Genomic DNA, 52,827 nt, shown 5'->3' on the forward strand with positions numbered 1-52,827 from the left:
CCGCAGCCTCTTGCCGTTGAACCTCCGACGTCATCCAACCGTCATCCTTGGGTTCTGGACCTGCAGCCGCCGTCGTTAAGGAGTTTCACACTGCACAAACCACTGCTCTTTGCATCACCGCTGCGAATATTGCTCCGATTTCATTTTTGAAGGTACCACTGAGATCGTCCAGCGCCGATCTACACATTCGTGAAATCCTCGCCGCCATCGGAGACCGCACGCACCCCCACGCGCCGCTCAAAGATTCTGCGACGCTGATCACACGCCACTCGCGCCTCCACGCGCTGCCACGCCTTCTCACGCGCCAGGGCCTGGTCTACTGACGTCATCATCTCTACCACGTTAGCCCTAGCTGCGTCAGCATCCACTGATCTGCTGACGTCATCTCCACGTCATCCTATGGCTTCATCCGTTGACCGTTGACCGATCGTTGACCGTTGACTTTCCAGGGTTGACTTTTTCTGTCCAGGTTCTCCTTACCCAGTTTTTCGTGTAGATTTCATTTTTGCAGTTTGTTTTTGCATATTGTGTCTCTAAATGGATAAAAAATGATGTTTTTCTTCCTCGCCCCATCAATACTGTATTGGAGGGGAATAAAAATTACTTATCCTAGTCTCAAGCTATGCGTAGTTTTCTTAAGAGTCGCATGCTCTGGCATTATTGTACTGGTGCAATGACTATTCCTGTCAAGGGAGCAAGTGAAGAAGATGCTGTCTTTCTTAGTCGCATGATTGAATGGGATAGTCATAACCACATGATCCTCACATGGATTCTGAACACTTCCATTCCCTCTATTTCCAATCTATTGGGCAGCTTCGACGATGCAAAATCTGCATGGGATATGTTGACCAAAAGGTACTCCACTACTCATGGATCCATGAAATATCAGTTAGTGGTTGAATTGCATCAACTCAGGCAAAAACCAGGGCAATCCATCAATGACTATTATGATCAGCTTCGCTTCATTTGGGACCAAATTGACTTTTCTGATCCAACTTGGGCATGCTCTAAAGATGCTCAGCAATATGCTTCCATCAGAGATGAATTTCGCCTCTATGAATTCTTGATGTCACTTCATAAGGACTTTGAGCCCATTCGTGGTTGACCGATATTTCTCTATTGTACCAAAATACTTAGCCTTTTTACGTAGTAACTCTGGTCAAGAAAAACTAGAGAAAGAATCACTACGGCTTTTGTAGTATTCCGGGTATCGTTCTCAAGGACTGGCTTATGAAAATTGTCAATACTAGAATAAATGAATTGTTTTTGTTTAAATCCTTAAGTGAAAAACAATATGTGAATAATGTGAAACTAAGTAAAAGAAATTAAATTAATAAGAGAAAATGAATATTGATTTTAAATTCAATTGATTCAAGTTTGGGGTTTTCCACAATCCAACCTAGGGTATAGAAATTATAGAAAACAAGGGTATTTTAAGTAATATGATCTTAGGGTTTTGGAATCCTTGGCCACTCGCGATCAAGTTGAGTTCTATAACTCAAAATTGCATCCGAAACCTAATTTTTCCTTTTTAAAACAGATTCCTAAAACCATCAAATGAATGAGATTGATTATCAATTTAAGATTTGGCTTTTTAACTATTCCTACTCCTTATAGCTTTGTTTAGGGGCAAATAACGGTAGATAAGATGAGGATAACTAATGATCAAGAATTACCAAGAATCACTAGTATCAAGTAATAACCTACCGTATCATTCCCTAAATGAACTCACAAGGATAGGATAAAAAAAATTGATAAATTGTCACTCAACCAATAATTAATTTCATTGTTATAATAATTCACCCATTGTCCCTATAGGTTTCCTAGCCCTTAGGTTTTCATGCTTCAAGCCCCAAGTTGGATCTTAGCCTTTCATGGGGGTGATGTCACATTCACAATCCATAGTAGGGTAAAAATACATAATTTGAATCAAAAGAAACTAAAAACAATGTATTCAATAAAGAAGAAAAAGAAAACAAACCAAAGTTCTCGTCTTCTTCCTCCTTCAATGTCAAAAACTCCAGAAAAAAAATCCAAGATCCCTAAAACCTAGAATTGAGAGAGTTTATATAATATCCTCAATTACCTAACATGTGGCACACTATCATTGGCCACTTATTACAAAATAATTTCCTAAAAATGATTAAAAAATAATAAAATGGTGATTTCTAGTCGTGTGGGGTCCACCTAGGGCGGATGGAGTGCTTTAGATGCAATTCTCGAGGTAGAGGAGGCGGAACATCAAAGTGGCAGTGGGTGAATTCGAAATTGGTGTCATTTCGAAGTGGATTTCGAATTCATAAGTTGAATTTCGAAATCATAAGTTGAATTTCGAAATCATTTCGAAATGACCCTCCAGCTTGGTGCAGTTGTCTTCAAATGGCCATAACTTCTTCATTTCAGCTCCGATTTGTAAACCATTTAAAGCGTTGGACTCCTGACTTCCCGAGCTTCGAAACGATATATAGTATGTATATAATGGACTCCAGAAAGTTCTCCAAATTTGTCTTCAAAGTCAGAGTATATAATACCATCAGATTTTTGAGTTCTAAATTTCCATGCAGCTAATCTTGCTTCATGCCTCATTTCCCATGCTTCTTTGCCTTCTTTCTTACTCCATAATGGTCATTTATCATCCTCCAACCTCATGATATCCTTGTTTTGCCTTTCCTTACGTTCAATGAGTCTTGATTCACTTATTTCTTCATTTAGCCCTTTCTTGATCTTTCAAAATCTAAAGTCATTCAATTTGCACAATTTTCTTCCCTTGAACCTGAGATAAATATCCAAAGTATAGATTAAACTCATGGCTAGGGCCTTAGCATTGATTTAGGTCAAGTTGGGTGATTTGAATGTCCTTTGGTGCACAAATCATATCGAATATGTGCCATTAGAGCACATATTTTGGCTCCAATCAGTGGTCAGCTGCTAAATCGCAGTCCTGCTCCCTCTCTTGATATTGCTGTGAATGAGTTGGTTAGAGAATAAGCTCGTCTTGCAACCCTCCAAGCCCAGAATAAGCTCAATGTTTTGGCTATTACTCCATCTACTCCACTCATAGAGCAACCTCAGCAATCAGGTGATTTTTCTGGCTCTAGCAATCGTCGCAAGCAGACCAACAAAAAGTTCTACAACTATTGCAAGCGTCCTGGCCACACCATTGAGACTTGTTACCGTCGTAACAAATCTACTGCTGTTGTTGCTAATACTAAGCCTACTCTGCCAACGGCTTCCACTTCAACTGAGTCCTAGTCTTCTGGATCTACTATCAACCTCTCCTCCACTGAACTACAAGAGATCATAACTCAGGCTGTTCGTATGGCTGGTAATGCATCTCTTTCCACTGCCTTATCTGTTCTACCTGGTAAGTCTCAAACTTGGCTTTTTGATTCTGCCTGTTGCAATCACATGACACCTCACTCATCCCTGTTCTCCAACCTTGACCCTGCACCACATCCTCTAAATATTCATATAGCTGATGGTTCTACCATGCATGGGAATAGTCTAGGTTTTGTTTCAACCTCTAATCTTTCTGTTCCTGGAGTCTTCCATGTCCCTGACCTATCCTATAATTTGTGTTCTATGGGACAATTAGCTGAACTAGGTTATCGCCTTATTTTTTACTATTCTGGGTGTATTGTGCAGGATCCGAGGACGGGGCAGGAGCTTGGGACCGGTCCTAGAGTTGGGCGTATGTTTCCCGTGAACAATCTTCATCTTCCACCTATTGCTCCTGTTTTTGTTGCTGCTGCAGCTGCTATAGTTTCTTCCTTACCTTCTCTTGCACTTTGGCATTCTCGTCTTGGTCATGCACCATCTTCTCAGGTACAATGGTTAGTGTATAGGGGTCTGTTGGGTTCTGTGTCTAAAGACAATTTTGATTACACTTCATGTCAGTTAGGAAAACAGCCAGCTTTGCCTTTTAATAACGGTGAATCCATTTCTAATAGTATTTTTGAGTTAATTCATTTTGATGTTTGGGGACTTTCTCTTGTTTCTAGTATTGGTGGATCTCGATATTTTGTTGTTTTTATTGATGATTATTCTCGTTATAGTTGGATTTTTCCTATGAAATCTCGTTCCAAAATTTTACCAATACATAGCAATTTTGCAAAAATGGTTGAAACTCAATTCTCCAAACGTATCAAAACCTTTCGATCTGATAATGCTCTTGAATATACTCAATATGCGTTTCAAGCTCTGTTACATTCCTATGGCACTGTACATCATCAAACTTGTCCAGGTACCTTTCAGCAAAATGGTCGAGCCGAAATAAAACTTCGTCATATTCTTGACACTGTTCGTGCTCTACTTCTTTCTGCCAAAGTTCCTGTCCCATTTTGGGGTGAAGATGGTCTTCATGTTGTTCATGCAATTAACCGCATTCCAAGTGCTGTCATCCATAATCAGACTCCGTATGAGCGTCTCTTTGGGTCACCCCCTGACTATCATCACCTTCGCTCATTTGGATCTGCTTGTTTCGTTCTTCTTCAACCTCATGAGCACAACAAACTTGAGCCTCGATCTAGACTCTGTTGTTTCCTTGGTTATGGCGAAACTTAAAAGGGGTATAGGTGTTATGATCCTGTCTCTCATCGTCTTCGTGTTTCTCGTAATGTTGTCTTTTGGGAACACCGATTGTTTGTTGAACTCTCTCACTTTCGTTCTTCCTTGACTAACTCATCTGTTTTAGAAATCTTTCCAGATGAGTCTCTTGTTCCTTCTACAAATACTTTTGATCCTCCTTTGGACTTCTCTCCAGATATTTTTTATGCTTCTTCTAGACAAGTTGCAGATGAACAAATTGATGACAAGCTACCCCACTTTGAGCCTGGGTCCCCTGCTCCTGCTATGCCTGAAGATCCTCCACAAGACATTCCACTTCGCCACTCAACCCGGGTAAGATCCATTCCTCCACACCTACTTGACTATTATTGTTACACTGCCCTTGCTACACTTCACGAGCCTCGAACCTATTGTGAGGCCTCTATTGACCCTTTATGGCAGATTGCAATGAAAGAGGAACTTGATGCATTAACCAAAAACCATACTTGGGACTTGGTTACTCTCCCTCCTGGACAGTCTGTGGTTGGTTGTAAGTGGATCTATAAGATCAAGACTCGATCTAATGGATCCGTTGAGCGCTACAAGGCTCATCTTGTTGCCAAAGGTTTTACACAGGAGTATGGGATTGATTATGAAGAGACTTTTGCTCCAATTGCTCGTATCTCATCTGTTCGTGCTCTCTTAGCTATTGATGTTGCTCGTAAATGGGATTTTTTTCAGATGGATGTTAAAAATGCCTTCCTTAATGGGGATCTGAGTGAAGAAGTCTATATGCAACCTCCTCCTGGTCTCTCTGTTGAATCAAACAAGGTTTGTCATCTTCAAGGTGCACTTTATGGTCTTAAACAAGCCCCACGAGCTTGGTTTGCCAAGTTCAACTCCACTATTTTTTGCTTGGGTTACACTGCCAGTCTGTATGATTATGCCTTATTTCTTCGTCATACTAATAAAGACACTATTTTGCTTCTTCTATATGTGGATGATATGATCATAACTGGTGATGACCTTAGTGGCATTCAAGAACTCAAGGATTTTCTCAGTCAGCAGTTTGAGATGAAAGATCTTGGACATCTCAACTATTTCTTGGGTCTTGAAATTACTCATTCCACAGATGGTCTTTATATTACTCAAGCCAAGTATGCTTCTGACCTGTTGTCTCAAGCTGGACTCACTGACAGCAAGACTGTTGACACTCCAGTTGAACTTAATGTGCATCTGACACCCTCGGGGGGGAAACCATTGTCTAATCCTTCTCTTTACAGACGATTGGTTGGCAGCTTAGTTTATCTCACAGTTACTCGTCCAGACATCTCCTATGTTGTTCATCAAGTGAGCCAGTATTTGTCTGCTCCACGATCAACTCACTATGCTGCTGTTCTGCGCATTCTTTGATACCTGAAGGGTACCCTTTTTCATGGCCTTTTCTACTCAGCTCAATCTCCTCTTGTACTCCGTGCATTCTCTGATGCTGATTGGGCAGGAGATCCTACTGATCGTAGGTCCACTACAGGTTATTGCTTTCTCCTTGGTTCTTCTTTGATTTCTTGGAGAAGTAAGAAACAAACTTTTGTGGCCCGCTCCAGTACTGAAGCAGAATATCGTGCCCTTGCTGATACCACATCTGAGCTCCTTTGGCTAAAATGGCTTCTTAAGGATTTGGGTGTGTCCACCTCCTCTGCTACTCCTCTTTATTGTGACAACCAGAGTGCCATTCATATTGCTCACAATGATGTCTTTCATGAACGAACTAAACACATCGAGATTGATTATCATTTTATCCGTTATCATCTTGTCCATGGTGCTCTTAAGTTTTTCTCCGTCTCCTCCAAAGATCAACTTGCAGATATCTTCACCAAGTCACTTCCTAAGAGACGCACTCGTGATTTAGTTGACAACCTCAAGTTGGTCTCACATCCACCTTGAATTTGGGGGGGGCTGTTAATGTATATTATGTTATGGGCTCTAGGCCCAATTAGGTTACTTGTACAGTACACTTTACTTGTACCGCACACATATGCCTCCTATATAAAGGCATTGATATATATTCTTTGATTGAGAGAATATAATTCAATTATTCTGTATTTCTAACAATTACAATATGATTAATAAAATGAAAAACAATACCAAATTTTATAAGAAGTTTAGCACCAAAGCTCATCTAATAGTCACAATTTTTAGAGAAAGAAATAATAAAAAGTATCAAAAAATGGCATAATGACTTTTTAATTCACACATAAAGCAAACCAACATCTCTTTCCTCCCCTCAACCTAACAACTAAACAATATTAGGTAACAAAAATATGTTTCCATATAAGAACAAGAAACAACTCCAACCCTCAAACATATTTATGTTTAAGTCATGCAATCTGATCAATTGGGTCTTCTAATGCAACAAACATCTCTCTATTTTTCTTGACAACCATGATATCTGTGGCTTTCGTATATAACTCAAAGTCATTCTTCGTTTTAGGCATGCCACATATGATTTTCATCACTTCAACAATGCTACAACCTGGCTTATCTCCTCTAAATGAGATAGAAGACCTATTCTCCACACACAACAAATGCGCTCTAACTGGATAGCCACAAGCTCAAATTTGGTTTCATCTTTTTTTCTCTTTCTTCTTCCTTCATTCTTTTTTTCCATAGAAGGTTGAGAAGTAGCTTCAAAACTATGGGAGATGGTATTAAGTGAAGGATTGCAACTATAGTCATCTTGGCTTTCTATTATATTATCTTCATGTTCCCCCACCTTAGATGAATCATCAACATCTTGTCCTACAAAGCCTTGTGATGGTGCCCAAGTTCCTTCACTAGTAGCAACAATATCTTTGAAAAGTAGGTCTAATTGCCCAACATTTTTCAAGCCTTTTGTTTTAAACTTTATTGCTTCAGGATTCTCCTACAAGAGTATTTAATTTATCATATTTCATAACCAATATATAAATTAATCAAATAAATAAACAAAACATACCTTCAATTTTTTATCCCACTATTCATTGCTTACATTGATGGTTTGTCTCATAGGATCTCACCCAAGGCCAATCTCTTTCCCAATCAAGGTATTCCAAAGTTGTCAATCCTTTTTAAGAGAACTCCATTTATTCTTAAGTTGCCTATATTGATAGTTTCTTCCAGTCAAATTGTTGAAGGCTTTTATCACATTTTTCCATTCCAACTTGCTAAAGTGACTATTTGGTCTATTTCCAGCCAGAGTCTCAATCACACAAACTTTGATAAAAGCATCCATTGTAATATCATCCCATTAAGCCTTGCTTTGTTTTTCACTTTCTTCACCACTTGGTTATTGTAATGGTTGAACTATATTGCTAGACATCCTCTATTTAAAATATATATATATATATATATTAGAGAAATAATAATTTATATATTAGAGAAATTATATATTAGAGAAATAATAATTTTCAAACAAAGAATCACACAATTAAAACGACGAATAAAGAAAGAATTAAGGAACAAAACATCAAGAATATATGGTTATCTAGTGTAAACAATGTTTGGTATGATTAAATATTTTAAGCGTAAACTCGGTATTGACCATCATATAGGCAGATTTTGTAAAGCTTAATAAACAAATAAGAAAAAAAAAATCCTCAAGTGCAATATTCTTGGTTGAAAAGAAATCCTCATTGGTAGTTGAAAAGAAATCATCATGCTTTTAAAGCCATTCACTTCCACACTAATGTTTATTTCATTTCTTTGAGTGAGGATTTTGGAATAGTTATAAAAAATTCTGTCATCCAATCCCAATGGTGCTCATGTATTTTTGAGTGTATGGTTTTCTTGGCAAACATTAGGAGCTTCTCTTTTGGGCTGTCACCATAAAATTCCAACTTACTGACTTCCTTTTGGAGAGGCACCTTCTTGAGAAGATGCACAAGCTAAGATGGTCAACTATTTGTTCAAAGGAAAGGAAGAGTAGTTTGGGTGGTCTGAGTGATATGTCGATTTTAAGACTTTCCTTGATAAATGGTTGAGGAGATTTGCAGTGGCACAAAACATTTGTTGAGAGTTAATTTGGATAAAGTTTGTAGTTGGGACATTAGGTAGAGAAGGGATATGCTTGGAGGGATAAAAGTTTTCGCTCTAACGTTAGTTTGGTTATGGGTGATGACCTTAGGATAAATTTTGGTAGGATATTTGGTATGGGGATTCGACACTACTATTTATTTTGTACTTTTGTTCATATTTCCTTGAACAAGAACATTTGGGTGACTGTTTTGGAATGTGTAGGGTATAAGTGGTCATTGAAGTCCTTGTCTCATGAGGAGCTTTTATGATTGGTGTCAGAGATTGTGGTTCTTTTCATGCAGAGAATTCAGCTGATGGAGGTCTGTAGAGGCCATCAGGATTGTTTGGAATGGGAGTGCAATAATGACAATATTTTTTCGGTTGAATCCTTTTACAGGTCTTAGACTCATCATCTAGTGGCTCTTCTAATGGAAATGAGGTGTGGGCCTTGAATGCATCCTGCCAATTATGGGTTGATCGCTGTCGGACTACCATAGCTGAGGTGTCAAGGTTGTCAGATTCTGCTTTCATACTAGCATGACGCACTACCTCTCGTTGAATCAGTGCATAGCATTCTTCCAAATCGGGAAGAGGATCTTTGCGTAAAATCTCTCCTCGAACTTGCTCAAAGTCACCATCCAATCCAGCAAGAAAGATGTGCACTCGTTGTTGTTCAATGGATTTTCGGTATGCTGCAATGTCTTTAGGGTATTTTATGACTACCATATCCCAATGATCCAATTCGCAAAAAATTTCAGGTAACTCTCCATAATATTCATAAAGAGACCTGCCACTTTGTTTAGCAATGAAGGTTTTTTGATTCAAAGTGAAAACTTGTAATTCATCACTTCCATCATAGAAGGCCTTTGATAATACACTTCAAATTTCTTGAACAGTGGGTAAGCGTGACATTAACAACCATCTCTTCACCTTTTGATTCTCAGCATACCATTTTTCATATCCATCTTTTGACTTTTTTGGTGGATTGTCTTACCTCGAATGTAGAAAAGTTTTTCCCGTTCGGCAATATGCATCTCCACGAGTTGTGACCAAACGTCATAATTTGATTCAGTCAAAATAATTTATGGATTAAAAGTACCTTCAGATTGAAAAACAATAGTATTTTTTTCACTCATTTTTTTTTATCGCAAAGGAGGGGCGATGGTTGGCCTTACCGACAAAATATCCAGGATTTTAGTTCCATGGCTCTAATACCATCTTCAAATTGATGAATGGTAGTTTTTCATTAATTATTTCATTCGTTCATGTATAGAGTATATATAGAGGGTAATCACTATTCTAAGAATAGGAAAGAATGATACAAGGAAAGAACAACTAATATCCTAATATCTCAACATTCCTAATATCTAAACATTCCTAATATCTCAACACTTTTAGCAAATTTCTTTTGCCTATAAGACAATAAAAGAGAGAGAGATGTGTGAACATTATGATTTCATATCCTTAATATGCATGTATAATCATAAGGTGCAGCTGCTAATTTAAACCCAAGCAACAGAAGAGATAATACCCATAGAGGTTTGCTATAGGGTTAAATTGGAGGCTCCAACTGCTTGAATGAAAGCAAAATCAAACGAAAAAACTTATGTGGTATTTGTTTTTCCCTGTTTCTTACAGCTTTAGAATGATCTAATTTCTCTTCATGTTTCATTCTCTTTGGGAACCCAAAAGCAGGTATGAAACAATGCATGAGTTACACTAAAAGAAAGCGATGCGTGAGGACAAAGGTAGAGAGGAATATTTTAAGTGACAATCTCCCTATTCTCCAAGAAATCGACAAAACTGCAATTAAATTTTATAGAAGATAATAAACATTATGAGTCAATTAGAAGTTCATGGGTAGGACTTTGATTACATAGAAATGGACAACGTAACCTCCTAATACAATTATTGGTTGTTTAAACAACAAATCATAATCAAGTTGATCCATTATGTTTGATAGGATTCAGAATGAGCTGAATGCATTTTCTTTTTACAAAAGTTAAAAGAGTTTCTTTATTTCTAACAACATTTGTTCAAAAAAAAAATCACAAGATTTCAATCAATGATCTTATTTCTATTTTATCTTGATCAATATGTAATGCCTCAATATTATGTTACCATTGATATGTGGGAACAACTAATTACAAGGATCGCATATGCACTATGTCCACTTGGGAACAAGATTGACTTGGCTAATTTCATGAATCGTCATCTTTGAATTGAAAATTGACCAAGAAATTATTTCAAACCTTATTTTAGCCCAGTGAACTAGTGGCGCTAGTTTAAGCAAGGTGATGGCAACAAAGACATGTGGCTTACAGATATGTGAACCAAAAACCCTAAATAGAGCAATTGCATATGTGAACCAGAATAGAGAATGAGAGTTTTAGAGAGAGAAATACCGGGAAATGAAACTCGACTACTCTATTGATTTACCATTTCATTTTATTATACTTTCCTCCTAACCAAACAATCCTAAAACCCAAACCCTAACTAACAATTCAAGACAATCAAACATTAAAAACAAAGAAAAGAAAAACAAGAAAAAAACAAAGGGTTACCTTTGATCAGATCAATGACATCGAACGAAAGTGTAGCGCCTTTCCTATTGTGTAGTCTCAGGTGTAGAGCAATGGAGGAGAATGAAGGAGAGAGGTATGAGTGAAAGGGAAAGGGAGGTATCGAGAATCACTTGGGCATTTTTGGAATATTTCAAAAATTTTGAAGTGTTTTTTAAAAAAAAATTACCTGTCAAGTGATTCTCTAAAAATCACTTTAAGTGTTTTTTCAGATTTTCAGAAGTGTTTTTTAAAATTTGCCAAACACCTTATTTTCATCCCAAAAACACTTAAAAGTGTTTTTAAGGGTAGAAACACTTTTGAAAATCACTGCCAAACAGGTTCTTATTGTCCTCATTGTGCCCAATGTGATTGTGGAGCTGAACAACCGGAGTCTCACACTAGAGTCGGAATCAGATTTGATATTTGATATCATTTGAAACAACTCACTCTCTCCTAAGTAGATATTGTCCACATGTTTAACAAACTCTCACAACTTTAAAACATGTCTGAATAATTAAGAACAACCTTAGATATAGTATCAAGAACATATTCCTTATTAGATCCCACATGGGATATCACACCTAGTCGACTCATAATGAAAAGGGTAAGGAAAGAAAATGGTAAATCCGCATATCTATTGCTACAAAGTCAGTGGCATGCTGTCATTCGGACAAAAAGACAAACATCTTAAAAGGGTACTTGTAGTGAGAGGATGATGATAGAAGGGAACTACACAATTTTCTTAGTAGGCAAACATATATGCTAATCTCAACTCAGGCATCGGATATTTGTTACAGTAGAAAGTCACAAGCAACTAATAATTAAAGTAATAAACTAGGCAAACTTCACTCATTTTCTACAATCACTTATTCAAGCTAACAATTAACATCCATAGATCATACATTATATAGTTTAGCTAAAGTAGCATAATTGGGAAATCCAGATCTCAGCCTGCAAATCTGCCTGCACTTTCATCAACCTCCATTCCTTACTAACTCCAGGCGCTGCACAGACTCGATGAATGTTCTGCAAATTCCACACTTCTTATTTAGTACATTGGATTACACAGACAAAATCAGAAGCAAAGGGTTGAATTTTAGAATAGAAAGTAAAGGAGGAAAAATAATTTAAATTCTAAAATTATTTGACAAGAAAATTGAGAAGAAGATGAATACAATTGAGTGTGGAAGGATTGACAAGAAAACCTACTTATCCCTTTCTTTTAACCCTCTAATTTTGCTGAGTTCATCATAATTTTTCAAAGATATTTAATTATTTTTATTTTTCTTAATAACCTCATTTCTAAGTATTTTCAATGTAATTTAAGGTTAAGTTTGACCCGGGAAATTATTTTTAAAAAAAAGAAAAAAAAAACTATTAAGAAAAAATAGTTTTTTCATATTTGATTTCAGTATAAAATGTATAAAATAAATAAATAAAATTAAAATTAGTTAAAAATTTACATATTTTTTAATTTTAATATAATTAAAATAAATAAATAAAATGAATTTAAAGAAACATATAAAAATAATTTATTGAATTTTCACTTTTTATTTTCTCTTTTTTTTTTTTCTCAAATTTTTCAACAACCAAACGTATCCTAAATATTCCAAACTAAACATTTATTACCATTTTTCTTTTAGTTTCTAAAATTCACACTTGTTTCAATATTTCTTCAATTTTTTAAAAATATTTATTTTATTTATGTAATCCATTTTTTTAATGATTTAAGAAATATTGTGAAAATTAAAGGAAAACAATGTTTTTTTAAAACATATAATTTTAACAACCAAACTAATATGAATTTAAGCCACCTAGAATTAAATTTAGGTGTTATAAATTTTTTATTAAAAATTTCATTTTTAATTAAATAATTAAATAACAGATAGGAAAAAGGGCCCAAACAATTTTATAGGTGCCAAACGATTTTTGTTTTTCCTTTCCTTTTTCTGATCCTTTCCCATGAACCAAACATAGAAAATAACACTTACCTCCATGGAACATCTCCGGCAAGCAGCCAATCACCCTCCTTGTCTTGGTAGGTAAGAGTGTAGTGTACACAATCCACGTCACATTTTTTGCCTGTGGGTGGAACAGGACCAAACCCATCAAACCTTGTTTGGGAACTTTGAAGAGGAGATTTTATGGTATAGTCACTTACACCGAGCAAACATTGCAGTCAAGGAGTTTTTGAGCATCTGATACGACTGATACAGCTTTAGATTGATCTTCCTCGCTATCGCCACTCCCTCCATCTTCACCTTCACGTAGATGGGGCCTGCTCCACCACTTTCCTTCTCTGCCGTCCGATCAAACACCATTCGACCACCTTGATGCTGGCAGATCACCTTCTTTCTCCATGATTTTACTGGTGGCCACCCAACAACTGCATTTCCTTCCTCACCATTCCTATCAAGCAGACCAATTACCATCCAAGGTTAATTAAGGTTGCAATTTGAGTGGTTTCGGATTAACTCGAATTAAGAAATAATATTTATTAAAAACTATTTTCTATATATTTAACCAAAATTTAAATAATATATGGGAACAACTTTCAATATATATACTCAAAGGTAAAAATAAATTAATATTCTTTATAGAAAAATGATATAAAAAAAAACAATTATAATTTGATATTAAAAATCTTAAAAAAAAAATAAAATCAACATTATTTATAAAATAATATATACTATAAAAAGATTAAATTAGATTCAAGTGATAAAAGAAAACCAATTGAAAAATATTAGAACATATATTTTTTGAAAGTTTTATGCAACCTTTGAAGATTATGATCCATAGGTGGAGAGTTTGTACAAAAGAACAAATTAATCACTTAATTTTACTTAAATATAGTGAATTCATTTAAATGCTTCTTAAAAGAAAATTTATTTAGATCATATAATTAGAACTCTCTACTTCAATCTAATACTCTACAATTCTTTTGATATGAATCAATTAAAGTAGTAAGGCATAATTTTAATATAGTGAGAGAGAGAAAGTGTCAATGAATAACTATAAAGTCTACCATAGGAGTAAAATTCAATTAAATTGATGGTCTAGTCCTTAAAACAATGACTACCTTTGAAGGGCAAAGCTTAATCCATTGCTATAACTATAATAATTATAATAATAATAATAATAATAAGCATGCCATCCCTTTAAGCATGCCATTATTTTGTAATGGGGTTGATTGAAAGATCAAATCCAAATTTTAAAATTTATTTCAATTATAGAGAACCAAATATAATTTATTTTATAGTTTTTCAACCAAAATCAACTATTTTCAAGAAGAAATTGATTGAACATTCTTATTTATCAAATTCTTTTTTTTTTTTTTTTTTTTTTTTGGGTGGGGGTGGATTTGATTTGATTTATTTGATTTGGGGCCAAATTTTCAACCCAAGTTTTATCCAAATTATGAATTGGACAAGTGGAACTTGATGGATGTGAGGACCACCATGGGGGCAAGAACACAATTCCTCTTTCCAAAAGTGCTATATATAAATTCATTTAAACTACTTTTCTAAAAGAATAAATGGAAAAGGACTTCTTGTCCTCCAAAAAGTATTCCCACTATCCCTTCTTCATATTTTCACTAAATCCTTCTTCCAAACTTCCAATTTTTATTTTTTTTTAACTTTTTTTGTTTTTAGAAAAAGAGGAAACAACTCTTCCATTTTGCGAAAGGGCAAGACCCAAGACTCGAGAGACAATTTGGAAACCTCTTCATTAGCTCTGGGCTTCCAAATTATTTCTCCTTTACCTGGATTATTTTACCGGGAAACAAACAAACACACCCACACAAAATGAATTCTGACTCACTTGTTAATGGGGCAAGAGGCTCTCTTCCCGAGACCATTGTGATCATCCTCGTCATTTGGCTGGCCATGCCACAATAGCAAAGGCAATGAAGTCCCATCTGACACATGGTCATGATCTTCAATTTTCTCAAAAGCCTCACCAAAACCACGCTTGTTTTTCATGTAGCTTTCACACCCAAAGCTCCAAGGCTGGGAACCCAGCTTCTGCTTTGCCTCATTTCCACAACCTTTCAGCTCCACCACCTTCACTGCAGGAGTGTAGGCTGGAAGTGCCAGACCCAATTGAAGTTCCATACCCCAGAACAACAAACAAAGCACAAACAACAATAAAATAAGATGGAAAAAAGCAAGTAAGAGAGAGAGAGAGAAAGAGAGGGAGATATGGGAGTTTAAAAGTGTATAGAATTGATGTTATCTGTGTCCATATATAAGGGGTTTGGAAGAGTGAGAGAGAATGAAAAAGACCAGTGTCGGGTGTTGAAACAAAGAAGTTAAGGACAGGATGGAAGTTGGGTCGGCAAAAGGAGAAGCAGCGACACGGACAGGTGAAGAATGGGTGCGCCACTGTGGCTGGACCGCTGAGCCCAGGGCTCTATTCGGGGGTTCACCACCTTTGTCTTTATGTCGACCCCACACTCACCAAACCCCGAGGCTTTTGATTGATGGTTCAATGTATAAGATAACTGGTGATAGAACTGTTGTCTTAATGCATGCAAATATTTCCGGGTTCCAATCAGCATCATATTTTTTTTAAAGGGAAAGCAAATTGGATTGATCTTTCTTACATGCACTTGACCTTAATCTCGAACACCTCCTTGCAAGTCTTCACTGTCCCCCAATCCTTTTGAGATTGGCCCAAATATTCTCCCCCACTTGGCTTTGTTGTACACCCTTATATTAAATTCAGTCCCATTTCTTCAGCATGTTATTATGGCTTCTCTCATTATTTTAAGACAATCATCACTGCTTCTCCTCCTATTTTTAGGGTTCTTAATCATGGGATTCACCACTTGAAAACTAACATTCAGTAACTTGGCCATATTTTAGAAAACCCTTCACCTACCCTACAAAAATATACTTGTTTGAGTGGGTATCAAAAAGACATCACCTATAACATGATGTCATTGTCACATGCACATTTTCAAGTCTTGTTCTTCATATGTAATCTCATTTCACCATACACACTCAACTCAACGATCTGAATTTGGAGTTCAATTACCATTTTTCTTGTGAAAAATAGTTGAAATTTTGTCCAAAAGAGGAGAAAACAGTAACGGGGGCTTGTCAAGTAAAGAATATCAAATCAGTTGATGGTTGATGATTAAGAAAATGGGTGTTTGATTGAACTAAAATTAAAGTTTGGCTTAGTTAGGAGACATGAGTTAATGTTTTCATGATGTTCGATTTGTCGGTAGAAGACCCAGAAAGAAATCACAGCGCAAACTAGTCTATCATATTCAAAACCTTCATAATGAGGGTACTAAAACATTCTCCTCTTGACATGATCATCTCCTTGATCATGGCAACCATTATATAGAGGTTATATATATATCCAAACTAAGCACTCATCTTCGATGTGGGATGTGGGATGATTAAAATAATAAGGATTCTTTCTGTCGGAGTGTTGATCTACAACGGAGAGGCAATAATGGGAGAAAGAGAGAAAAGGGAGAGAATGATCCGAGACAGGGCAAACAACAACATATTATACGTTTGGTATATGTTTTGTACTTGTACAGTTAATACCAAAAATTAAAAATAATGGCCGGGTGACAGAGAACTATAGGAGTGTGTCTGTAGGGCTGTGATATTCCCTAGGAGTGGGTTTGGTCCACGTGAAGTTCACGTGAGGACCAGCATGGGCTAGGCAGGCTAGTCCCGGTGGTTCACACTTCAAAATTGAAACCGGAGACCACGGACCTAGCCACAGTGGTCGACATGTCTGGTCCCAGGACCCATCTATTCCGAATGGATCACGCTCGTGTGGTGGAACCCAACTGTTCCATCCTCTACACATAATTCATAATTTTACAGTGTGGCTTTATAGCTGGCACTTATAAATTCAATAACCCCATTATGGAGCTCAATGATTTGAGCCTAGCTAGCTTGCTCTGCCTCGGGTTCAAGCGAGTCTATTGAGTTGGACGGACCCGTGTGAGAACCGGGTTGAAGGGGAAGGTGTTGATGTTTGTCATGTTTAAATGATCAGAGACATCTGTAGGGCTTGTAATATTCAATCTTTGACTATAAATCAGAATTGTCTTCTTTTCAACAATTGGGGATTGATTTAGAAGGCTTCATTTTTCTTAAAAGTAATTTTTTTAATTTTGGGTCAAATTGAGTTTGGAGGTTTTGAAACTAGTTAACCTTCTTTTATTTGTCTCACAAATTGATTGGAAATGAGTTTTAGGTGTGCAAGCAAGCTGATGCGATTCGATCCAATCTTTTAAAGGTAGAGCAAGCAGGTTTTAGGAGTTTTTTAACAACCTAGAAAGTAATAACAATAATAATAATAATAAATAAATTTCTTGAAGTTTTCCGGTTTTCTTCCATGAAAACAAAGGTTAAAGCTTATATACTATGAAAATTTAGAGTAGTTCTCGATATTCAAAATTTCATTCATCACTTAAAAGAAAAAAAACTTGTTAGTAAAACAATCAAATTAGGATTCTTAGCATCTCTTTAAGGTAATCCAATTTTTATTTCTTAATTTTTTTTTTTTTTTTATGTATATATAAATATCACATGTTGAAAATACAATTTATTCTAAAACCGTAATTTCAAATTTTAGTTTCAAATAATTTAATTTTAAAAAGGTAAAATATAACATTCATGAGAAGAATGACTCATTTTGAACAAATGTTTACAAATAGGCCCGGTATAAGTACTAAGTAGCATCAATAGTTTGAAATATTAAAGAATATGTTTAGAAATGTAGAGTAAGATTTAAAAATAAAATATCAATTTATTAATGAATTTTAATGGGAAAAGTGGGATTTGATTCACTAATATGAAAATATATGAAAAAAAATCTCAAAAATTTTAAATTAATATTATATTTATTTATTTAAAAATAATTTGAAATACATGTGCTTTTTAATGAGTCATCCAATTATTCCCAAAAATTTTATTTTACTTGTTATGTCATTCAAATTAATTGATAACTAGACTCCTTCGTATAGATATTTATTTTTCTTTCAGATATTTTTATTATTATTTGGTTTTTTTTTTCTTTAGAAACAAACATCTCGTAGAATTCTTATTTTAATGTCCTAAAAGTTTAGGAAATATTATACAAAAAAAATCCTATTTAAATAGGATTAATATTTTTTTTTTATTTCCTAAAATTTTAAGAGGAAATATTATCAAACAAATCTTATTTAATCATAATTACTAATTCAAAAAGTAATAAGGTTGTTTATTAAATAATAAATAATAAATTTAATAATATATAATTATTTTAATTACGATAAATTTATTTAATATAAAATATTTATTTATTTATTTATTTTTATACTATATATCAAAGTACAACATATTGTAAAATATTTGATATATGAAAACTCCTACAACAAATTTTATTCTCTATTATATTAAACAATTATTTATATTATATAATAAATAAAAATTTATTATTGATTTATTTATTATCAAGAATATGAATTTATTTTTAACTTATTAATACTAGAATAAACTTACTTCTTTTTTTCAAATTCTTATTATATAATGTTTTTAGAGAAAAAAAATTCCTAAATAATAAAATATCTAAAATGAATGAAAACATTTACATGGAGGAGTCTAATTGTCAATTAACTTGGATGATATAACAAGTAAATTGACATTTTTGAGAATAATTAAATGACTAATTAAAAAGGGTATGTATTTCAAATTATTTTTAAATAGACAAAGATAATACTAATTTAAATATTTTGAGATTCTTTTTTCCATATATTTCTATTTCTCAATTTTAATTACTTATTAAAAATAGAAATAAAATCAAAAGTTAATTCTCATGAAAATCAAAACCTAATCACATTAGGATTTTTTTAATTCCCATTTTCCGAATAATATTGTGATTCACTAGTCTCTTTTTATTCCTAAATTTATTCTACCTGCAAAATATACCCTAAATATATTAACACACTTGCTATTAAATATTTTCGTTTTCTTATTTTCAAGCTAATTACAAACTTCTGAAATTTGGTAGTTACAGGATGATAAAAATAATGTCATTCTCTTACTAAAGCCAATTACAAACCTCTTAAATTTGGTAGTACGTAGTAGGATGATAAAAGGTGATTTTTTTTATTTTTTTTTATTTTTGTCTTTTCCTCTTCCACTTGTATCCATTCCCATACAGCCAAAATAATATGCTCATGAATTAGCTTATTCATTTTCGCAATAATGGAGTTATGCCCCATTATAGCTATTAATGGTACAAAAGAATGGTGACACATGGTGCCATGCCCATATGCTTAGCTCAAGCATACCTAAGGCCACTTACTAAGTACTTGAATTGTATAGATTTTAACTCTTAGTGAAGGTTAATTTATTAACTCTACCAATTTAGGAGCTAGGGACCTCAATAATTTGTTTTTTATGTAGGCAATTTGTACTAAATTACTTTATCGATTTCGATTGATACCACTCTCCTTCCCTTCCAAGCACTTGGCAAGGTGCTCTTACACACTTGACACACTGTGTTCTCACAAGGAGAGTGTTATGATTTATAGTCTTCTTATGTCATCCTATAGGTGGGACCTCATGATTTACTATAATATGTCTTTTAAGGGAATACGACTTTCAAATTCAAAAGTTGATCAACTTCTATTCCCTTTAAAAATATTGTGAAATCATACCAATCACTTGCATTTATTATTCCTTATGCTATAGACAGGAATAGAGTATTGATGTTCATAGTCGACATGTGTTTCATTTTTATGCAAATCCTAAAACCACTATTGCCTTTCGTTGACTCTCCCAAGTAAAAGTTCTAACTCAATCTTTTACCTTTCCTCTCATCTTCATTTTTCTTTACACTATGATCACACTAGATAATCTAAACTCTCCAAAAAGACATTAGGATTCTCCTATAGACCCTAGTATGCCTATGAACTTTGATGATATACACATAATATCTACTTTTGTCCCTTTGAAAAGAATCCCTCTAGTATTATAAACATCATCTAAAGTCCTATAATTTGTTGAGCTTTTTCAAGACATGCAAATATGAGGCATTAAATTTTAAAAAAATTGTTAAATTTCCTTGTCGGACAACTTGACCTATTTTTCAAAGTTAATAGATCTTTTACTCCATAATCACTTATTTCCTATAGTAATCCTGTATCCATCCGAATGCCCTTTTCTCTCTAAGCTAGTTGCAACTACTACTTTGGATACCAAAGTCACCATGTCCTTCAAATGTAAACAAGTAAATGATTCTTTTACAATGTTAGAACTTTTTGTGAAGAGATTTATATAAATCTAAAATATTGTAAGTCCTCATTTAAAATTTAGTCAAGTGATTGCATCATTGTAACTCCAAACTTGAACAAGTATTGTACTAAAGTTCTTTACATATTCTCATATGTTTTTTTTCATCTAAGAGGATAAGAAATTCTTTTCCCTTCTATTTACATCTAATCTTATGCAACCAAAAGAATACACCTATGAATTAGCTCTCTATTTTTCACAATAGTGGTATAAAAGATAAGTGACAAGTGGTATCATGCCCATATATATGGTTAACTCTAGCATACCGTATGTTCATCAAGTTGTTAGTTAGTGTCAATCCGCTAAATCTATCATTGGAGTTACGAACCATAACAACTTGCCATTCATGTGGGTCATACTAAATAGACTTATTTTATCAATTTGGATGAATGTCATGTAGGGATAAAACTTTCTAGTGCCTCATGAATTCATTATGGAAAGAATAGTATTATTCTTGAAACTAAATATGCTAATTAAATTCTATTTATGTAAATAGTCTTTTTTTTTTCTTTTCTTTCTTTTATCATAAGAAAACACTATTAATTTTGAGAAAGTTCACTCCACAAAACACCCTTATTTACTTTTCATATTCCTTCTACTACGGGATGTAATTCTGTTCTTAAAAACTAGTTTAAAAAATTTTAAAATTTGAGGTATAAAATTTTTTTGAGTACCTCAATTTTAAATAGGAAATATTCTTAATTTTTATCCTTTTTACCATAAGAAAGTAGGATTAATTTTGAGAATGTTCACTCCACAAGTATGAGGCAACCCCAGCCAAGCCATTTCCCTTTGTCACCCAACCTTGAGAAAAATACAATGGCCCACATGCTTTGGAGGTAGTGGGATGCCTTTTCCTTTTAGCCTAAAAAGCATCCATGTTCTTATCTTCCAAATAGGTCCCCCTGAGAGGGATCAAAGCATCACAACCAAAAACACCTCTTTAAAGAGGAGGCTTCTATTGGGGCCTTTCAGGATAAGAAACTCTGTTTCACAGATTGAGACGGGAGACCCATACTCTGTGTTCAAAGAACTTGCAGTCTCACGTCCCCTTCACTCCTAGATAGACCTCACTCTTAACTCAATGCCTCCCTGATGGCCTATGTCCCAAAATTTCCCCACTTCCCTCACATTTCTGATTCTCACGTGGGGGAGACTTGCAGCACATTTTCTTGGCCACTTGGGTTACTACTCCCTCACCGGGTAGGCCAATCAAATGGCTGGCCTTCTTTGGATTCTCGTCTCGACAATCCTTGTCGCGTCCGATCCACAAAATTGACATCCAGGGTTCCATCATGCCTCCCCAACCAACCATCTAAAAATGGCTTTGTTACCCATGTCGAGGAATGTGTAAGGGTCGAGGCCCACCGTTTTATGATCTACGAATCCATTGAATGCTCGCCGCTTTGAATTTTAACAGTGCGAGATATGAAATAGATTCAAGAAATTCTTGAATCTATTTCATTATAGGATTCATTTCATCATTAGTCCGTTTAATTCCTAGCAATTGACCCGCCCAAAAAAAGGTCCATCCCCTTATGAGAAGTCGGGACACCTAGTCAATATATAATCATTTGCCCTTTTGTTTTACGTATGATTTTAGCATGTTAAATAGTTAATAATTAATTATCTTACATGTGGAATGTGTGGGTTGGCCTTTTCATGTTACTGTTTTTGTTTGTGCTCAACCTTGAGATGAATTAATAATAAAAGCAAGTCACAACATATTCTTCAATTATTAGTTGATGGCTGGCCTATTTTATCATCACTCTAATGATATATTACATATTTGTTAATTGTTTTTTATGACGGATTTTTTGTTTTTAGGGTAAAAAAAAGAAAAAAAAAACTTGAAAACATATATTATAAACCGAAAAACATAAATAAAAAAAAAATTTTTGATTCTTAAAAATATAAACAAACGTGTTTTATGAAAACATATTTTTAACTATTTTCACTTATTTTCTTAATACTGTTTTTTTTATAAAAAAAAAAATGGGACAAATATGAAAGAACCGATAAAATAAAACATTGCATGTAAAATCTATTTTTTAAAAAATATTTCAAGTTTTTTAATAAACTTTTATTTTAGAAAATATCGAAAAATTATTTCTTAAAACAGTTTTACAAAAATGTCTTTTAAAAATAATTTTCTAAACTTTTCCCAAACAGACCCTAGTTTTTTTGTTTTTTTAACGAGAATGATGCAAAATATTTTAAATTCAAAAATAGTTACTTCATTTACCTTATTATCGTTGAGTTAATTTTTTATTTTAAGTAATAATATTAAATTATTTGATCACATGTATTTCATATATTAATAATTTTTATGGACTCGTCAGATTGGTTTACCACCGAGCCAAGTTGGGCTGGGCTGGGCCAGGTTTGGGCCCACTATTTCATAGGCTTAATTGGGCTACTTTTTTTCAATAGAATTGAGAATGATGTTAAATGAACAAGGTTGGTTTAACCGTAAGTTTATGAAGTGTCGAACTGATTTTGAACTTTACTGCTTGCTTGTTTCTTCCTATTCTAATTTGAAAGAACCTTTTCAACCTCAACATTTCAATAAGAGTCAATCTTGGGATTTAGCCTATGTTTGATTCACAAAAAAAAAAAAAAGCAAGGAAAGAACAAAAATATTAAGAAAAATGATTTTTTTTATATTAATTTTATTATAAAAATATAAATATAATTAAAATTAGTTTTAAAAAAATTATATATTTTTAAATAAGTTTAAAGTGACATATAAATATAATTTATTAACTCTAAATATATTTTTTATTTATTTTTCTTCACTTTTTTTCCCTTTCATTTTTTCTCTTTATTTTCTTTTTCTCTTATTTTCCCTCAAATTTTTTTGGGAATCAAACATAATCTTAATATTTAAGAAAGATCATTGAAAAAAAATTTAGTTAAGCAAAGAGGATTTAATTGAGGAATGCGGGATTAAGGACAAAAGTTATTGTTTAGCTACGAGGATATCTTTTTTGTATGATAAATATGCTAACAACTATGAATAAAACCTAATGCAAATAATTAGAGATAAGTAAAAAAGATTAAGGACAAAAAAATTTATTTATCTTTCTTGTTTAATAGATATACCAACTACTATGAGTGAAATTTAAGACAAATAATTAAGTTATAAATAAAAGAAAAAGGATAAAAATTATTGTTTGATCTTTCTTATATGATAAGTATAACAATAATTATGAGTAAAATTAAGGCAAATTAGTATAACTTCCATAAATTAATGTGTCAAGATGATAAAAGCCCATAAACTCATTCAATATTATATATATCTCACGGAGTTAAAAGTATTTTAGTTGAAGTTTAATGAAAAATGTTAGGGTATAGTAATGTCGATCTTAAGTACGAGGATGATCATCGAAATGATGACTCTTAGAACAAGATCGTGAGTTGTGATATCAAATGTCATAAAATGTTTGATTTATACTCACCAAATATCAATTTCAAGGGAATATTTACATGGTGTCTTAATGTCATATTATAAGTGGTTTTTTTTTTTGTTTTTTGTTTTCAATTCTCTTGCACTTTTTCACGATTTCTTACTTTTAAATTATTTATAATTAATTTTCAACTATTTTCATGAGTTTTTTTTATAAAAAAGTTTGTGTAAAAATAAATCCTAAAAATTATTTTCTCTTAAAGTTTGTTGTCATAAAGAAAAAGTTGTGAGAAAAATAAATATAAATTTCAAAATTTGCATCAAAATAAAAAATTATAGATTCAAATCACAGGAATATTTACATGGTCTCTGAGTGTCATATAATGAGTGTTTTTTTTTCATTTCTCTTGCACTTTTTTACTATTTCTTGCTTTTAAATTATTCCTAATTAATTTTCAACTATTTTCATGAGTTTTTTTTTTAAAAAAAAAAGAAAAAAGAAAATTTGAGTAAAAATAAGTCCTAAAATATATTTTCTCTTAAAGTTTGTTGTCGTAAAGAAAAAAATTATGAGAAAAAAAGAACAAAAAAAATGAGCATGAAAGAAAAGAATAAGAACAATATTATAAGTATATTAAAAATGAGCATGAAAGAATAGAATAAAAACGATATTATAAGTATATTAGAAATTCATAGGTGAATGTATTAACGAAAATATTTTTAAGTGGATGCGTAAATAAGGTGGATGGAAAGATAAATTTGATGAATGTAAATATAATTTTTTTGGGTTGTGTTTGATACATTAAAAAAAATTATTTAATGATTAATAAAAAAATCATAATATTAATATTAATATTTTTTAAAATATGGATTGTACTAAAAAGTGCGGGGGACAGTGGAAAAAGGAAGGGCAATTCTTAGACCCGAAAAAGGTCGATCCGAAATCCGAAAGGTGGAATGGGGTTTGGAATAAAAATTAAAATTAGAGAATGATTCAAAATTTCAGCTACGGGAACACCTCCCAATTTGATGAGCTCACCGAGTCAACCCGTTCTGAGTTGGCTCACCAAGGGCAGATAACGTTGGCGTCATCGCGTCAACGTTGAACGCTCCATAACACAGAGCGTGAGGTAGAGTTTTAGGGAGAGAAGCTGAGAGACGCCTCTCTCATGGCGTCTTCTAATTCCTCGAAGAGTCCGATGCTTCCGATATCGGATCCTCCGCGACCCGATGATAAGGTTTTCAAAGGATCCGCCATGTCCAAGAGAGGAGCCTACGCTGCAATCTCTTACATGTCCTGCGCAGGTGCCCTCTCTTCTCTAAATTGCATCTTAATTTCATGTGAATTCTGGAGTCGTTTCATTTGCGTAATTATAATAATTATCATTATTATTTTAATTTTTTCATTAATCGATCCATTTTACGTGAACTCCTCTATGCAATTCTTTGTTTTTGCAGTTCTATTGGTGATCTTCAACAAAGCAGCCCTTTCTTCTTATCATTTCCCTTGTGCAAGTGTCATCACACTCTTTCAGGTAGATTCCTGGCCATCTTTTTTCTTTTCTTGGCAATCAATTGCCTTATATAATCAAGGTGTTTGATTTTTTCACTCCTCATGCAACTTTAATTGAAAATTAAGTTAGTAATCAAAGATTTTTTATTTTTTTCCCTTCTCTATTCTAAATTATTAATGTTGTTATAGGGGCAACCATTAATTTTTATTTGTTTGTCTGTTCTTTAAATATTGAAACATTATTGGGTTCAGGAATGCCACATTTTTCGTACACCCTTATAGCAAACAGTTACAATACATGTCATTGTCCACGTGGCATAAGTAATTTGTAGAACCCATTCAAGAAATAATATTTCTGTGTTTTGGGTGGGGGTTTGAATGCCTTTTAACTTCTAAATCTCAAAAATTTTAAGGAGAAGCAAGTAGTCCTGCATTCTTGAAGTGAGTGGGCTATCGTAAAAAACACAACCTACAAATACTCGTGGCTTTACAAAAAATTTTAGGACATGCTATTGTGTATGTTAGAGAAGTTGTTAGGAAGCATTTGCTTTGGATTCACTAATGGCTTAAGTGATGCAGGGCTTTAAAGCTCAACACCTACCCTCTTTGTTAACTATGGATATAGTGAGGAATTTGTGAGGTTGCAGAAAGTTGGGATAAGGGCTGTATTATAGGCAAAAATATGCTATGGTTAAATAGATTTAGGAAGTTGGAAGTTTAAGGAAAGGGGTGAATGAAAGAAAATGACAAACTTTCATCCTGCCAGAGGCCGAAAAATGGAAGTAGCCCGAATATCCCTGAAATAAAAAACTCAAAATAGCTTGTAAAACTAACAATTAAAGTTCTAAAAAAAAAAGAAAAAAAAAAAGGAGGAAAGCTCCTTAAGGAAGCTTGATTGAGAATCTTGCATAATCTCAATATTAAGTCTAGAATCAGTCCTTCCCTTTTTTTTGCAGTATTTTCTAAACCTCAATGGCATATTGTGCATATCTTACTAAGCCACCTGGAAAGTGGATTATAAACTTTTGCACTATAATTGGAAATAATTAGGATAGCTTATCAGCTGCTGCCAGCTACCAAAGTTTCATTATTTCTTATGGCGTGAAACTTTATCTGAGCATGGATGAGTGGTTGTAGAAGTTGTGCTCTTTGGATGGCATATTTTTTTGTAAATAATAGGTTGATCCCTAGTAAGTTAACCATGCTGGATGGAATATGGATACATGGAGCTTTTTTCAGAACTTCCTAAATCATTATGTGAAAGCCAATTTCTTGTGTAGCTTTTGAAGTTTGAAAGCTTTGATTTCTGCTAGCTGACAGATATACCAAACTATTAAGCAAGAAATTCTTCAGCTGGCAGTTGTCCTAAGGTACTAAATAGGCAGTCATCACAAAATTTCTAATTCTAGTAGATTTATTAGAAAGAGTATCAACCTTTCCATATGATAAAATTAAAAGGTGTTGAAGAGACTGGCAATAAATGAAAACATACTTCTAAGATTCCATGCAAAGTTTTGGAGTGTAACTCCTCCAACTTGTGATCTTATGTTATGAATCTGAAGTATTAAAAAAAAAAATTCTGAACTTTGAAAAACTTTAATAGAGCAATGTACTTTTTTTGAATGTGCAAACTAATTCGGACATTAATAACATACTACTCCAACCCAAAGATTATTTAGTGGTGTCAGAGTTATTTTATGGATCTATATTGAACAACTAGTTACTCTTTTTATATCTCTAGAATTATGGCTGTCAATGGACTGTGTCTGGATCTGACTCACATCTGAATGTGCCACAACTAGGATCCAGTTTTGGACTAATTAGATATCTGTCAGTCCAAATTCTGTTTGCTGATGTGAATTTCAATTGTAATTGGGTTTTAAAAAATTAATTAAAGGTTGGATCCACGAAAATCCCACTTGGCTAATACATACATGTGACTAAATCTATTAGATATAATTGATTTGTCTATTATGTTGTTATGTCACATAGTTTATGTGAGTTATGTGGTAGTTTAATAGGATATACACATGTATTCTTAACATAAAACCCTAACAAGCATCACTCTAATTTTGGATTTTGGCAAAATTAGTACTTTTGATCATGTAATTGTATTTAAACTCAGTTCTAACTATTTATGATTTTCCATTTGATTTGGGCAGGTGCATTATTTTTTTAATTGGTTTCAAATTTGGATCTGATTTACATTATCAGATTCATTTACAGTTCTAATTAAAGTCAACATTTAATGTGTGAAATGTCTGTGAGCCTCAAGAAATATTTCTCTATTACTTCTATCCTTTACAGTATGGAGAAAAAAAAAATTCTTAAAACTTGCGGTTAATGCTCATCTGAAGGCCAATGACCAAGCAACCCAAAAAAGTCAGAACATGCCTTACTTAATGTTCATTGAAGCTTGTCACCAGTTTAAACTAGTCAAGATTGGGCTTGGGTTTTGCGTGTTTGATAAATGAGTTAAGCTTGAGTAAATCTATGCTTAACTAAATAAGTTAACATATCAAATATTTCTTATAACAGTTCACATAGAAGCTTTATAGGTGTCCATGTCAAATATGGTTTGAGCTTTCTGTTTAAGGGGTTAAACAAACTTAGAGAATCACTGCCAGCTGTCCTGAACAGCCTGAGACTTGTGATTTTGTTAATCTGGAAGATATTTAAAAAGTGGCACCTCATTTCCTTCCATGGGAATATGGAACAAGTGAATAGAAGGATCTTTGAAAACTTGGAGATGCACCTTGGGAAGGCAAGGAATCTTTCCTCAAAATAATTTTTTTTATTGGAGCTCCCATGCCTTTTTCCTGACTAGGCCTCCCCTTCTGAAATTTTTGGATCGTTGTGTTTTCTTTTAATCTGGGTGCTGCTATTGTACACTTCTCATGTAATCGCCTTTTTTGTTCTTTCTATAAATTTATATTCGATAAAAGTTAAAAAGTTTACAAATCTCATATACACCGTAGTGTATATTTAATTAGAATCGTTGGGACTAACATATTTTCAACACAAATAATGAAAAATTAGGCTTTTTTTAGCCTTTGGGGTTCCAATTCAAAATTTATGAACGCTATGATTCTTGTTTGTGCATTTATCTTTTTTATCTCCTCAATTCAAAGGGTATTTGGTAAATCAACTTAATGACTAAATAACTTAATTTAAGTCATTAAGTAGATTGAACATGTTTACTAAAATAACTTAATATCACAACTTAAAGTTAAAAATAACTTTAATTATTAAGTCAAATAATTAACTTATTCTTAAACGCAAATCTTTTTTACCACGTTTGTCCACATTAATGAGAGTATAGTTCATGACCATAATTCCATCCATGGCTCATTATTTATTGTAAATATTTTGTTGTCATTTTATGTATCTACAATTTAAATATGGATGTTTAACAAACAAATTTATTATTTAAAATTTATGAAAATAAACATTAATTAAATCAAGGTAAATATGTAAATTTGATGATGTAGAATAAATTTTAAGTTAATTTTACCAAACAACCGTAATACTTAAAGTTCAAATTAAGTAATAAGTTTAAGTTAACAAATTAAAAATAATTTAACTTAAAGTCAACTTAAGTCATTAAGTAAAAATGTATTTAAGTTTTAACAAACAGCCTCCCAATTTGGCACCCTAGCCTCACAAGCTGAATACGAATTGAATAATTGTTTTATTTTAAGGACATTGAAAATTTTGGGTTAATATGGATTCTTAACATTTGAATGAATTTATTCCCTCATTTCTATTTTGTTTCTGCTGCAGATAATATGTTCATGTTCTTTTCTCTATGCATTGAGACGCTGGAAGATTATTTCTTTCACACTTGGTGAATCTTCAAATGTTAATGATGGTTCCCCAGTTTTTGTACCGATCACAACGTTGATTCATACCCTTCCTCTTGCAATTACCTATTTGCTTTACATGGTATGCATTTTATTTTGCAATGTTGAACACTTCCTTTTAGTGGAAAATTGTTTCTTTCTTTCTTCTTAGTGATAAATAATGTCTACCCATTCTTCTCTTTCTCCTTGAAAGCTAGTTACCATGGAGTCTGTTCGTGGAGTAAATGTTCCCATGTACACTACCCTTCGGCGTACTACAGTGGTGTTTACAATGTTTGTGGAGTATATTTTGGCTGGGCAGCGGTATACATCTTCTGTTGTTGGAAGGTAAATAGCCCTTTCTTACTGGTGCTTTCTTATTATGTATATCTTGTTAATTAAGACATGATGATGATGCATGATGCATGTTTCTTTGTTTCATGAAATTACTCTTAACTTTATACTTTCTCTTGATTTGGTTGTTGGGAGTAGTCAAATTGTCTATCCTAGAACATACTCTTGCAACTATGCTGGAAAGTTGTAATTCTGTCAGATTTAACAATCTGAACAATTAATCCAAATGTCTTTCTGGAGTCTACATGATGCTTCAAATCAACACTTTTTTTTCTCCTAATTCTTTTTTCTTTCATGACCAGGAAATCACTTGCCTATAAATATATGACAACACATGGACATCCCTGTTGATAGTGACATTCAAACAAAGAAGTTGAAAATTGTAACTTGGAACTTGAAACTTCAATGATACATTGCCAGACAATACACAATACACATATAAAAGCCGATAGAAAACTATGTAGGCATGGAGATGCACAATAGAAAGAGATAAGCTGTGTAGGAAGGTTAGTATTGCCAAGTCAGGTTGGAAAAGGGGTGATGGATGATGAAGGTGAGAGGCCCCACCCCATATGGAGCCATGTAAACATATAAGGAGAGTAAGGGAATGACATTCTGTGCTTGATGTGAACAATCTAGAAAGAGCAGAATAGAAGGAGCTATGAAGGGAGGATGTGGCTTTGTAAAGATAATATCCGTATTTGATAGGACCTTATCTTCCTGGTGTCTGTGTTGTGTAACATGTAAGGTTCCCTCAGAATGTTTTTCCTTGTGGAGATAGGGTTTTCTTGTTTCAGTTACTCCTTTGTATTGAACATCGTATAGTTGTCATGTACATGGATTGCACCACCTTGGGTGCTTTCTGAATGGTTCTTATTAAAAAGGAAGAGCTACATGGTTCCATTCTGATAGGAAGGAATAAAAGATTAAATATTGTGCAATTTTGAACTTTGTCTACTCTTACAAATCAGTGGAGTGAAGCCCTTGAGGCTTGGCTCAAGTGGTAAGAGGTTGGGTTGGGGTTGTGGGAGGTTCCAAGTTCAAGTCCTAGTGAAGACAACATAAAAAGAAAAAGAAAAGTTTACATATCAAAAAATAAATGAATAAATCAGTGGAGTGAAATTTTAGAGTTTGCGAAGTTACTAAGATCTGAAGTTTAAAGCTTAATTATGGATACAATGAGGGAATGCCTTTTGACAGTTGAACTTTTCATGAAACCATTACTTGGTATCTTTTAAATTTTTTGAAGTATTAGTTATTTCCATATGATTTTCCTTTTCCAATTTATTTAAAAGAAATTTAAGTCCCCAGATTATGAGTGGAACCACACAGGTCGTCTTTCCAGACATGGGTCCTATATGAACAAATTTTGAGGCCTCTTTTGGATTGGAATTGAATCCTAATATTCAGGCTGGTGGCTATAATGTCAAGTATCTCATTCTTGATGCTCAACTGTCTGAGAGTTCACATTGTTTTTAAAATTTGTTACTGGAAATAGTTTTGAGATCCTTGACTTGAGTTGCAATGTTTCTAATTCCTTCATTTAACTGAAAATTTTAAGGGTTTTACCAGTGTGGGCCTGATTGTTCTTGGTGCATTTATTGCGGGTGCTCGGGACTTGTCGTTTGATTCTTATGGTTATGCTGTTGTTTTCCTGTCCAACATCACTACGGCAATATACCTTGCAACCATAGCCCGTATAGGTAGAATTTCCATTTTTATTTTATTTTTTAAAAAACTTCCAATGACATCTCAGTAGCTTGATTTCTTTCTTAGATGCTGATATTTTCTTTTCTCAGGGAAATCTAGTGGCCTTAATAGCTTTGGCCTAATGTGGTGTAATGGTAAGCTTAAAAATTCCAACTGCTTGTATTCCTTTAGACATGCTGATTATTTTCTTGGCAGAATTACTTAATGGGGTTTATTTGAATGCTATACCTTTTCAGAAAATCTTATTACATCTTTTTTTTTTCTTTTTTTATAGGGATACTATGTGGACCAATATTGTTGCTTTGGACCTTTATTCGGGGCGACTTAGGGATGGCCATGAATTTTCCTCATTTTTTTTTGCCTGGTTTTCTGGTACTCTCTGATTGCTAAAAAAAACTCTCTTTCTGCTAAAAAACTGTCTTTTAGTATGGACATCAACTTCTTCCTTGGTGACTCAACTTGGATCCCTGCGATGTTTACTTGTGAACAAGAGCTGAAAATACTACATTTTGTTCAGTCCCTTCCTGTCTATATGCAAGCATGTATAGTTTCTCATGTGTGTGCTGCAAATTGATTCATTTCTTTTTTATCTGTTGGTTCTGCTGTCATTGATTTGTACAATTCATCTTGCCTTTTTCTCTTATTTATAAAACTTCTAGTTGGTTCATATTTATGCTATACTGCATGTAATTCAATATCTAAGGGTATTGATGATATGTTAACTAATATTTTAGTGTCAATTGTATGAAATATATAAAGATATTCATCCCTAATGTTTTCATCTTTGTAATTTGATTAACTACATACTACATTTTTTATTCCATGTGATTGATTCTTGTTGCATAATTTTACTAGTAGATCTTGAACTAATTCATGCATCAATCTTGGTCTTTGCTGAATCATTTTTGGCTCTTTGTGATTTATTATCAGCATCAATGATACTAGTTAACTTCTTTAGATGTTCCTTTTTCTTAGGGGTGTTTTGATAACCAGAATGAGTATTTAAAAAACAAATTAAGCGTCCAACCATAAAGCATATTTATAGCATAAATGAGGTACCGTTCAGGATATAGATTCCACTTAATATCACTTAAAATGTTAAGTTCTAGGAACCTAACTAACGCAGAAGCAATACACAATAAGAGGTTTTAAAATTTTTATAGACTCTGTGGGGATGTGGGAGGTTCCAAATTGAGTCCTAATACGGATTGCAAAGAAAAAACAAATGTTTGCCATAAAAAAAAAAAAAAAAGAACAATTATAACTTTTGGTTGCTACTTTTAGTCTTTTACCTAGTTATTTATTAATAAAATTTGTTTTAATTTTTAATTCCTCTATAATAAACTTCAACAGTGACAAATTTACTTCAACTGTAATTTCTTTTTATTTTGCCAATTTGACTCTGAAAAGTATTTTTGTTGATTCTAAATATGTATTTTCTAGCATATAGAGGCAGAGACAAAAAAGTATCAGGTAGATAAGTTTATTTTTTACAGTGGAAAAATATTTTTCTATTCTGAACTTTTTAAAGTCTACAAGTAAGCAATTGCCCTTTAATTAATACAATTAGAAGATATGGAAAGGCCGGATCTGTCATTTATATCTTTGATTAAAAAGAAAAAACAAATGATGATGTGTGGCAAATTAATTAATTTCTTTGAACATTTAGAAAAAGCAATTGATTTGTTTACCTTTTTCATTAATAGCCCAAAACAAGCATATGCTGCTCTTATATGTTGCATAACATGATATGCCATTCTTCATGAAGATTCTAATAATTGCATGGACAAATTTTTAAGATAAACAGTTTTTTTTCCCTTTAGTTTTTTTACTTATCAAACCGTTTAGATGAATTCAGTACTTAAATTTCATATGATATCAACAAGTATTTCACTTTCTCCACCTATCAAAAAAAAAAAATAGTTCACTACTTAATATTTTTGCACTAGTAATTCAATAGTAAAGTTTTTGATGCTTAATTTTCAGTTTTATCATATATCCCCTTTCTTACTGTTTCAATGTTTTGTTGAAACGTAAAGATCTAGGCATAAATCTTAACCAACATTAGGATTTTTGATGGATATTATTCAAATTGTTGTTATAAATGTCATGTTTATGTTGATTGTACAATTTTGAGTCATAGTTATATCAATTTACATAAGATAATGGAAAAGATTCGTAGATTAATTAATAACATGAAATTTGAGAATTTCTATGCATGATATGGCATACTTTTATAATTAATTAATTAAACTTTATTTGATGTTGGATTAGAACTTGAATAGTTACTCTATTTCATGGGTGTGTATAAATCTCTTAACATGGCGCATTCATTCTGTAATTTTGAACATTGAGCCTGGTTGTTTATTAATGTCTATATTAAAGATTTTCACAAGTCTAAGCCTTTTGTTGAACTTCGGCATTGCATTGATATATCAATTGGCATATTTGTATTATAGAATTTTGCATTTTTAATATTGATGAATATTACTTCAGAGCGGTGAAGGTGCAACACTGATGCGGTGATTATACCATATAGAATATTATATGAAGAGAAAAATGACTGCTTTGTGGATCAACCAATTATGTCATTCCTTCCTATTCTTCTTACTTATTTTCCCTCTCTCTCTCTCTCTTTCTCTCTCTCTCTCATGTTGGTTTGATGAACATGATGGGACATTAGAACATAAAATTCAAACCAGCAGGCAGGCCAGGGATGGTATGGAATGAGTTTTAGGATCATGTGCACAGTATGATAAGGATTTTCCAATTTTTCACCATCATCATTTGTGGGAGTGGCTTCATTTTCTGTTATTACTCAATTCTGATGGATGTATTTGTGCTCAAAAGTTATGTGAAACACATTGGGCTAGTGTGAGTTGTTTTGGGATAGATAAAAACTCCCTATTTGGTAGTTCTTTAATTATCATTTCAGAGATGTTGAAGTCTGTATATTGTGTAACTAACTTGTTATGCAAATGATGTGGAAAATAAAACTGAATCAGTCTGCTATAGGGAAACTTGTTTATCTTCATTTTTTATGAGATGTGCTGAGAGTTAATATCCAAATTATTTTAACAGTGGGGCTAATTAAATGTGATATGTTTCTTGTTCCCTTTCTGGTTCGGCAGGTCGTGTTGCTGCTCTCCTGTATACTGGCATTCTTCTTGAATTACAGCATATTCCTGAATACAACTCTAAATTCAGCGGTCACACAGACAATTTGCGGCAATCTAAAGGTTTGTTTATCAGTCTTTTTGTACCCTTCTTAATGAATGACTGATTTCTTTCATGGATTTCTTTCTATTCTACCTTCTTTTGTTAGTTTTGTTTGCTTAAGCTAATTAATTGGGTGGGGAACGGCTTAAAGTCACCTTATGCAAAAAGGACTCTTGCATTGGATGCTGCTCCTGGTACCGATGAGTTGTCCAACATTGCTACCTCAGTTGCTGGCGTATCTGTGTGTGAAAACAGAAAAGGGCTAAAGTAGCCATGTCATCAATAGAGAGGGATTATCCAATTAGACCTCTTCTGACACTACCCTGATTTTCTATGGATTCCAAATGAAATTCATGAGTGTCAAAAAAGGAATCCTTCAATTTTTCCGAGGTGTGAAATATTTCAGAATAGGTTTAAAATTGGTCAAAATTTCAAAAATTTTGTTTAAATTTGAAAACCAGAATTACCCTGCCAACCTCAAAATATCCTGATGATGGCCAATTTTTCATCCATTTGATAGTTCAAGTTAATAAGTATTATCTCCTCCAGCCTCAACATCAAATATCAAAACAACTCACTAATATTCTACTCAAAAAGTCTCTAATTATGTTTTGCCTCGGTTTTTATACTTTCATTTCAAAACATCGTCACCCTGTACACATTCTCAAATTTTCTATTCTTTGTGCTCCTTGTAGGATTTGTTTACCATTGGACTTGGCTGGATGATTTTTGGGGGGCTTCCTTTTGATATTGTGAGTGAAAACCCCAGTAACCTCAGTGCCCTCCTCTACATTTACCATTCTGCTCTTGTGAGAGAACCTAACATGTTTCCTTGCAGTTGAACATTACAGGACAATTTCTGGGTTTTCTTGGTTCTGGCTTGTATGCCTACTACAAGCTCATAGGGAAGTAACTGCATGAGCTGTTGGGAGGATCGGTTTTTCTCATTGGAGGTTCAAGTTGGCGCCTCCCTTTCTCCCCAGTTCTGGTTGGATGACGATGGGGTTGTTGAAACAGATACATACAAGGAGTTTTCTGCTTGGTTAGAACTTAGTAGCTGGTAGAAATTTTTCTAGGGAACTGGGGCTTTCTTTTGCTCTAGTGAAAATAAAGATAGAATTGGTTTTAGAAACAGCGAGTGCTAAAACAGTTGATTTTTTGTTATATTCTAATTGATGATTCTATAGAATTTTAATTATCACACAGAAAAAAAAAAAGGAGGAAAAACAAACCATCAGGCAGCTTGAGCTATTTTTTTTGGTGAAGTACCAACTAGGCATTTTATGCACTTAGAAGTGGCCTTTGTTTTCTTGGCAAATCACCATAAGCCTCATCAGAAGTTCATTGCCCAAGTTTCAAAAGAAAACTCTATATTTTGATTCGTTTTTTAGCGGGTGAAACTTACGTTCTGTATAAGCTAGCAGTGGCATTTGTTCTCTCCGTAAGTGAGGGGTTTTTATATTCCACCTAATATGCCTTCATGTCTATCTCAATTAAGATCTTATTAAGACAAAAATGATCCTTAATGAAATAATTAAAATACCCTTAAAATTATCATTATAATTACATTTTTGGACATCCTCAAGAGTATATGAAATTATGCTTTGAGAAACGTTGAAAGACATTTAGAATTATACTTTTAGATATGTTTAATCGTTCTTATAATGTATTTAACCCATAAACAAATGTCTTCAAGGTTTGATTGCATATGATATCTCAAGAAGTATATATCAACCATGCACAAATGTTTGCTTACATGAAAAAAAATCCAAAATTTAAATCATGTTACAATACATTGTATTTTTAGTATAGTAATATGATTAATTTGGTTGATCTTCTCTCGGGTTTTGACTAAATACATCTAATTCTCATTGATTTGAAATTTCATTACTGATCATTTTTATTTGATATTTACACTCACCTTTTCTTTAATTCAAAATAAGAGAAGTATTATTATTATTATAAATTTTATAATAATAATATTATAAAATTTGTTTTTATGAGTAAAAATATAAACAATATAATACTAATAATATAAATGATTATTAAGGGCCCATTGAGATTTGATGGGCGCGAAGTGTGTGGGCCGCGGGCCCACGGTGGGTTTAGGCGGTAACAGTGTGATACAAAAAGAAACCGTCGTCCCACCCGAAACAGCAGAGGAGTTCGAAGACAGCACACAGATTCTCTATTGCTCTCCACGATAACCTCCGACACAAGCTGAAAAAGCAAAACCCTAACCCTAACTCCACCAAAACGATGCGTGTTCCTCTCTCTCAAGAATCTCTCTCCTCCTCTCTCTTTTCTTCTTCTATAAATCCCGCCTCTCCTCCCTGAACCACATTGCTTCTCCTTCTACCCCATTCCAGCCGTGCCTTTTATTTTCACTCCTCCTATACTCTCCTTCACTTGTTACTATGCCTACCATTGATCTGGACGATATTGTGCCCAAGGTTTCACGATCTGCTGCTCTGCGTTTCTCGCCATTGCTCGTTATCAATGGCCTTTCTCGGAAGGCTTCTTTCTATTGGAAGCTTCCTCAACAGCCCATCAAGCTCTCTGTTCTCAAATTGGATGGCTCTTGTTTCCGTAATTTCGCTGTGTGCTTTTGATTTTTTTTTTTAATCTTTTTTTTTTTTCATGGAGTGTTTGGTTGCTGAGGAAATGTGGGAAAGTAAATAGATTGGAAAATTCCATTCTTAAGTTTCTCATTACTAGGACCTAACTCTCTTTGTATCCATTTTTTTTTTTTTACTAAATGGCTGTTTGGTTGCTGAGAAAACTTGGGAAGAAAATGGTGCTGAAAACGTGTTGGTGTTGGTAAGGTTTGTGTATGCGTGCGCGCGCGTGTAAATATGCTTTTTGAAATTCTCTTTGGAATAACCAGTTTCTGGAAACTGTGAACTATTTTGCATTTTCATTTTGGTCTTATGTTTAATGTTGTTTGTGTTTGGTTAAAAAGGAATAACGAAAACCTCGCTGAACTAAGCGAAATAGTTTTATTAGGATAAATTGAATGGATTTGGTTTTCTCGATCTTAAACCATGAAACTTCAAGATTCAAAATTTTAGTTTATTTTCTTTTCCTATCTCAGCAACCATATCGAGCCTAATGCTTATACCTGAAAGCCTTTAGGTCCTCTCTCAATCCCCAGACATGCATATCCACACAATGGATCAAATTGATTGAATTTAGGTGTTTGGTTTTACAGAAATTGAAGTAACAAAGACATCAACTGTTGCAGAGCTCAAGCAGGCAGTGGAGGATGCCTTTAGTCATTTGCCGAAGAAGGGACCTGGAAAGATTTCATGGTATTTTCATTGCCGCTACTCTCACATATTGGGGTAAAGACACACACACACAAATAAAAAATGAAAAAGAAATGATATTTGATTCTTCTCTTAGCATAGCTTCCAACAAACTTCTTTCCCATAGTGCACAAAATGTACATACATACACACAAAAAGGTCCTCATGTACACACACATACATATTTGTATGCTTATATGTGTGTGTGTATCCAATAAACTTCTTTTCCATAGCATAAAAAGTACATACATACACTCAAATACGCCCTCATGTACACACACATATACATATTTGTATGCTTATATATGTGTGCGTGTGTGTATGAAAGTTTAGATCTTATGCACTAACTATATAGATGGTAGTTGCCAGCACATCAATTACTTCTTCAGTCCACAACATTGTATATTGTAGGTCTACCAGGTGCATTGGCCATGGTAATTTATATAAATTGCTGTTTTTGTTATGAGAAATTTTGTGTAGTACTTCTATTGAATTGCTCTTTTCTTTTTTGAATTTTTTTGTGGAGGCTGCATGTTTGGGGCCATTTCTGCTTATGTTATAATGATCAGAAGCTAGTAACTGAAACCGAGTATATCAAAAACTATGGGATCAAAGACGGTGATCAGGTTTGTGTTGGGTTTTCCTTCTTGTTCTTGGGATATGTTTGTTACAAGGATGTTGATCTCCTTTCTGAATTAGAGTTCTTAGAATGGTTTACTGTTGGGAAATGTATGTTGCGGATGAGAAAACTGTATTGCCTCTGTATGGATGTGTATTTGTCAACTTACCAGTTATTGTATATATGTATACACACACACACATCATACTGATAAAATTTTCAATCCTATTGTGATTCACACTCTTTGTATTCCTCAAACCTCTGTGTTTCTTTCAATTGCTAGTGACTTTCAAACTTAAAATTGACTTGTTACTTGAATGAACTAGTTGAGAGGTTGAGCTTAACTGATTTCATCTTGGCTTTCTATTAATAGATTGATTTATTGGAAGCTTCCTTACACATGTAACAAGGGTTCTTCTATTTGAGCACTTGTTCAAGAATATGACCTTAGAAGTTCTTCTTTAGAGAAATGTGAACTAATGTGAGAGAAGCCTTAAGAAGGAAAAGGCTGAAAATTCCTGCGGTACGTATATCATACAAGAGCATTTTCCTCTAACAAAGTTAAAGAGGTCATGCATAGAAGAAATTTTTATAAATCATCCAAACATTTTAAGAATCTAAGAGCCTATTTGGGAATTGTTTTCTAGACTTGAAAACACGTTTGATAATTTTTCGACAGAAAACAATTTTTGAAAACTTGTTCTGAAAACAAGGTGTTTTTTTATAACATGTTTTAATTGTTTTTTAGTTATTTTCAATTGTTTTGTGGGATCTGTTTTAAAAAATAATTGTACAAATATGGAAAATGATTGAAAATAAAGTATTATGTATAAAAGTTATTTAATAAAGTACTATGTATAAAAGTTATTTTTAAGAAATATTTGGAAACGTAGAAAACGGGGTTGAGAGCATTCCAAGTTCCCTAACAGACTTTTGTTCTAGAGAACATTAGATAACTATTTTTAAAAATTGTTCTTAAAAACTGTTTTTTGATAATTGTTTTAAAAATTGTTCCCAAACAGGCCCAAACTTCCCCATTTCATTACTAATTTCATATATGGTTTTGCCAAAGGAAATCATATGCTGCGAGTTCATTAATATCAAAATGCTTTTGTTTAAAGATTTATTTATTTTTGATAAGTACTTTTGTTTAAAGATTTATTATTCTCATGATGTGGTCTGGTCCCAGTAAAATTCTAAGAAAAGGTATTTAGGTGACTTGTGGTCCATGTAACGGGATATCAGTGGCCAAAACTGCACTAGCACACTGGAAGAGGCATCCAGAGGTGTGGGTTGTTCCTGGGGTTCAATTCTTAGTGTTGACTAGAAAACAAGAACATAGGTGAGAATTGGACATGGATGGAGATGAACAAATTTGTAGTAGAAGTGAGCAGTCTGGGTCAAGACACTTTTTTTTGCAGTGAAAAACAAAGTGAATAAACAGGCTAATTTGTAGTTGCTCTCTTTTCAATGTCTGGAGATTGAGAAGAATCTTTTTTCTAGATTGAAATTTGAGGACGCTTTGACTTTTCAGATGATTGGATTGTCAATGACTTCATTCTCCTTATAGAGATTAAAGAAGCTAACTGTAGCTAGCAATTGAATCTTTGAAGTTCCTTGCAAGTAGGGCATCTTACCTTGTATAGGAGCACTTTGCTTTAGCATACTTTTAGATTATCACAGATTCACACTTGACTTGGGGTACATGGTTGGGCATTTGAGGTTAAATTCTTATTGTTCCTTAGTTTTCTTGTACATGTTCAAAGATATGTATCCCATTCCTGCTTCTATGCATCTCCTTGTTTTTGTAAACTCAAAAGATGTTTAATGTAGATTATCAGAGGTGCACACTTAGGCTAAGTTTTTTCTTTGTTGTGGAAGGTGCAGCTTCATTTTGTCCGGCATCAATCAATCAACTATAACTTGAGAAAAAGGCGACAAAAAAGGCGGTGTGGTGCTTTGACACAACCCAGAATGTAAGCCTCTCTGCATAGTTGTTCTCTTTCTGTGATGAGCTATTCTAGCTATCTATAGTTTTTACATAGAGATACACAATCCCCAATCAGTGGCTACAGAGATTAGGATTGACTAATAGCCAGTTTTTTGGCCAGTCCAGAAGTGAAGAGTGCCTTGTTGTTTGTTGCTGGAGAATTTTCCACCCTGCCCTTTTGCCTTTGCTGCATGGACCAAATTGATCTTTTAGTGGAAAGGGCATGTATCACCAATTGGGCAAAATAGTGCTGGGAAAAGGGGCTGATACCACATCCAGTGCCCCTGTAGATTGCCCAGTTTTTATTAACAACAGACCAAATAATAAGAGGGGCACACCAATCATTTTGTTGAAAACATGGGAAATTGAATTAGTAGTAACATCCTGTAGCTTTTATTCTGTAAATGACAAGTATGCTGGCTCAAAAGCAACTGAAAAACTGTAATGTATATGATATGTTGGTATTACTGCCTTCTTTGAAGGAGGCACAAGTGAAACACGGTATGGTAGGATATCCTAGAAGTTCAAATGACTCTTAGATTGTCACTGAAATGCAGTCTTAGGCTCTATGCTTAAAGATGTGACTTCTTGTCTACACATCATGTGAAGATATGGCAGCCAAAACTGGAAGTTCCAGTCTCCGTTGCTTATTAACCAACAGGTAAGAGGGAGATCCTGGTTTTATTTCTCCAATGTGTAATGTATTGGTCTAAAAGAGGTTTGGAGGTTGAGGCACCTAACCTCCAGTTTCAAATGGAATTTCTCTTAATTTGAAGGTCGAAGAGCCTAGGTGATACTGAAGCTGGTGAATGTGAACTCCCTTAATTTGAAGGTTGAAACTGGGAAAGTCAAAATAGGTTGGTTTGGGACATTCCTTAAAGATGTGCTCAGTCCTGGTTGATTAAAATTTTATAGTATCGATTGGGTTTGCACCATGCACAATCTAGCACCTTGTTCATTTTATTTATGGAAGATGTAGACCAAAAAAAATGGGACTAACCTTGTGATTCTAAGGTCGTCCTGCAGATCAGATGGCTGTGAAGAGAAAGAATCCAATGGCGAAGAAGATGATAATCAAGAGAATCAGAAGAAGGAAATTTTCAGAAAACGGGAGAAGTTCAAATTGTCAATGTTATTGGGTGGTTGGTTCTCATACTCCAAACTCACAAGCCCAGGAAGAAGGAAATATGAAGGCAAGACGAGTAAATCAAAATTTAGCAGTGGCTTGTTGGGCAGTTTTAGAAAGATGGTACGGATTTACAATAAGAAATCCGCCTTCTCAAAGAATGGCATGGAGAGAGGATTAATGGGGTCCAAGTAAAATGCACTACTGAGGGTATTTGAATGGTTAAATTTCATCGGCTTCAAATTGGAAAGCTGTGTGCTGATGCTGTGTTGGAAAGATCATACATGGAGAGAGGATAAGTTCAATTAAAATGCACATTTCTGAGACTGCCTGCCTGGAGATTTTTGTTTTGTTCAACCATTCTTCAAATCAACAATATGCTATTGAAACTTCTCTACTTGTTGAAATTTTGCTTACAAAGCAGAATGAATGTAAATGAGTAAGAGTTTGGTTGGGTCTATACGGTTAATCATCCACTAGATGCTCTACTGGGATACCCTGAGCTGGTGTTTGGTTTTTCTGTTTGGGCTAGAGTCACGAGGTGCATTATGCAGTATACCTGTGAAATAAAGGAAATTAATTACAAATCACTATGATTAGGAAAATTTTTGAGTATTGAACTGATACCTATTTAACATACAATCCTGACGGTTGAAAGGGAATTTAACTTGTTCAATGGAAGTACAAATAATGTGACATTAAAAAAGTAAGGATTGGATACAAACAATGGATTCAACTTGATACAAAGCACTACAATTGAGATGAATACATGATGTGAAATCCACTTGGGGCCACTGACCACTAGAAATGATGAAATCCATAGACACAATTTTACGGTGAAAAATTAATCCTCGGATACTAACTCAATGCTTTAAGTTATAGTAATAATTTTCTGTATTTTTCTTTATGGAAGGCATTTTAACTTAGGTGCTGCTTTCCAGACCTAGGGTCCAATTTTATCTTCTATTTTTTTTAGTGGAATGAAAAACCCACAAAAGAGTGGGACAGTTGCTCAGTTGCTCCACAACCTCATCAATTTGTGTGGCATAGAATGAGATAGCCTCTTCTCTCCCTTTCCCGTCCTCCAAACAATACAAGCAAAATCAACACTCGTACATTCCAGAGATAGCGCTAAAACTAGCAACAGCCATGGCTAACATGATCGTGGCTTCCACCAAAACCCTAATCACCTCCTCCCCCTCCCTCCCTCCCACCACCACCACCCCCAGACCCAAATTCCACCTTCCCCACATCTCTCTCCCCCGACTCCCCAAACTCCTCTCCCTCAAATCCGCCGCCCTCATCGCCGCTACCACCACCACCTCCCTCTCTCTCGCTCCACTTCCCTCCATGGCAGAAGAGATCGAGAAGGCCGCCCTCTTCGAATTCAACCTCACCCTTCCCATCATGATGGCCCAGTTCCTCCTCCTCATGGTCGCACTCGACAAGATCTACTACTCTCCCCTCGGCAAATTCATGGACGAAAGAAACGCCGCTATCAAGGAAAAGCTCAACAGCGTGAAGGACACTTCCGGCGAAGTGAAGCAGCTGGAGGAGCAGGCTGCGGCTGTGATGAAGGCGGTGAGGGCGGAGATATCGGCGGCCCTCAACCAGATGAAGAAGGAGACGGCGGCGGAAGTAGAGATGAAGCTGGCGGAGGGGAGGAAGAAGGTGGAAGCGGAGCTGCAAGAGGCTTTGGCCGTTTTGGAGAAGCAGAAGGAGGACACCATCAAGGCTCTTGATTCTCAGATCGCTGCTCTGAGTCAGCAAATTGTGAACAAGGTCCTTCCCCTCTGATCTTTTTTTTTTTTTTTTCCTTTTTCCAAATTTAATTTTCATGGCCATCATGGGAAACAAATTTAATTTCCTATTATAATGGATTTTGTGTAGCATATATATAATTGCAATGTAACCATCTACCCATGTGGAAATTTTTGGGGTCACTTCCAAATGAATGACAAATATGGGTTGATGAATCCTCTTAACAAAAAAGGGATTGAAATCATGGGAAATGACAAGATGATTATGTTCTTCTATGTATTTTTTCTCCGGTGTCATACTTCATCACTTTGGATTCACCAAACAATAAATAAATTTAATGATATTGATTTTTATTTCTAAAATTAGAATTAAATATGTTAATAAGGATCCTTTCGTAGTAAAGTAAGCTTTTAATTTACAGTTCTAGGCTATGTTTGTTCCTCAAAATTCCATCCATGGAAAGAAGAAAAAGAAAAAAAATATGAAAAATAAAGAATAGATTCTAATTCAATAAATTATTTTTATATATTTTTTTAATCATGCTTTCTCTTTTATCTTATCTATCTTTATGTTATATCATTATGAAAGGGTGTGAAAAGAAAAAAATTGTCATTATGAAAGGGTACGAAGATAAACCAATAATAATAATAAATTTATTTGTTTCCTTCCACGGGCTCAATCCTTTTTTTTAAGTAAAAGATTGCATTGTGAATTTTTTTTTCCCAATAGAAAAAACTAGCCAAAAATACATAAAACAAACCCTCAAATGGTGCATCATATGATAAAATTGAACTAAACTGTCCATTTAGTCCATGTTTGATCCTTGAAAAGTATTAAAAAAAATGATAAGAAAAATAGTTTTTTATTTGGTTTCAATATATAAAATATGAAAAAAAAAATAGCTAAAAATTTACATGAATTAAATTTATTTATTTGATAATACAACAGTGAAAATAAGTTAAATAAGTTTAACCAAACTTATAAAAATAATTTATTATTTTTTAATCTATTTTTTGTTTTCGTTCCCTTTTTTTTTTTTTTCTCATATTTCCCCTAACGTTATGCTATTATGGTAAGGAAAAAAAAATCTTGTTTTAAGGTTGGTACTAAGAAGGGTATGACTGTTGGTGAATTTAGGTGAGGAAAAGAGGAGAGAGAGAGGAAGAGCAGAAATGGAGAGATGAGTAGAGGAAGAGATTTGGTGAGAGTAATCTAAGAGGGAAAAAGAAGGCTCGAGGAGTTAAAAATTGGATAGAAACAATATTTATATTTAAAAATTGATACAATTATTTTAATTTTAAAATTATTTTGAAATTCATTTTAAAAATGAATACAATTATTTTACCTAAAAATTATTTATACTTACAACATCACATTAATGGAAGAAAATACTCTATTTTTTTATCTTACTTTTATAAAATCATTTTTTTAATTCAACCAAATTTGTGTTTTTAAAACATAAAAGTTTTGTCAAAATTAAGTTTTCAAACATAATTTTTTATTTAAAAATACTAAAAATTGTTTATAAAAATAGTTTCAAAGACGTTTTAAAAATACTTATCAAATATAATCTAAGTATTCTTTTTTAAATAGTTTTATTATATTATTTATTATAATTTTGTTTTATTTGTAGTTTAATGAAAATTTTGTGGGTTGAAATTTTGAATATTTCCTTTTTGTCATGCAGCATTAGATGCCAAGGTTTAGGTAGGTTTTGTTCCCTTACAAAAGGAGGGGTGCAACATGGTTAGAGACCACAAGTGAGAGTTTTGCAAAATCATTGTATATTTTAAAACCCACCTATAAATCAATGCTTAAAATCTTATTATACAATTTGATAGTAATTTTTAAAAATATTTCTAATTTTTTTAATATTTAAAAGATAAAATTTTTTAAATGTTAAAATTATTAAAAACGTTTCTTAAAAATGTTATCAAAACGACTTTTAGAATAAGTTCGATATCAATTCTTATAATAAGTTTGATACTGATTATAAAAAATATTTTTAATCTTTTTAATGCTTAAATAATAAAAATTTTCAAGAGGTCTTAATCCTGTTGAATCAGTGAAATATACTTCTAACACCGATAAGAGGGCATTGATGAAGAAAAGTTTCGGTTATATGAGTTATGAGGCCAGAAGGTGAATGAGTGAATCAGGCATATAATCCATACCTTTGGGACGTCACTATCAATCACCACCACTTGAGAAATCTCTTTCCTTTTCTGAATTCAATAATTTTTCCCCTCTCGCTTTCATCATTCTCCATAAATTCAAATCCAGAGAATTTAGAAAAAAAATCCTTCTCCACCAGTCTCTTCTCTATTTCAATAGCATCGCGGACAGAGTGTTGGTAATCTCATCCTAATCCCATAACTTATCCTCAATAAAGAAAATATTCGGACGGGGTTGGGGATAAGTATTAGAATTTTCCATATCCACCTTCTCCATCTTATTTATTCAATTTTTTATTTTTAACATTTTTAAAATTTTTAATTACATTCAAAATAAACATAATTCATAAATATAAATATATTTATATATATTATAAATTTTTATAATTTATTTTTTAAAATAAAAATTAAATTTATATATATATGGGAAAGGGTGAGAGGAGAAGATACCCTAATTTTACTTAGATTAATATAATAAAATAAGTCTAATTTGGAATTAAAAATATTTTTATTTAATTTTAGGAATTAATGATGGTTTAGGAAATATTGAAGAATTATTTTCCTAAATTGGTTGAGAGCTAAAATTTCGTGCGGGGGATAGGATCTCTTTAAATTTATTTATTTGAAATATTTATTTAATTATTTTCATTTTGAAACTAGGATTACTAGATAAATTAGTTCCAATTTCAACTATGATTAAAGGTGAAATATTTCCATAATAATTTTGAAAAATTAGAATGCGTTTGACAGTGATTATAAGAAGTATTTCTAACATTTTTAATAATTAAAAAATGAAAATTTTCAAGTATTATAGAGATTAAAAACACTTTTTAAAATTACTACCAAACGCACTCTTAGTAGTCAATTAGTTTCTTTGTGGAACTAGGTGACATTTGTTTTTTTGGTGAATAGAAAAAATCAAATGTTTTTTGATTGAATAGAAAAAATCAGATGTTTTTTTTATTGAATAGAAAAACTCATAATGTTTTTTAGTTGAATAGAAAAAAATCAAATATTTTGACTTTTTCTATTCAATTAAAAGTAATTTATTGATATCAACCAACATAACTAAATTGAATCTATTGATAACAAGTTCACTTTAATTATGTTGGTTGATATTGTTATTTTGGATATCACAAATGTATGGTCAAATAATTATATATAATAAATAAACGAGAAGGTAAGTAAATATTGAATCTTACAAACGGTTGATCGAGGTTACAGTTTGACTCTATGTCCTTAAGACGAATTTGCTCCACACTGGTGCTTACGGTTTGTTGACAATCATCTCCTAGGATACAACGATCAATTTCTTGTGATAGTAGCACTCCAAAATCACAAGAAACAACGAATCACTTGATGACTTGAACTCTCTTGAATACCAAACACTTGGAAGAAAGAAGGAGAAGTGGAGAGAATTGATGATGGAATGAATGAGAAATGCCAGGGGGAGGAGGGGGCTATTTATAGGTTTTCTGGTGACTCTTAGAAGAGATGGTCTTTTCCCGGATTATTAGTGAACCTACTTAGTTTATTAATTGCGTAAGCTATGTCTGGACACGTGCAGTTCATGACATACATTAAAATACCAATGATACTAGAATATTCCAACTGGTCAATTACTAGACCATTATTTTTAGCTAAATGTAGATTTAAATCTATTGGTGTCTTAATTGGACTATTATCATATTGGTTAAACTGTTTAAGAATTTTCTCAATGTCTATCACAATGTATACATATTGCAGACACTGGTTTTGGCCAACATGGAATGTCTTCTAGAAAATTATGAAGTCATTCTACTTCTTCCCCTACTTTATCTAAAGCAATAAATTCAGATTCCATCGTTGATCTTACAATACATGTTTGTTTAGATGACTTCCATGATATCGCAGCGCCACCAATTGTGAATACATATCCACTTGTGGACTTTGAGTCATTCGCATCAGATATCCAATTTGCATCACTATATCCTTCTAGTATGGTTGGATACCTTAAATAATGAAGTCCATAGTTTAAGGTGTATCTTAGATATCTAAGAACCCTAACCAACACCTTTCAATTGCCTTTTCCCAGATTATTAGTGAACCTACTTAGTTTATTAACTGCGTAGGCTATGTCTGGACGTGTGCAGTTCATGACATACATTAAACTACCAATGATACGAGAATATTCCAACTAGTCAATTGTTGGACCATTATTTTTAGCTAAATGTAGATTTAAATCTATTGGTGTCTTAATTGGACTATCATCATATTGGTTAAACCATTTAAGAATTTTCTCAATGTAATGACATTGAGATAATATTAGTCCATTGGATGTCTTGGCTATTTTTATACCTAAGATCATGCCTGCGACACCCATGTCTTTCATATCAAAATAAATGGTCAACATTTTCTTGGTAGCTTTAATGACATCATTATTGCTACCAATAATTAACATATCATCCACGTATAGGCACACAATGGCATACTCAGTTTGTGTATTCTTTGTATATACACACTTATCACATTCATTAATTTTAAAATCATTTGACAACATTACTTTTTCAAATTTCTCATGCCATTGTTTTGGTGCTTGTTTTAGCCCATATAAGGACTTTATTAGCTTACACACCTTCTTTTCTTGTCCAGGAGCAACAAACCCTTCAAGTTGTTCCATATATATTTCATCTTCTAACTCGCCATTTGAAAAGGTTGTCTTAACATCCATTTGATGAATTTCCAAATTATGCAATGTTGCGATTACAATTAACACTCTAATAGATGTTATTCTTGTAACCGGTGAATATGTATCAAAGAAATCAAGGTCTTTCTTTTGTTTAAATCCTTTGCCTACCAATCTAGCCTTGTACTTATCTATTGTTCCATCAGGCTTCATTTTTTTTTCTTGAAGATTCATTTGCAACCCAAAGGTTTATTTCCTAGTTGTAAATCCACCAATTTCCATGTGTGGTTATGCATGATGGATTCAATTTCATTATTGATAGCCTCTTTCTAAAATGGGGCTTTTAGTGTGACATTGCTTCTTTGAATGTCTTGGGTTCGTTATCCAATATGTAAGTTAGATAATCCGGGCCAAAAGACTTTGTCTTCTTGGCTCTCTTACTGCATTTTGGTTCTTCCTCATTTTGATGATTACCATTTTCAGTATCATAAGTTCTCTTATTTGAACTTATTTCTTGTTTTTCTTTACAAGGAAAAATATTCTCAAAAAATGATCGCATTCCTAAACTCAATAATTGTATCTTCATGTATATCAAAAATGTCGGACTTATGTACAAGAAAACAATATGCACTACTATTGTTTGCGTATCCAATAATTATACAATCAATAGTTTTAGGCTCAATCTTAACTTGTTTAGGTTTTGACACTCTTACTTTAGCCAAACACCCCCACACTTTCAAATATTTGTAAGAGGGTTTGTGACCTTCCATAACTCATATGAAGTTACATCCTTATTCTTGTGTGGGATCTTGTTAAAATGTGGTTTGCAGAAATAATTGCTTCTCCCCATAAGTTTTAGGGTAGACCCGAACTTATCAACATAGCATTCATCATTTCCTTTAATGTACGGTTCTTGCGCTCAACAACACCATTCAATTGAGGTGAATAAGAAGCAGTAGTTTGGTAGATTATTCCATGTTCTGAACAAAATTATCCAAAAGAAGCTATATACTCTCCACCTCTATCACTTCTTATTGCCTTAATCTTTCTACTAAGTTGATTTTCAACCTCATTCTTATAGTGTTTAAACACATCTAAGGCCTCATATTTGCTTCTTAGCAAATACACATAACAGTATCTTGTACAATCATCTATAAAGGTAATAAAATACATTTTCCCTCCTCTTGTTTGTACAAACTTTAAGTCACATATGTCACTATGAATTAAATCCAAAGGTTTTGTGTTCCTTTCAATTGAATGAAATGATGGCTTAGTCATCTAGGCTTCCACACACACTTCACATTTATGTTTAAAATCAATGTTAAAAGAAGGCAACAAATTCATGTTAATCAACATTTTTAAAGTTTTATTGTTAACATGTCCTAACCTATCATGCCATAAAGTAAACGACTCAATCAAGTAAACAGAAGTACTTGCTTTATTATTATTGAAATCAAGCTTAACAGTCATTACATTCATCTTAAACGGGACATTGGTCATATACTCTTTGCCCACATACATCCCATTTTTCATTAATACAAATTTGTCAGACTCAAAAACTAACTTGAACCCATTTTTGCTAAGCATAGAACCAGAAACAAGATTCTTGCGAATATCAGGTACATGTAGCACATCTGTGAGAACAAGTTCTTTTTCAGAAGTCATCTTTAGCACCACTTTTCCAATTTCCACAACCCTAGATGTGGCAGAATTTCTCATGATCAAATTTCTACCATTGACTGGTACATATGTAGAGAATATGTTTCTTTCTCCATAAACATGACGGGTGACACCTGTGTCAACCCACCATTCATTTGGGCTATCTACCATGTTGGCTTCAAACAATACCAATGCAGAAATCATGTTTGTCAACTCCTCTTCCTTAGTCACATGTGCTTTATTTTCCTTACTTTGTCATTTCAAGCAACAATTCTTGGCTCTATGGCCTTGCTTATTGCAAATGTAACACTTCCCAACAAACTTCTTGTATTTGTTCTTCCCTTGACTTGGACCTTCACCAAAGTGCTTTCTTTTTTTATTAGCCTTTAGTTCCACCAAGTTTGCCTTGGACTCCATGGGATGTTTTCCCACTTTCTTCTCAGAGACACGATTGTCTTTCTCAATTTTTAGTCTCACAATCAAGTCCTCAAGCCCCATTTATTTGCGCTTGTGTTTCAGATAATTCTTGAAGTCCTTCCAAGATGGTGGTAACTTTTCAACAATTGCTGCAACTTGAAATGACTCACTTAATTCCATCTTCTCAGCATATAATTCATGTAAAATTATTTGAAGCTTTTGGACTTGGCTTGTCACTGTCTTGGAGTCAACCATTTTGTAATCTAGAAATCTGCCAATTATGAATTTTTTCATTCCAACATCTTCAGTCTTGCATTTCTTCTCCAAAGACTCCCACATCTCCTTGGTTGTCTTCACTTGACTATACACCTTATACATCGTGTTGTCAAGTCCATTGAGGATGTAATTTTTGCATAGAAAATATGAATGTTTCCATGCTTCAACTGCTGCCACAGTTTGCTTGTCAGTCTTTCCCTCCTTTAAGGTAGGTGCATCTTCATGCAACACTTTGGCCAAGTTAAGTGTTGTGAGATAAAACAATATCTTTTGTTGCCACTGCTTGAAGTCCAACCCAATGAATTTCTCTGGTTTCTCACCATGGGTAGTAGTAGGTGTAACAACAAGGGTATCAATAATATTTGTAAAAGCCATGTTATTAACTGTATTAAAAACACAGATATAAGCAAAAGATTAAAAAAAAAAATCATCTTAAGATTGTTATTCTGAAATTATCACAAATGTATGGTCAAATAATTATGTGTAATAAATAAACGAGAAAGTAAGTAAATATTGAATCTTATAAACAGTCGATTGAGACTAGAGTTTGACTCTATGTCCTTAAGACGAATTTGCCTCGCACTGGTGCTTACAGTTTGTTGACAATCGACTTCCAGGATACAACGATCACTTTCTTGTGATAGTAGCACTCCAAAATCATAAGAAACAGCGAATCACTTGATGACTTGAACTTTCTTGAATACCAAGCACTTGGAAGAAAGAAGAAAAAGTGGAGAGAATGAATGATGGAATAAATAACATAGATTTTATTTATAACATCTCCCCATCAAGATCCAAGAGGAAAAGAAGGAACAAAAATAAAGCCACTGGATCTCAAGGGCAAACTAAGAAAATAAAAGATTTAAAGGAAAATGTTTCCTTTATATAACAAGAAAAATCATTGGAAAAATAACTATCTTATTAAAGAGCATGATGTCCTTATTGAACCTAAATTTTGTAAAGTTTGCTTGTCGAATCATGTTTAGTGATAGATTTTGTTGGATCAAGATGGGTAGATTTTGCTGTCATTGACGGAGAATATTTATATGGGTGTTGTTAGGTTAAGGTTTTCCTCACAAGAGGTTCCAAATTATTAAGTCATCAAATGGTCGAATTTGAGTAAAGAGATCAAGATCATGCACTATGGAGGATCCACCAAGTTTAAAGACAATTTTTTTTGGCCTTAAAGTTATAAACTTGAGGTGCACTAACTAAAGGTGCATGAAAATGTTATTTAAAGAACCTAACGATTCAAAGGATGATTAAAAATTCATCTCATTAATTCTTTAAATGGACTTAAATCCTTCAAAAATTGGATGATGAGAAAATCAGTTTCAAATCAATATAATTGTATCTTAAAAGGTTTTGCAGTTGGTATAAGCAAATTTCCCTATGTTATTTTGAACTTTAAATGACAAAACTTACAAATTTTTGGAACAAAGGATGAATTGGTTGACTGATTGAAGAGGAAGATAAAAAGGGAAGGAAAATAAAATGAAGGAAGAAAAAGAAGAATGGGAAAAAAAGAAAAAAAAATGGAGAATAAAAATATTAGGATTTGGGAGGGGTGGATGAGATGGGGTTGAAAAAGAAGGTATTTTGGGTATTAAATGCATAAATTTAAAAAAAAAATTGAAAAAGAGGTGGATGTATTTAAATTTTCAAGTATAATAAAGGGAGATTATATTTGCATATGCCGTTTTAGTGAAATTTTTTGGACAAAAATGTGCCTTGATGAAATTCCTAAACCACCCTCTTCTTTTTTCCTTCACTTATATTTTTAATATTTCCATAACTCTAATAATTTTTTTTAAGGAAATTGTGTTTCTTACCCATGGATAAGCAAATAATCATCTTCAATGATGATAAAAGTGTAGTTTATAATATTTTTTGCATTTCTTTTCCTATTTTTGGAGTTTGAAGAAATAGATGTTACAAATGGTGTTCAATGTTGTAAGGTTGGATGTTTTATAAATGTTTCGGTGTTGCATCTTAACATACTTAAAATATTTGGAATTATACACCCGAATATTTTTATATGCATTAAGAACTGTACCTCTGAACATCCTATCTACCACACAATTAAACTATACCTGACCTTGTACATCCAAAACATTTATGTTATGTTCACATTTCGAGTCCCAAACATTTCTTCATTGTCTAAACTTTAAAATCTGAACCTTTCCAGTTTTGGATATCATCGAATAATTTGTTTTTTTTTTCATTTATATTACATTTTTTCATGATTTTTCACTTTGAATTCATTTCTAACTTTCTCTTAATTGTTTTTCAACTATTTTTACAAGTTT

General features: G+C 33.3%; 4 protein-coding genes across 10 annotated transcripts; 3 read left to right on the top strand and 1 right to left on the bottom strand.

Annotated features, from left to right (window-relative positions):
• Positions 1–11,899: 11,899 nt before the first annotated feature.
• Positions 11,900–15,392, bottom strand: LOC104879021 (auxin-responsive protein IAA28). The gene is made up of 4 exons (XM_010650370.3): positions 14,985–15,392; positions 13,324–13,571; positions 13,154–13,244; positions 11,900–12,188 (listed from the first exon to the last, which is right to left on the bottom strand). The coding sequence occupies exons 1-4, from the start codon at positions 15,275–15,277 to the stop codon at positions 12,137–12,139; spliced, it is 684 nt and encodes a 227-aa protein (XP_010648672.1). The 5' UTR covers positions 15,278–15,392; the 3' UTR covers positions 11,900–12,136.
• Positions 15,393–24,775: 9,383 nt separating this feature from the next.
• Positions 24,776–36,004, top strand: LOC100256151 (UDP-N-acetylglucosamine transporter UGNT1). Of its 2 annotated transcripts, XM_002285138.5 has the most exons (10): positions 24,776–25,190; positions 25,344–25,420; positions 29,182–29,343; positions 29,455–29,588; positions 31,167–31,297; positions 31,394–31,438; positions 31,579–31,676; positions 34,436–34,543; positions 35,219–35,275; positions 35,362–36,004. In XM_002285138.5, the coding sequence occupies exons 1-10, from the start codon at positions 25,055–25,057 to the stop codon at positions 35,434–35,436; spliced, it is 1,023 nt and encodes a 340-aa protein (XP_002285174.1). In that variant the 5' UTR covers positions 24,776–25,054; the 3' UTR covers positions 35,437–36,004. The 2 variants fall into 2 exon arrangements, with proteins under 2 accessions (XP_002285174.1, XP_059592237.1); XM_059736254.1 differs by lacking the exon at positions 31,579–31,676 and having other exon boundaries at positions 24,845–25,190; positions 35,362–35,476.
• A 525-nt stretch (positions 36,005–36,529) lies between these two features.
• Positions 36,530–42,156, top strand: LOC100250997 (uncharacterized). Of its 6 annotated transcripts, none has more exons than XR_002029943.2 (5): positions 36,530–37,112; positions 37,735–37,834; positions 38,358–38,457; positions 38,824–38,973; positions 40,338–40,426. XR_002029943.2 is itself a non-coding variant. In XM_019219511.2 (5 exons), the coding sequence occupies exons 1-5, from the start codon at positions 36,941–36,943 to the stop codon at positions 41,759–41,761; spliced, it is 774 nt and encodes a 257-aa protein (XP_019075056.1). In that variant the 5' UTR covers positions 36,536–36,940; the 3' UTR covers positions 41,762–42,156. The 6 variants fall into 6 exon arrangements, 4 of the variants coding, with proteins under 4 accessions (XP_019075056.1, XP_019075058.1, XP_019075057.1 ...); XR_002029944.2 differs by having other exon boundaries at positions 40,332–40,419; XM_019219511.2 differs by lacking the exon at positions 38,824–38,973 and adding an exon at positions 41,455–42,156 and having other exon boundaries at positions 36,536–37,112; positions 40,332–40,426.
• Positions 42,157–42,459: 303 nt separating this feature from the next.
• Positions 42,460–43,680, top strand: LOC109122511 (ATP synthase subunit b', chloroplastic). The gene has a single exon (XM_019219515.2). It carries the CDS (start codon positions 42,716–42,718, stop codon positions 43,361–43,363), a length of 648 nt encoding a protein of 215 aa, XP_019075060.1. The 5' UTR covers positions 42,460–42,715; the 3' UTR covers positions 43,364–43,680.
• Positions 43,681–52,827: the final 9,147 nt, after the last annotated feature.

This window comes from Vitis vinifera, chromosome 4, assembly GCF_030704535.1.
Source record: "Vitis vinifera cultivar Pinot Noir 40024 chromosome 4, ASM3070453v1".
NCBI classification, from domain to species: Eukaryota; Viridiplantae; Streptophyta; class Magnoliopsida; order Vitales; family Vitaceae; genus Vitis; species Vitis vinifera.

Excerpts from the sequence above, each read along its gene's own strand:
- LOC104879021 (XM_010650370.3), bottom strand. The coding sequence starts at position 15,277 with ATGGAACTTCAATTGGGTCTGGCACTTCCAGCCTACACTCCTGCAGTG. Across the intron at positions 13,572-14,984 it reads GCCTCTTGCCCCATTAACAA|GAATGGTGAGGAAGGAAATG; the intron begins GTGAGTCAGAAT and ends TCTGCTTGATAG. Across the intron at positions 13,245-13,323 it reads GACTGCAATGTTTGCTCGGT|GCAAAAAATGTGACGTGGAT; the intron begins GTAAGTGACTAT and ends TTCCACCCACAG.
- LOC100256151 (XM_002285138.5), top strand. The coding sequence starts at position 25,055 with ATGGCGTCTTCTAATTCCTCGAAGAGTCCGATGCTTCCGATATCGGAT. Across the intron at positions 25,191-25,343 it reads CTCTTACATGTCCTGCGCAG|TTCTATTGGTGATCTTCAAC; the intron begins GTGCCCTCTCTT and ends TTGTTTTTGCAG. Across the intron at positions 31,439-31,578 it reads TGGCCTAATGTGGTGTAATG|GGATACTATGTGGACCAATA; the intron begins GTAAGCTTAAAA and ends CTTTTTTTATAG.
- LOC100250997 (XM_019219511.2), top strand. The coding sequence starts at position 36,941 with ATGCCTACCATTGATCTGGACGATATTGTGCCCAAGGTTTCACGATCT. Across the intron at positions 37,835-38,357 it reads GGACCTGGAAAGATTTCATG|GCTGCATGTTTGGGGCCATT; the intron begins GTATTTTCATTG and ends TTTTTTGTGGAG. Across the intron at positions 40,427-41,454 it reads GCTTTGACACAACCCAGAAT|GTCGTCCTGCAGATCAGATG; the intron begins GTAAGCCTCTCT and ends TGTGATTCTAAG.
- LOC109122511 (XM_019219515.2), top strand. The coding sequence starts at position 42,716 with ATGGCTAACATGATCGTGGCTTCCACCAAAACCCTAATCACCTCCTCC.